The 72,089-nt window shown below is 36.7% G+C and overlaps 7 protein-coding genes and 1 non-coding gene across 9 annotated transcripts in view; 5 read left to right on the top strand and 3 right to left on the bottom strand.

The window, feature by feature from the left end:
* Positions 1–9,339: 9,339 nt before the first annotated feature.
* On the bottom strand, positions 9,340–11,587 carry LOC117618822 (pentatricopeptide repeat-containing protein At1g05600-like). Of its 2 annotated transcripts, none has more exons than XM_034348558.1 (2): positions 11,493–11,587; positions 9,340–11,258 (listed from the first exon to the last, which is right to left on the bottom strand). In XM_034348558.1, the coding sequence occupies exon 2, from the start codon at positions 10,932–10,934 to the stop codon at positions 9,423–9,425; it is 1,512 nt and encodes a 503-aa protein (XP_034204449.1). In that variant the 5' UTR covers positions 10,935–11,258; positions 11,493–11,587; the 3' UTR covers positions 9,340–9,422. The 2 variants fall into 2 exon arrangements, with proteins under 2 accessions (XP_034204449.1, XP_034204447.1); XM_034348556.1 differs by having other exon boundaries at positions 11,392–11,580.
* Positions 11,588–21,783: 10,196 nt separating this feature from the next.
* On the top strand, positions 21,784–25,921 carry LOC117620099 (pentatricopeptide repeat-containing protein At3g61360). The gene is made up of 3 exons (XM_034350204.1): positions 21,784–21,880; positions 22,390–24,468; positions 25,747–25,921. The coding sequence occupies exon 2, from the start codon at positions 22,477–22,479 to the stop codon at positions 24,058–24,060; it is 1,584 nt and encodes a 527-aa protein (XP_034206095.1). The 5' UTR covers positions 21,784–21,880; positions 22,390–22,476; the 3' UTR covers positions 24,061–24,468; positions 25,747–25,921.
* A 1,477-nt stretch (positions 25,922–27,398) lies between these two features.
* On the top strand, positions 27,399–27,746 carry LOC117617413. Its single transcript, XM_034346770.1, has one exon. The coding sequence runs from the start codon at positions 27,399–27,401 to the stop codon at positions 27,744–27,746; it is 348 nt and encodes a 115-aa protein (XP_034202661.1).
* Positions 27,747–34,644: 6,898 nt separating this feature from the next.
* LOC117617411 (putative disease resistance protein At3g14460) lies at positions 34,645–39,935 on the top strand. Its single transcript, XM_034346769.1, has 3 exons — positions 34,645–38,771; positions 38,869–38,946; positions 39,710–39,935. The coding sequence occupies exon 1, from the start codon at positions 34,645–34,647 to the stop codon at positions 38,701–38,703; it is 4,059 nt and encodes a 1,352-aa protein (XP_034202660.1). The 3' UTR covers positions 38,704–38,771; positions 38,869–38,946; positions 39,710–39,935.
* Positions 39,936–47,797: 7,862 nt separating this feature from the next.
* On the top strand, positions 47,798–49,477 carry LOC117619360 (protein JINGUBANG). Its single transcript, XM_034349289.1, has one exon. The coding sequence runs from the start codon at positions 47,876–47,878 to the stop codon at positions 49,154–49,156; it is 1,281 nt and encodes a 426-aa protein (XP_034205180.1). The 5' UTR covers positions 47,798–47,875; the 3' UTR covers positions 49,157–49,477.
* A 6,525-nt stretch (positions 49,478–56,002) lies between these two features.
* Positions 56,003–62,007, bottom strand: LOC117618550 (ubiquitin carboxyl-terminal hydrolase 24-like). Its single transcript, XM_034348162.1, is given in 8 exon segments — positions 56,003–56,542; positions 57,575–57,751; positions 58,112–58,257; positions 58,964–59,211; positions 60,069–60,256; positions 60,440–61,052; positions 61,054–61,094; positions 61,646–62,007. Coding segments are annotated over 8 exon segments (1,617 nt in total). The 5' UTR covers positions 61,661–62,007; the 3' UTR covers positions 56,003–56,353.
* A 9,398-nt stretch (positions 62,008–71,405) lies between these two features.
* Positions 71,406–72,089, top strand: part of LOC117617410 — a 5,475-nt gene continuing 4,791 nt past the window's right edge. Inside the window, exon 1 of the mRNA XM_034346768.1 lies at positions 71,406–72,089. This exon is cut by the window's right edge and continues 1,005 nt beyond it. Coding sequence (XP_034202659.1) covers positions 71,406–72,089 — 684 coding nt within the window.
* LOC117620427 lies at positions 71,967–72,073 on the bottom strand. The gene has a single exon (XR_004584764.1). It is a non-coding gene; the product is annotated as a small nucleolar RNA R71 (small nucleolar RNA).

The following is a 72,089-nucleotide window of genomic DNA, read 5'->3' as shown; positions in this document are numbered from 1 at the left end:
GGGTTAGCATGAGAGAAGAGAGAGCATGACCCAATACCTTAGAAAAAAGCGTAGAGCCTGTTAGGAAAGGCTGGGACAATTAGAAGAACTAAACGTGCTGTTAAGGCACAATTGGCAGGCTGCTTCCGGCAGCTTGACGAAAAGCCCAGTAGATTGACCAGAACGACATATCATCAATTCAAAGCCTAGGACAGAAAAGCCCAGCCCAAACTCCCTGTAAAATATCTGTCCAAGCACGTCTTGTCCCTATCCAAGAGTCAACAGCAACCATCTTAAAAACCAGAGGAAATCCACATGAGTAAGGGGTTTACCCGTCGAGTAAAGCACAGCTCCTTTCCCTTCCATTGTCCTGGCAGCTTGCATAAGAAAGATCGAGAGAAAAGCAGGCGGCTCTTCACCTCTTTGAGAGGAGGCCAGCAAGACCGAAACCTTGGAACCACAAATGGGTTCCTTACCCATATGTCTTGGGCGGACGGAATTCATAAAAGAGGACGAAGTGGGGGAAAACAATGGAAAGAGGGAGGGAAGTATGACGGAATTAGAACCCTTAGTGGCTATAAAAGGAGGACTTCTGCTACCCAGAAGAACCAACCCATTTTTTCCAGAGCTCGACCAAGCATTGTCAAGCAGCTGGAAAATCTACTCAAGCCACCCCATCTCCTCCTCCATTCGTTTTTTCTTCCTCCATTAGGAAGGAAACCAGCCAAATCTTCCTTTGCCTGCTCTAAACCTCCCTCCTCCATAGGAAAACTCATCTCTCTCTCTCAAAATTGCTAAACCTGTGAAAGCCTAGCTCCCATGCCACATGCTCTCCAAGCCAAGCTCTTCTGTAAAATTGGTTAAGTTTGTTTGGGCTATTAGTGAAGGAAGCCTGAGAGTGTTTGCGTAACAGTTTCATCAGATTCTGTGAAAAACACTCTTCCAGGCGCTTGGTATCGAACCCAGGCACTTGGGGAATTTTGCTCACTTCTCTTCTTACGGCAGCCCAAGCCCATTCGTCAGGCTGCTGGAACAAAAAGGCCCCAACACATACTTTATTTGAACTTGACTTGTTTCTCGTTTCATCTTTTGTAGGTTATGTGGTTCCGTAAAGTTGGCTCGAGTCAATAGAAAGGGACTATATATATCAGTCCAAAAAATAAAACTCATTTCATAAAATAATGCTTTAAGGGAGGAGGCTGGTGGTGGGTCCAACTTGGATCCGCATCTTGAAGGTCGAAATTGCCCTATACTTTAGTTCCACGTACGCCTTACGTGACATGCAGAACTGTGGATGCAATGTGAAAAAATCTAACGGTATGGATGAAATTGGCTATATTTTTTTTTGTTTAGAGACTAAATTGGTTGATTTTTTAGTTTAGAGGGTTAATTTCTACAAGGGCCATAATTCAAGGGGTAAAACGGCTAAAATCCAAAAAATAAAAAATAAAAAAAATGTTTTCCCTGATTTTTGTTTCTCGATAAGAGTAGTTTAGAATATTACCCATTACTATTAGGCCATTACCCGAGTCTCTATTGTCCCTCTTTGATCTTTTTCCTTTTCCAGAGTTATTACCCGTATAAAGAATTTTGCGTTTTCCCTTTTAATACTCGTATTATACACGTACGTACGTATTTTTTCATAATACTTCCGTTTTTCGTACACGCCTTAAAGACTGTAAAATACACATTTTTTAAAAAGCAAACGTACAATACACGTGCGTTTGTGTTTTTCATGTTTGATACACGTGTTTTATTACAAAATTTTCATAAATACAAACAAAATTAACGTATTATACACATAATTTTCACATATTATTAAATAAAAATAATATATATTTCAATATTATATAATGACCAAACTTTTCATTTGTAACTTGCCAAAATTTTGACAAATAAAACACATCTGTATTTTATTTCATATTTTTACCGTTCCATATTTTACTAACTATAAAAGAATATGAGAGGTTAAGATCATTTCTTACTTGAGGGGGACCAGAAAATAGTGGGTTTGATGTTCTAGGCCAATGCCATGGAAGAAGAAAGATGCAATCTATACTGTGAGGTTTTGTTATTTTATATAAAATAATATAGCCGCGCGGCTATACTTGGGGTTTTTTTTACATAAATAGTTTCTGTAGGCTATACTTGTCAAATATAATATATTTAACGAAAATAGTATAGCCGAGCGGCTATACTTGGTCCTTTTTCTAATTTTTGTAAATAAATAGTATAGCGGCTATACTTTTGCCCTTTTGAATTTTTAAATAAATAATATAACCGAGCGGCTATATGTTTTTCAAATAATTTAAAGATTAAGCCGCGCGGCTATACTTGGGCCTTTTTTAATTTTTTTGAAAATAAATATTATAGCCTCGTGGCTATAGTTTTTAAATATAATATATTTAAAGAGTATATATATCGAAACTAGCAAATAGAAGGGTTCTTTTTTAAAAAAATAATTAATATCTATAAAATATAAACTAATGCAAATAGACAGGTATTTTTTTTAAACAAATAGTATAGCCAGGCGGCTATATGCCTTTTAAATATAATATGCTTAGAGCGTATAGCCGTGCGGCTGTACTGCTGTTTTTTAAATAAATCGTATAGCCGCACAGCTATACGGTTGACACGTGACTCCCACATGTTAGTTGGCTGCTGGCCCCTAGGCTGGTTTTTTTTAAATAAAACAAATGGTATAGCCGAGTGGCTTTACTAGGTCTTTTTTTAAAAAAAAAAAATTATCAATTTTTTTAATAAATAGTATAGTTGTTGGGCGATACTCTTTACATAGATAATGTGATCTTTTTTTAAAATTGTTTTTCCCGAATTTTGTTTATCGATAGTTTAGAGCATTATCTATTACTGCTAGGCCAATACCCGAGTTTCTATTGTCCCCTTTTGAGTTTTCACTTTTTCAAATTTATTACCCATATAAAGAATTTAGCATTTTCACGTTTAATACTCGTATTGTACATGTACGTACGTATTTTTCATGCTTAATACACTTGGTTTTTTTACACTTAAATAGTATTGAATAAAATTAATATATAGTAAAACTGTAATAACCCAAACCAAAATATCTAGAAATTAGGATTTCTTTATTCTACTCAAAAGACGATCTTGCCTCGCATATTTTAATGGGGGAAAATTTGACTTTTTCATCGAGAAAGAATTTGGCAATTCCGCTTGCGCCGTTGCGTAGAGCACGGCGAAACGAGTCCGTAGACACGGAGTAGACTTGAATCGGATTTGTAACGAAGAAAATACGATCAAAATACCGCGATGGGCAACATGGTAATTTGGTCAAAAAGTCAGAATTTTATCCCTCTCCTCTCTCTCTCTCCTCCCGATTCCAGCGAGCAGCACGACCTCCGCTCGCTTCCGACGTCACCACGGCAGCCACACTTGGAGCCGATCTCCGCCGTTGGTACCAAATGAACCACCACTCGACCGCCGTCATTTCCTGACCCGTCGCCGCCCTTGCCGTGGCCGGAGCTCGCCGGAAAACGACATTGTTGCCGGTTTTCCAGTTTGAACTTTGAGCTCTTCGTTCTCCCTCAGTTCTCCACCAAATCGATCGAGTAAGGTATGGTTTCTCAGCTATTTTTCGTGTTCTAGCTGATGGATGTATGGTTTTCGATCGATTTTAGCTCTAACACGTTCGATTTTCGACTTGAAATTTGGCTGAAACTTCGGCTGCCGTGATCTACTGTTTCCGGTCACTTTTTGGGGTATGTCCAAGAACAAAAGTGACTCCAAATGGGGTGTTTTACCTAGGATAGGAGTTTGGAGTCTTGATTCCGAGATTTTCCGGCAACCAAAAATCTCTTTGGACAACCGAATCTGCCCGCGCATGAGGCGGCACGTGGGCGAGGCTGTTGGAGTGACTCTAGGCAGTTTTGTGATCCTCGTGTCGTCACGAGCGCGTAGGATTTCGCGGATCTCGATTCGGAGTCCGTTTGAGCCCCGAACGGATTTTCCATATCGGGCGATCCTTGGGTGCAATGTCGTCAAATCTTTGGATCGCACTCAATTTTGGATATGTCGTACTACATGATTCCAGGATCGTGTACGATTCAACGGATTGCGAATCGGAGTCCCGGATACTCCGAAATCGCGAACCCTAGGGCTAGGGTTTGGATTTTAAGCGATAACGCGATTTTGGCCAATCCGACCGTCCGTTTCTGACCAAACTCGTGGAACATGGTTCTTCTCTATTAGGAACCTTCAGAGAAGCCCAGATTGACCATCGGAGATCGTGGACCCCACGAGTCCCGGATCGGCCGATCTGGCAGCTTATCGCTTAGTGAGTCTTCGGGTCTCTTAAGACCGTTCTAAGTGTCTGAAAGGCTAATGTGGGCATAGGAGTAACTTGAAATGAGTACACGCACTTCTAGGAGCAGAGGGCAGGGTGTTTAATTTAAATTCTTTTTATTCAAAAGTTTCTTAATTTATTATTCATGATAATCAGGCACCAGAGGTCCAGTCGATCCGCAGGAGGGACCTTCGAAGGGTCCAGCTAGCTCGAACCAACAGTGAGTGGACTTTTCTTTTTTAAAAGATTTTATAATTATATTTTATATTTGATCTTGAATAAGTGTTATTATATATTGTCGAAGCATGATTTTTATTATGAAACATCTTTATGTTTATAATATTGGTTGAGCAACAGACTTGAGTTTTTGATACACAGATAGTAATTTAGTCAGACTTATCAGATTTCAGAGAGCTATCAGATTTTTTAATTAGACCACCATGTACCCACCCTTTGTTTGGTGATTACCCACAGTCGGACCGATGTCTACGGACATCCAGTCTGATTTCAGCTACGTCAGTTCACTTGACTTTGCCTCACGAGTTTCGGAGACGCTCGGACCGTGAGTGCCAGGATTTGCGGCTCGGCAGACTTGGTGTCCCGAGACCTGCCAGGATTGCGGCTCGGCTGATTCTGTGTCCCCAAGACCTGCCAGGATTGCGGATCAGGCTGACTGCGGTCCCCTGCATCCTGCCAGAGTGACTCGAGTCGACTTGGTGTCATCGAGACCTGCCGGCAGATCAGGCTGATCATAGTCCCCTGATTTCGCCAGTTTACGGCTCGGGTTGACTGCGTGACGCCCGAGACCTGCCAGGGGAATTGACGGATATTACAGAGGTACAATTAGGTGGTAGTTTCAAAAGATTTTGAGCCCTTTTATGCAGTTATGACTTTCAGTTATTTTATACCAGCTTCTCGGATTTTTTATGCATTGATATCTTTATATTTGATCAGTTTTGCAAGTATATTCATCAGCATATTTATTCATGTTTATTGAATTCCTTATATTGAAATATAGCTAAATTATCGATTTATATCCCTAGTTATTTCAAAACGGGGGTTATTATGTTCTAACTTGTTTTTAAGAACCTTAATTTTTGTCCACTCACAACTTTAAACTTGTTTTTCGCCCCTAGGCCGTAGAAGTATGAAGGAAACCACTCGGGCCATCTTCCCAGCTCCCGCCCCACCACCAAAGTGCAGGATTTCATTGTAAATTTTCTTAAAGTTCTGTAAATGTGTAGAAATGCTCTGATATCTAGTTGAAACTGATAAACTGGAGTTGAGACCTGTTATCTGAGATATTCTGGCAGTTGGTATGGTTTTTGAGCTTGAGCTTGTTTGACAGGTGGAAGACTTTGGGTTTGGTCAAAATACAGGGTAGACTCTGCCGAATTTTCGGCAGAAGTCTAAGGGACATTTTAAAAGAATTTAAAACGAGAAGGGTAAAAAAGGTCTTTTGTGCTCGACATTTGCCAGGTGTCGGACACGCACAGGACTTGGCTTGAATTCCAAAGTGGAAATGGGGTCGGGTCCTGTCAAAAAAAATTTAAATATGTAAAGTATATATACTGAAACTAGCAATTAATATCTACAAAAAGTATAAACTAATGTAAATAGAAGGATCCTTTATTTATAATTTTTTTAAATAAATAGTATAGTTGCAAGGCGATACTCCTTTTAAATATAATATGCTTAAAGAGCACAACTACTCAGCTATACTGTGATTTTTTAGTAAAAAATAATATAGCCACTCGGCTATGTGTGTTTGACACGTGGCTCCAAATCACTAGTTGGTTCGTTTAGTATAGCCTAGCGGCTATACATGGAATTTAAAAATTAAAAAAAGTATAGCCGACCGGCTTTACTGTTGTTTTTTTAAAATAAATTTTTATAAATAGTATGGCTGAGTGACTATACGCCTTTTAAATATCATATGCTTAAAAAGTATAGTTGCCCAACTATACTTGTTTGACATTTGGTGCCGAATAGCTAGTTGGGCGCCAAGCGCTAGGTGGGTCCTCTTTTTATTATTTTTATTTTTTTACAAATAGTATAGTCGCCAAGCTATATGCAGGATTTTTACTAAATAAAAAAGTATAGCTGAGCGGCTTTACTAGGGTAGGTTTTTTTTAATTTTTTTAACAAATAAAATAGCCGTGCGGCTATAGATATTGTGATCTTTTTTTTAAAAAATTGTTTTTTCCAGATTTTTGTTTATAGATAGTTTAGAGCATTATTCATTACTATTAAGCCATTTTTCGAGTCTCTATTGTCCCCTTTTAAGTTTTTACTTTTCTAAAGTTATTACCTGTATCAAGAATTTAGAATTTTCACGTTTAATACTCGTATTGTACATGTACATATGTATTTTTCATATTTAATACACTTGATTTTTTACAAAATTTTCAATAATACACACAAAATTCATGTATTATACACATAATTTTTGCATAGTATTGAATAAAAATAATATATATTAAAAAATTTAAATCTATAAAGTATATATATATATATATATATATAAACTAGCAAATTAATATCTATAAAGTATAAACTAATGCAAATAGAAGGGTCCTTTTTTATTTCTATAAATTTTTTAAATAAATAGTATATTCGCGCAACTATACGCCTTTTAAATATAATATGCTTAACGAGTATAGCCGCGCAGCTATACTATATTTTTTTTATTATAAAAAAGTATAGCCCCTTGGCTATACGTTTATGAAACGTGGCTCCAAATCGCTAGTTGTGCGCTAGGCGCTAAGGGGGTCCCTTTTTTTTTTTTTTTAAAATACAAATATTATAGACTCGCGGCTATATTTAGGATTTTTTATTATTAAAAAAAAAAAAAAAAAAAAAAAAGAGTATAGCCGCTCTGCTGTACTGGGGTCATTTTAAAATTTTGTTTTTTTACTAGTATAGCCGCGTGGCTATACTCTTTACATTACATATTGTGATCTTTTAAAAAAAAATTGTTTTTTCTCAATTTTTGTTTATCGATAGTTTTAGAGAATTATCCATTACTTTTGAGTTTTTACTTTTCCAGAATTATTACCCGTATAAAGAATTTAGCATTTCACATTTAATACTTGTATTGTAGATGTACATATGTATTTTTCATATTTAATACACTTGGTTTTAAAAAAAATTTAAATCTATAAAGTATAAATATCGAAACTAGCAAATTAATATCTATAAAGTATAAACTAATGCAAATAAAAGGGTCGTTTTTTTTTTAATAATTTTTTTAATAAATAGTATAGCTACACAACTATACTCTTTGAGTATATATATATATATATAGTTATTCTCTCATTCAGATGTTCGTTCGTTATTATCGTGCACGTCATTTTAAATAGGGAGGAAAGCAAGGTGGGTAGTAGAAAATACATGTCCTTCGCATGATAATAATGTCCGAACGTCCGCATAGAAGAATTTATATATATAAATTCTATATATACAGAGAGCTTCAGTTAAGGGATCCCTCAAATAAGTTATTTGAGGGACACCCTTATTGGGCCCACTATGTATTGTATTTCACTAATCCAAATCTTCTATTTTATAGATATTCATTCAAAGATCATCTGTACAAAAATTCATTTGAATCCGATATCATTTGACTATTCAATTGAATTATTGAAATTTTAGTACTTTATTGAAGTACCGTAATTATTGATTTTGTAGGACACAAATAGATGTCGAAACGGTTTCCGATTCATCTATTTTTTTTGTCCTTGAAGTAACTGACTTGATCTAGGACAACTTAGATGGTACATATGAGTTTTTAGATAAGTTCTTTGCGATTTATTCTCTCAAGATTGTTTCAGCTCTAGAGTTGACTCTAGTCACTAGGAAGCTATGGCTCTCTATGTACTTTTTCAATTGATCTAATAAAATACCATCGTTTGTTTGGTAGAAGAAAAATAATGATTACAATTTTATCTTTTTTGTAAAGTTACTAAAATGGAAAGGCTTATTTATGTACATGTCCTTTGTGCTTTCAAAGTTGTCTCAAATTACCACATGTTCTTTGAAATGTCTCAAAATACCACCTATACTTTTAATAACTGTCTCGCGTTACCTATTCCGTCAGTATTAAGAGACGTTCCGTTACATGATGGGTTTAGTGAGTAATTTGGGGCCTATGTTGGTGGTGGGTGGAGATTTTTGAGAGACAAATCTTTTGGAGGCTGTTGTGATGAGTGGGTGAGGCTTGGTTGTGGGTTCAAAGGTTGAGAGGGTGAAGAGGAGGAGGGTGATGAAGACCAAAAGGGCACAGATGGAAATTGTGGATTGGGCTTTGGATAGAAGGAGATTATTAGAATTGGTTCGTCTAAAAATTGTGCATGTTTTTGATGAAGAAGAAGAAGAAGAAGAAGAGGAGATGGGGAAGAGGAGGATGAAGAAGAGAAAAGCTTGTTACTTTTGTCAACAATGGCTGTGCCGTTGTCTTTTGGAAAGAAGACTAGAAGCAAACCCATGCCCCAAGAAGTGGGGGCCACATCACGTAACGGAATGTCTCTTAATACAGATGGAATAAGTAACATGAGACAATTATTAAGTGTATGTGGTATTTTGAGACGTTTCAAAAAGCATGTAGTAATCTGAGACAACTTTGAAAGCACAGAGGGCATGTACATAAATAAGCCAAATGGAAAAAAGAAAGGCAACAGTATAACCTCATCCGAAAAGAAAAAAAAACAACAGTATACTGTGTTCTGATCTCATTTGGTTTTCTTTAGAAAGGCTCAAGTGTGAACAAACCTGATATTCTGCTTTATTTACTTTTGGGCTTTTGCTTGTACGTTTGGCTTCCATGAAATGGAGGGATAAATTTACATTAAAAAAAGAAGAAAAAGGTAGAAAGACACCTAACAAATTTGGGGAGGATAGTAGGAAAGCTAATTGAATGAAATGAAATGAACCCTTACAATGCTACCCAAAAATATGGACACTTCAATTGAAAAAGTGACATGGTTTTCGTTATAAATTTTGGTGTACTCAACTATTTAAATATGAAATTTTTTATACCCAAATGATGAAAAATGCATAAATAAGAGGGGGCAAAAAAGTGTACAAAGCATGTTAACCATTTTCAACTGGTCTAACTACACAGAAATCAAGAACTCTTTAGCCTCTTATAGGCGTCGGAGCAAACCTCAATGTTGGCCATGTTACAACACACAGATGCCACCAATGAGCTCCATACAGAATATTCCGGTAGCATAGCCCGACTTGTCATCTCCTCCAACCACATAACAGCTTCATATTGCTTGCCCACTGAGCAAAGGCCAGTAATAACTCTATTGTAAGTCTCAGCACAAGGCCAATGTGACTTGATCAACATATCCTGCAATACTCTGCTTGCTTCAAGAAATCTACTCTCCCCACAAAGCCCATCGACCAAAATGCCATACGTTTTCTTGTCTGCAACACAACCCACCTGCTTTTCCATCTTCTTCAGATACAAAATGGCCAAAACAGACTGCCCTTCGCTACAAAGGCCTCTTACCACAACACTATACACTCTTACAGTTGGAACACAGTTTGCCTCCACCATCTCCTTTTCAATCACCTCCACTGCTTCAACAACTTTCCTTTCCCTACACAATGCGGCTGCCTTTGCTTCAAAGACCAAAGCTGTTGGCCTAAAGCCTCTGTCTTGCATTTCTTTCAGTACTTTGTCAGCCTCACCAATCTTATTTTCATTGTAGAGATCGATTGCCATAGCACTGTAACTAGCCAAACTGGGTATCCCACCTCCGACCAGAGCTTCATTGATCAAACGCTTAATGCCTTCCGTGTCTTCGCCATTACCATAATGGCTGAGATCAAGATTGTGGCGAAACCGCTTAGGGGCCTTGAGCCCCTTCCTTAATATCTTACCAAGAATCTCCACAGCATCTTCAACCTGCCCATTATCACACATGGCATCTAACAAGGTTCTGTAAATCACAACATCTTCACCACAACCCTTCTGAGAAATCCTCCAAAACATTGAATACAACAAATGGGTTGCCTCGTTCAGCCTCTTATCTTTGCACAACCCTCTCATTAGTATCCGGTAACTTTCCCTATCCGGATTGCAACTTTGATAATCCATCTCTTGGAAAACTTGCAGTGCAATATCTGAACGACCCTTTTGGCACAAAGCAAGCATAAGCAAATTCAAGGACCGAACCCGAGAGCTCACTTCCCATCCACAACAATGCTCCATGAAAATACGATGAGCTGCTTCAAGCTTGGACTCTTTCACCATAATCTCCAACAGGGTATTGAAAGACTGCGTCCAATTCACACAGTTGAACTGTGAAATGTTCTTGAAAAGAGACACTGCCTCGTCCAGCAACCCAGCTCTTGCATAGGTCTTAATTACAGAAACAAAAACTGAATCTTTGCATTCACAGGAGTCGTTTTTCATCTCATTAATTACTTCCTTCATCTCATTGATTCGGCCTGAGTTTCCCAGTATGCTGATCATGTTGGCATAAACTGGACCGTTGTGACGGTAATTGGGGTATTTGCATTTAGCTTCACTGAAAATTTGGAGAGCTGTTAATGGGTTTTTCTGCTTTCGTATAATCTGAGAGAGGTGCGTGGGTGTTAGAAGCCTCGGCCATCTTATACTCATGGTGATCCAATATTGACCACTGTCACTCTGTGATCTTGCACTACGCCAGAAGCCTGCATTCTCTGAGCGTCAAAGAGATGAAGCGCAACAATGAAGGATTCCTATTAAGAGGCATGAAGCCAGCAGCAGGATGATCTGGCCCTTTTGCTACAGTTGCAGGCCCTGCATCAACCCGCTTAGTTGTTGAAGATGAGGATTGGCAGCAAGCTAATTTGGGAGCTCTTTTGGCATCTTATTGAACAAAACAGCGATTAGCTGTTCTCTGCCACACAGCCCTTGCTTCTGCTGCTGCCATCAACTTCCTATTCGTTTGCACATTTTACTCTGCAAAAGGAGAATATGCTACTCTTTTAACACCCAAAACCCATTAGAGAAGGAAACATGAGAAAATGCAAAACAATTATTCTGCAGAAGAATCCAAGATAGATTTCAAATCATAGTTGCCTAATTCGCTCACCCCCTACGAATTTCGATCAGGATTGAGCGTACCCAATCGCGGTACGGTATCGATCTGGAACGAAAGATTTAACGACTCAGTTCCAGAGGCGAGAACAGTACCTGATAGACGACGTCGCTGCTACAGAACAGTAACTGACCGCCGACAGCAGACGAGCAATCGAGGGCACATGAGGGACTAGGAAGAGTGCTATAGCCGATGAGCCCACGTTTGATTCTTGGTCTCTTGGCATAAGGGGAAGGAAGATTTTGGGTTCGGAGAGGATATTTTTAGACGAATGGATTCCAAAAGCGTCTTTTGGTTGGATTGATTTTTTCTTTTTTAAAGTTTTTGTTTTTGTAATTAATATTTTTTACAGTAAAAATAATAAAACAATGACATACTTGTTATAAATCTGGAGAATTGAAGGGAGAGAATTGAGATGGAGAGAAAATGTAGAAACTGATTTTCTTCATGCTTTGATCTGCATATTACAAAGGGGGGGTGTGTTCTATTTGTAGGCAAAGCCTTCCAACATGTGGGCTCCACCTTCTATAATTTACAATTTGCAGGTTGCCTATTTATAAGCAGATTGGTGCAACTCTCGTGAGTGTGCAGTAAGAAACAGCTGTCGACAAACTCTACCTAAAGTCTCCAAATGAATAGTTAGTGGGCTCCACATAAAGACTTTTACAACACTCCCCCTTGGAGACCACAAATGGTATGGAATATGTCTCGTTAAAAACCTTGCCAGTAAAAAACCCAGTGGGACAAAAACTGGTCGAAGGAAAAAAGAGTACATAACCATGTGAAACATAAAATTCTGTGTATATTAACATGCGTGCGACACTGCCTCATTAAAACCTTGCCAGGAAAAACCCAGTGGGATAAAAACCTGGACGAAGGAAAAAGAGTACAGTGTGGAAATGTCTGTATTGATGGCACGCTCCCCCTGATGCTTGGCAGAATATCTTGAAGCCATACTGTTGATCATCTGTCTGAATATCATAGTTGACACTGCTTCTGTGAGTCAATCTTGAGCGACACTGCCTCGTTAAAACCTTATCAGGAAAAACCCAGTGGGATAAAAACCTGATGAAGGAAAAAGAGTACAGTGTATGAAGGTCTTTATTAATACCATGCTCCCCCTGATGAATATCTCCCCCTGAAAACTTCATGACTAACTTTGTTCCAGTAAACGACCATATAGATTTCCAGAGTCCGCATATCTCACATCATCCCAAAATGATGGTGATGGAGTTGAGCTCAAATACGATGTCTGGTCCAATATACTTCCGGAAAATCCTTAAAGTGCCCAACGGATAATCCTCATAAAAATGCTTCAATACTTTCTTAGTATAAGCAATAATCTCGTTGGCATAATGCTCGATCTTTAAGTCGAGGCAAATATTTCTGGAACTCTTGAGAAACTTTAATGTGTTTGCAAACATATTAATGTACTCACTGAGGCAATTTATGTACATTAACATTGAGTACAGAGGGGCACATGTCATTCAGGGACTTGCATCATGCAATTTCAATCCTTTCAAAGATTTTGTTTAAAGGGATTAAACTTTATGACACATTATATAGCTTTAACCCAGCTATTCATACATCTTTAGGGAATCACTTCAGGTGATATGCTCTGTGTATTTAATAACCTTTAAAGATAACATGTTGGTCTCCATGTGCAATAAGGGGGGGCACAATTGAATCTGTAGATATGGAGTAAACCCAACATTCCTTGTTTCTGCCAGAAACATTGTGTCATACAAAGTAGGCATATTCCCTTTGATTCCGAACACCCAAGTATAACTTTCAGTAATAACAAATTTTGGGGTTCGTACTGTGGGTTTGCTCTTTCACGTTCATTCTCATCTTATAATGGAATTGCCTCAGTCCATTTTGGCCAATGATATTGTCGACATTTTAATAATTGAACGTGGTTCCAATCAACACAGCCCATTGATGATTTGAGTAGCTACTTCAAAATCAAAATTTGTCATTCATCAATTCATGATCCCACCATTCTCATGTGCATGCGCATGCATCAATTATAAGCATTTCTTTGCTTTTGGGTACCCAAGCCACTACATGGGGCTTTTATTATGTGAGAATGTGGATTATAACCTCCAATGGAGCGTTATGTTATAGTAGGGCGTGGATAATCTCCATTTAGGGAGTTGGAACATTTAGAACCCATATATCTGTCATGCTGCAGGCATGCCACAGATTAATACATACATGTCAATGAATTTCTGGGACTTTAACCCGTATTATGGGACTTTAACCCATATAATTTGCTACGCATTAGGCGTGCACAATATCAATATTGACATGTTAAAGGATTGTCCTTTCGGGACTTCAATCCACATTATTTGCTACGCAACAGGCGTGCATCATATTGATCACTGCTATACCCATATTTTGTTCTTATGGGACTTGAATCTGTGCAGTGTATTATCAATGTATCCAACTTGCAATTTGTAAAATTTGCATTAATAATTCATGGATACATACAAGCCATTCTTTTGGAACGGACTTATCTCCCCATTTGGATACCTTTCAAGATAAAATATCAAATAAGTATATAAGCGTAAAATAACACAAGTATTGCTTACATCCTTAGGTGGAAGAAACTTTTCTCAAGTATCATTCATGCTTGTATCGGCCCAGTAAATATAATGTAGCGCCTGATGATCTAGTTATATCCTGCAAGAGCAAAATCACAATTCTTTTCTCTGTCAAAACAAATAACTCTAAGAGTTAGGATCACTTCATGGATTCTTTCTTCAGATGTTCATTCTAAAGAAATAAAATCTCTTATGAACAGAGAGCTGCAAAAGAGAAAAAATGCAAAAAAATTGTGATATTGAGTGCAAGATAAGATAAGCAATCAGGGAAGGAAGCTGGTGGGAGCAGAAAAACAAGCTCTCAATTCTCCTAGTCTAGAAGGACCTCAGGAGATTAGAGCATAAGGCCGCCTTCACAGTTCCCTGATCTTGCAGAAACATGATCAGGGATAGTCTTGCTTCTTGAATGGATGATCAGAGATAGTCTTGCTTCTCAGGCATATTAAGTGCTTAATGATAAGAAAAACAAGTAGATATAACATCATTTTGTATGGGAAAACTGGATGTCTTCTGCAAAGAAAATTTCGTTAGTAACACATTTATACACAAATACAATGAATAGATAGAACCGGTGAATTTCAAATTAACCATGGGAAAATTGCGAGATTCTCGGGATATTTTTGAAAAAGTAGGTCCGTGAAATCCGTAAAGCAAGATCGGCTTTGACGAGAATAATACTTGAAAACGCCGGAAGTGCCGACAGACATTATCAGAGGCCACGTCTAGTTTTGGCCTGGGACTTTTGGCCTGGGCTAAACACAAACTCAGAATTTATTTGTCCTTTTCAAATGGACATGAAATAAGAATTGAGTAAAGACCACGATAATATCGCAATATAGTAGTGAAGAACATTAACTACTAGATACCCACAACTTCAAGTTTAGGATCTCTCATATATTTGGATCCATGGGCTTCCGGCCAAAATATGTGGGGAGCCTTAATTCATCATCTGAAGTTTATACTGATATTATCCATTTCACGGTGTATTCTTAACAACCGGGATTCACCAAATATATTTCTTCCTTGAGGTGTCGATTATAACAAAATCGAACTTTATTAAATTCATCATATTCTTATGCCAAAGAAATATGTGGCATACCACAATTTGCAATAATACCTCAAGGGTTGTCCATTTAATTGTTGGAACTTCAGGTTCTCAACACTATTAGATTTTGAATTTCGGGTCAAAATCACATATTCTCATGGTATGGACATTTTTACAATTTTCTGTACATATTTCGGGACCTCAAGTCCTTACGTAATTGTCCATATTTTGAGGAACTTCTAGCATCTCATTTACTTTGCTCATGCATGAGTTTAAGGAACTACAGGTTCCCTTTTTGTATATAGTGACGGTTTACCCAAAATGGTTAATATTTATGCATACATCACTATTCATGTGAATAGTACTATTCATATATCCGGTACTATTCATGTGTACAGTACATCTGCCAGTACAGTTATCATCCATGTGTACGGCACTATAAACCAATACGGTACTGTTACATTATTAAGGAACCCCAGGTCCTTATTCACATGTCAGGGATCAAGGACTCTTAAGTCCGATCACATGTTTACAAATATAGTACCGGAGAGACTGCCAGTTCTCATATTAATATCATCATACAGCATAATTAATTCATAAAATAAATTGCTGATAAATGAATTACTGGTATGGACGATAAACCCGCACCATACATTTAAATAAAAGCAAAGGCATGGACGATAAACCCGCACCACCCTTTAAAATAAATATTGCCTTACATACACTTACAGCATCAATAATTGATATCCATCCATGATCCACCTATATAAATGTATATATATATGTATATATATATATTATTTTTATTTGGACTCAAGCAGAAAACAGGCATATTCTATAGCTGTAAGTATAATTGTACCTGCCTACGCTGAAGATTCCTTTCATTGTTGCAGGATGGTGGGCATTCTGTTTAAATAAAGCTAACACACACATTTTAAATTTTAATTGAATTTCAAATTAGCAATTTACTTACATGCCCATCCATGACATAAAAAAAACAGGGACAAGTGATTGTCTTTCGACAACGACATGATATCACAGTAGTGGGGATAACGCTATGATATTGGCCGATCGACTTTGCTGTATCCCTGCACACCTTTAATAATTATATAATATTAAAATAATATAATTATATACCTGCACTATAGACCTGCATGGGGTCTGCCGTTTTGCCTTTCACCACCACTTTGCTTGCCTTACTGTCCTGCACTATACCTTTATGGGGTCTGCCGCTTTGCCTTTTAATAATCCTTTTAGTGGCTTTTCTTCTTTCAACAATCATGTTGTATCCCACTATCTCCAATTTGGTTCCTAACAGAACCGTTCCGAGAAACAAAAGGTGGCATCTTTGAGAAACCCCACCGGCTTGACCGGTCTCTAAAAAAAAAAACTTCTGCCTTTGTAACACAAGCTTGTAACCCGAGTGGGGGCTTTGAGGTGCTTGAACATTGGCCAAGAATTAGCGAGCTGGCTATCTACTGGCCTGCCCATTCCAAGCAAGGAGTCGGGTCATGTGTCTTGGGCGAAGGCTCTGGTCACATGGTCCTTAGACAGGAGCTGGTTTCCGTCTCCGTCAAACAGGCTTATAGCAAAACAGGGGGGCTGCCTTCCTCCTCCATCTAACCCTCACAACAGAGGCTGCTCTAAGTACTATCGTTGTCGGCTAATCCATGAGGCAGCTGTGCTGAAATAAGGAAGGCCAAGGACTAGGAGAAGGAAGCAAAGTTTCATCCATGAGGCAACAGGTGATGCCTTGCTCCAAGAACAAACTCTCAGTCCTCTCAATTCAGCCTCCTCTCTGAACTTATAAATGAGAACAGATCCACAAACACCACACCTTCGACCTCGACAACCATGTGCACATACAAATACATGGGAGCCGATCATCGCCTCATGCACTCCAGATGCCCATGATTTATTATTCACGGGACCATATTACAGAACCTGGTTGAGCTTCTATCCTGAGCCTGGTTCTTTTTACAGAACCGTGGCTTGCTCCAGTAGAAGGTCATGTGCATCATCTTCACTTCGATTTTGGGGACGATGGAGCTTGGAGAAGAAGACTTGCGAAGACGGGAGAATATCAATCTTGATCTTCTCCAGCCGTGGTGGATCTCTACATCTACAGCCTTCTTCCTTCTGGTCATGTTCTTTCAGCATCTCCCATGCCAGTTCTGAGCTAGACACGATGACGTTTAGCGCCGATCCCGTCTACACCGATATGATGGGCCCGTAGGCCTCAGCCCACTCTGCGTAGCAGCGGAACCTCACTGGCTTTATGTCGTAGATGTTTCCGACGATCGGCCATGGACGTGGACCGGGTGGGAGCTTGAATCTCAGCCCGAGAAAAAAGCTCATGATCCAGGAAGAGCTTATGAAACTGATCACAAGCTTCTAGTTTATACAAAATTTTTAACAATAAACATTTCTTTTCTTCTTGGATTGATGTGTGTGTGGTTTGTTGCATTTTATAGGCAGAACAGCAACATGAGGGACAAGAGTTTGGAGGATGGAAGCACAGTGATGCATATCCATAGGGAAACAAATTCTACTGCCGCAGATGAGCTTGCAAATGAAACCGAGTCTGCCAGTCAAGAGGTGGAAGCCTGACCACTAAGAAGGGTTATGATTGCATGAACATAGTATAGCCCCTTTGTCTATGGATATAGAGGTGGACTGCAGGAGCACATATAATCACAGAGTGTGAAAGGTGAAGCACAGGGCCTTTTGTTATTGTTTCTGCTTGTGTGTGTTTGAGAGAGAGAGAGAGAGAGAGAAGTTGAGGAAGGTAAAACAGAGAGGAAGACAGAGGCTTGAGGAAATGGGTGTTTGCAGAGTTTCATCATCACGAAATTCAGCCGATATATTCAAAAGCGAATTCGTGCTGATAACGTGTTATAAATCTGGAGAATTGAAGGGAGAGAATTGAGATGGAGAGAAAATGTAGAAACTGATTTTCTTCATGCTTTGATCTGCATATTACAAAGGGGGGGTGTGTTCTATTTGTAGGCAAAGCCTTCCAACATGTGGGCTCCACCTTCTATAATTTACAATTTGCAGGTTGCCTATTTATAAGCAGATTGGTGCAACTCTCGTGAGTGTGCAGTAAGAAACAGTTGTCGACAAACTCTACCTAAAGTCTCCAAATGAATAGTTAATGGGCTCCATATAAAGACTTTTACAACAATACTGATATTTAAATCAGTTTTTTTCTCAATCCACAGGGCCACAACATTATCACACATATCCAGCCAAACAATTCTAAATAGCCAAATTATGCACATAAATTAAGCAAACGTGATGCGAAAGGTTACCCGCCCAGCCAATAGTAGATCAAAGGCAATAGGCAATATGGATGGTCATTTGTTTTATATGGATCACAATCCACTTAAGTAGCTAAAGTTTACAATGACAACTAATTGTTGAAATTAAACTGTTGATGCAAAAAAATGGTTCGGTACTTTTTGGGCTCAACTTAGTGATGTCTGGGCCTTCGGGATGTCCTGGGCCTCGGCCGAGTGTGAATTTGCAAAACAAGGGTCCGCTTGGTAAGTCCTAGGGCACCAATGTGGTACCAGCCGAAGACTCTCCGATGCTTAAGTAAGTACGGATTTAGTAAGAGAATTGAACAGATCTAGAGGTTGTATGTCGAAAGTTCATATTACCTATATTTTGGGACTTGTGCCCCTTTTTGTAAACCTGGGAAGATGTACAAGTTGTGTAGAATTTTGATGTGGGACTGTTGACAATCACTGTGGATACTCCACATATTAGTAGGTGATTTGCGTTTCAAGAACGTGGTCGGCAGGTCTGGGTGCCGAGGGCTTCCCGCCAAAGCCATGTTTTGTCCACGTGTCTGGCTATTATTGGTCGCTGATTCTTGTACAAACAGGAGTTCACCAAGTCTCTAAGTGAGAGAGCTTCTCAGTTAGGACTTGCTTAATCCCTCGATGATAGTGGGCTGCCGCTGGGGGAATGTTACTGTTCTGTATGTTTTGTGGAGTAGTGGAGCTAAGTTCGTTTTTTGGAGAGACACAATCCTTGGATTCGGTGAGATGTGGGTAACCCAAAGGTCACCTGGTCTCACCAAGCCTTTCGACACCAGCTCTATTCTTTCGGCAATGCTTCATGGGGAAGCGAGATCGTCTGGCGCAGGCAGTGCCTAGTTTTCTGTGCCTTGCATGCAAGAGGTCGTCCTCCTGGTTGATGCCACGTGTCGAAACGTGCACGCAGAACAGGGTATTAATGGCGCCGTTTGGTTTTTCGAGGTGTACCATTGGGTTCCTTCACCTATAAATAGAGGTGACTCCGAAGAAAAGAGTCACTTGTGTTGTGAAAGAGATTTTGAGAGCTTTATGATAGGCGATTTTCAGCGATCACATTCGACAATTTATGCAATTTCCGGTGATCACGTTCGGTATAGAAAACAAGGTACTTCAGTCTTTCTATCTCCCTTTCCGATTTATCGTACTCCTTTGGCAAGCACTAGACTGTTTGCATGTCATGAATTGCGTTCGGTAGTCTAGTTGCCGTAGGTAGTGTCGACTGTAGGCATCAATAGTTTAATTTCACGCATGACATTTAGTTTCTTTTCCTTTTGCTTGTAGATGTTCGATAACGAGTCCAGATACCGTAGTGAACCCAACGCGTTCAATGGAGAGTCATCGGACGATTAGCAGCGTACCAATAGTGAGGCATTGAGTTTTGATAGTGCCGATAGTGAAGATACCGAAATCGAGGTTATCGCTGAGAGAGTGGGCCCCGTTCCCACCCATGCCAGAGGGAAAAGGCTTATAACAGGGCAACCAGTGTCGTTGGCCATGGTGTCGTACGACGCCTAAAGTGCCAGTGTCAGCCAGTACTGCGAGTTCCTAATAAGGGATACTCGGGCACCGGAACACCATGCTAGTTATCAATCGGAGACGTCCACGTCTGACCGTGGGTATGCTGCTGCCGAATCCTCAGCTCAGCCGGCTATCACCATAGTCCACCGGGGTAACCCTCGGATTCCTTTAGGGCAGCCGAAGGAGCATTTGTTTGGTGTTGACTACATTGAGCCAAACAAAGTAACCGAACAGGAGCTGGCTAAGTACCGTGCCGAATATCTGATACCAGATTTGGTGAAATGGAGAATTCCTAGGCCTACCGAATCGCTGAGCAATCCCGAAGACGGGGAAGTCGTCTTTTTTACCGACATGCTTCAGCACGGGGTTCGGTTGCTGCTACATCCTCCTGTTCAGAGGATTCTAGCCTAGTTGGGCTATGCCCCAGACCAGTACAACCCCAACTTTTAGGTGGCCTTGATAGGGGTAGTTATTATATTTAGCCTCGCCGAGGAGGGGGAGCCAACCTACGAGCAGTTCTCGTATCTATACAGCGTCACCAAGTCTAAGTGCACTGGGCACTGCGGTTGGGTTCAGGCTAATTGCCTGCGGGCTTCCAAGCCTGGTCACTTCATCAGGGGCGTGTTGACCTCCAAAAACTGATTTAAATATTAATATGTCATTATTTTATTACTTTTATTGTACAAAATATTAATTTAACTTAAACAAAAACAAAAACTTTTAAAAAGAAAAAAATCATTGCAACTTAAAAACGCTCTCTCTCAGAAAACCAAGAGCATGTTCTTCATCCATTGTCGTTCACAACTACCTTCAACTTCGACGTTGCATACGAAAATCAAGAACATGTGTCGTTTAAGATTCACTCTAATTCTTATTGGTTATCTATTTCATCTCTTGATTTAGATTCAAATTTCAATTTTTTCATAAACAAAAGGAAATTTATTGATCCAAATTCGGAGCCATTAAGCAATCCCTTTATACTTTACGTGATTGAATTTAAAGGACCCACAACCAAGTCATTTTCCTATTGTTCTCTACCTCTGTGATCAATTTTAAGTTTATAAAATTTAGATTTGAATGATTCATTACCAAGTTTGGGAAAACTACAATTTTTTATAAACAAATTTTGGGCTCTTTTTTTTTTCCTTCCAGTTCATGAACATAGACTTGTGTTTCTGCAACTATATTGTATTTTCATCTTTGATATTAAACTTATTTTTAAAAAAATATTAGTTTTTAATAACCAAAATAGTATTTCAGTGCAGTAAAAGTAAAATAAAAAATGACATATTGATATTTAAACCAGTTTTTTCTCAACCCTTAGATTTGATCAAAGAGTAAGTAACCACAGCTTTCTTGGATCATAGGGTCCAGGAGAACATGATTGAATTCTTGAAACCAGAAACAGTACTTTTATTATATTGACACACCCACCCACCCCAACCTTTAGTACGTTCCCTCTTTAGAGCACTTCCACCTATTTATCATGGCAAATGATAAGGGAAAGTGAGGGCAGTTATTGTTCACATAAATAATATATGCTCTAGCAATTGTTTTTGTACTTTTCCATCAATTATCATGGCAACTCAAGAGCAATTTGCTAGGTATGTATTTTTTTAAAAATATGAACTTTTTGGTAATTTTTAAGAATTTTTAAGAATTTTTTTCTTTGTTGACATCAGCGCTTTCAGACAACAGCTGAGGCTATCTTGCCTTGGGCCTTGCCAGCTCTTGCCCGTGCTGGATGTCACTGCTGCAGCTGATTTTGGGAGACCAAGGGGGCTTTTACCTGGGCTGGGCTCTTGGAATCCATTCTTCTAAAAAAATCCTCTCCAAACCCAAATCTTCCTTCCCCTTATGTATAGAGACCAAGAGTCAAACGTGAGCTCATCAGCTATAGCACTCTCCCTAGTCCCTCATGTGTCCTCGATTGCTCTTCTGCCGTCGGCGGTCAGTTACTGTTCTGTAGCAGCGACGTCGTCTATCAGGTACTGTTCTCGCCTCTGGAACTGAGTCGTTAAATCTTTCGTTCCAGATCGATACCGTAGCGCGATTGGGTACGCTCAATCCAGATTGAAATTCGTAGGGGGTGAGCGAATTAGGCAACTATGTTCAAGAACCAACACTTTTGCATAAAATATTTGCTGTGCCTGCATATGCATGATGTATTGTGACCGTGGTGATTATTTACATTTGTCCTAAAGAGAACAGTCGATATGTATTTTAGGAAAGAAGTAGAAATGTTTATAACTTTTCTGAGCCTGGGTTCAGTCTGAGTTGCTTTCTTTGTTTTCTTTTGACAATATGTGAAGTATGATAGCAGCTTGCCAGTGATTGAGGTGGGTGCTTAGGTGGGTTTGGTCTGTCTGGTTTTTCTCACAATGTGTTACATGTACATTAATGTGGACTGGGTTTATTTGTGACGAATCATGAATCTAATTACTATTTTGTTTTTTGAATTAATGGACTTTTAACTTTTGTTTGCTTGGATATCCAGGGTGTTGACATCAGTTAGGCATTGCAAAATGGAAATTCCAAATTGTGTACAGAGTTTCACTTATTACTAAGTGCAACCAAGGAGAGAATGCTCCTTTTGACAAGATTAAAGAGATCCAATCAACTTACTCAAATTCCACCGAAGCTAAATTTTTCTGTCATTCACGCTCTTAAAATATCCAGCCAATTTCTACCGTCTTCAGAGACTAATATTGAAGTGGACAGGATCACCAGAATAATTAATAACCATCCGTATCCTGATCAACCACTTCTACCAACTCTTCTCCAGCACATCCCACCCCATGCTCTTTCCACCAGCTTTGTGGAGAATGTTTTGGGTTACCTTTTTTCAGCCCATTCCAATGGTCTTAAAGCCCTTGAATTCTTCAATTATTCTCTCCATCATTCCCAGTTATGTCCAAGCTCAGATGCTTTTGAAAAGACACTGCACATCCTTGCCAGGATGCGGTATTTTGATAAAGCTTGGGACTTGATGGAAAAAATAAGCAGCATGCACCCTTCCTTGCTGACCCTTAAGTCAATGAGCATCATGCTGTCAAAAATTGCAAAATTTCAGTCATATGAAGATGTCCTTGAAGCATTTGGCAAGATGGAGAATGATATTTTTGTTGGGAGGAAGTTTGGTACTGAAGAGTTTAATGTACTCCTTAGAGCATTTTGCACAGAGAGGCAGATGAAGGAGGCACGGTCGGTGTTCCTAAAGATGCATTTTCGGTTTTCACCCAACACCAAGACCATGAATATCTTGCTCTTGGGATTCAAGGAATCTGGAGATATTACTGCAGTAGAACTCTTTTACCATGAACTGGTTAAAAGAGGCTTTGAGCCAAATATTATAACTTACAATATTAGAATCGATGCTTACTGTAAGAAAGGTTGCTTTGCTGATGGTTTGAGACTTTTTGAAGGAATGGAACGGGAAAATTTGTCGCCCACTTTGGAAACAATCACTACATTGATCCACGGAGCAGGGGTTGCTCGAAATCCAATTAAGGCACAACAATTATTTGATGAGATTCGTTTGAGAAATTTGCTTCCTGATACTGGGGTGTATAATGCTTTGATGAGCTCACTTATTAGATCAAGGGATGTGAAGTCGGCAGTCGCATTGATGGATGAGATGGAAGTGAAGCATATTGAACATGATAATATGACTTATCACACAATGTTCTCTTGCTTGATGAGGACATCTGATATTGACGGTGTTTCTAGACTATATCACAAAATGGTTGACAGAAGTTTTGTGCCCAAAACACGAACAGTGGTGATGTTAATGAAATATTTCTGTGTAAACCAGCAGCTTGATTTGGGATTGCATTTATGGCGATACCTGGTGGAGAAAGGATGTTGTCCTCATGGTCATGCTTTGGACCTTCTGTTAACGGGATTGTGCTCCCGCAGTAGGGTAATAGAAGCTTTTGAGTGCTCCAAACAAATGTTGGAGAGAGGGAGAGATATGAGTGAACCTGCATTGCGGATATTAGAGAGCTTTCTGGTTCGGGCAGGTGAGATGGACAAGCTGAGGAAGCTCAAGCAGATGATACAGAGATTGCATACTCTGTTGCCCCCATTAAGAGGGCACACTTTTGCTGATCCTGCATCCAAAAATACAGAGGTACACAAACCAGGTCCACAAGGCAAAGTGTCATGAAATGCCTTACTCAAACTACATAAACCATGCAACTCACCCCCCACAACATTCATATCCAAAAGAGATCAATAGAATTGAAAAGAGAGATGGAAATGCTTAATCTTAGTTTTATGGTTTTGGCCATCTTTGCCGTCATAGAAGTTTTGTTCTCTGGTGAAATCAATGTGGTTGTTGGGCATGGTTGCCAATTAGGTGACCTCTAGGGTCTTATAACATAATGTTCAGTTATGTGCAAAGTGGTTTCTCCATGACATCCATCTCAAGAATGCTTTGATGTGATGATTAAGAAGGTGGGCATTCCATGTACGTGCAAGCACAAGGAGGTGCAGCAGCCGATTGACATGAGAAAGGTGGTTCATGTTGTTTCCTACTGCAGTAGACCTCTTCCTCATGGAACGAAATGTGGAAGTAAGATCCCCAACTGAACTCTCTCTGAGAATATGTTTACTCAATTTGAGAATATGTTTGATTTTGCTATACGAGAGTTTGATTACCTAATTCTTTGCCAAAAAATATATATATTTTTTATTCCTAACACTTTTTTCTTTGTGAGAAGTATAATCCTCTGTGTATATTTTGCATGCATATCCAGAGGGGTTCTTTTTTCATGATTGGAACTTATAACTCATACCATTTGGGCTTAATTTTATCCTAGTTCTGTCTAGGGAGAAAATATAAAGTTCTGTATGTCTTATATCCAAAAAGGTTATTTTCTTTTCATGATTAGAACTCGTAAGTCATATGTCAATCAAGCTTACGTTCATGCTAATTTTATTAATTCTGAAGGAACTTGAACTTTGTGCTGGGTTCTTATCACCAAAAAAAAAACAAAGGGTTTGTACTTCTTTCTACAAACAATAGTGTTTTACACATCCACTGTAGCTTAATCTAGAACATGCACAAGTAACATATGGTGGAGGGAGCTAAGGCCCAGCGTGGGCATGTGCCCCCTCTCAAATTTTCTTTGAGGCAATGGTCTTATTAATACAATCATATTTTTTAAATTAAATTTTAAAGTGCCCATTCCTTTCCTTATGTTTTTCTTCTTTTCCTTTCTCACTATCATTGCTTGCCCTTTCAAAATTCTCATTGTCGTACTTTGACTCTAGATTTTATAGTGATAAATTATTGTCCCAATTTTATTGGTGTCTATCTTTAGTAAAGAACATTTCAATTGATTTTTTGTTAATATTGATGATGAGTAGATAGTTAATGTAACATATAAGATAATAAAGTATAGAAATTAAAATTAGGGATTTTGTATAAAGTAAAAAATTATTCGGTTGTCACCCTAAATGAAAATATATTTCAATACATGCAGTGCCTCCTCTGTGAAAAGTTTTCTGGCTCCGTCCTTATTGTGCTTTATTATTTTTAGCTTAAAGATGGTTTTTTTCTTTCTTTTGCCTTTCAACTCTTTTGACTCACCTTCATGGTGTTCGCATCTTTCATATTCAGCGTAGAACTAATGGGGCTGCCCATTGTCTAGCTCAGTTTGCTTTGTATTGATAGGTTCTTGTCTTGGAATGAGGTTCCTCCAGATTTTATTCTGGATGTCGTCTTTGAAGATTGTAATTCTCCTTGCTCATTGTGTTATAGATGGTATCACTGATGATAAATATGTTTTTCTGCCGAGTTTGGTCTATTTTAGATAATTGTTATAATAAGTTTAACCATCTACTGCAGAATTTACAGTTCCAGGAAGTGGTTAAGGCAATCTTGCTTTTAGTTGTAAACAAACCAGTAGCATTCGGATGGACGAATTACACTTCCAGTATCGTGTAAGTTTAGAAATATGACTTCAAACAATTAATATGTATTTGATCTTTGGTATAATGAACTCATTTGCATATTGATCAAACCTATGTTATTTACTGCTTACACCAAAAAAGTATTCCAATTTATGTAGCGGAGCAAATGTCGTTCAATATTGGTATGCAGAATATTTTACAAATAGTAGCCTGAACCCAAGTCTTCTTATTCCTCCTCCACAATGAATATCCTTGTTTCAACACCATTAAAATGATATATAACTGCATTTTGTGGCTGATTCATTCTGTACACAATTCTAGAATATCACAGAAGAAAGTTTGATACAGTATATTCATGGTAAATGGTTGGTGGATCAACCATTTACAGATATATAAAGAAACTACATGGAGGACAAAGAGCAATGAAAAGGGTGGATGTAAGGTGGTTGGAGGGATGGGGGAGAAATAAAGGAGAATAAACGAAATAAAAACTTGAAAATGAAAATGACATAAAATTGTTTGTAGTTTTTTATTTTTCATTTCATGTTGCATTCTATGCGCATTTTTCCATCACCCTTCTTTATGCTTCCGTTTCTCCCATATATTTTCTCTATATCTCTACCGAAAAATGAAAACTGAAAACTCCACATGAAAATTTATTTATCACTTTTATTTTATAGTTACATGTGTGGACTGACGGGCCTACATGGTGCCCAGTGTAGGCATATGCACCCACTTGAAAATATAACTTCAAGTGTAACCACATAAGTTGTTCAACTAATATGGCCAATTATAATGTTTGCTAATGGTTCTAGGCCCCACGCAATCCAACTTATCCCACTAAATGACCTAAAAAGGCATTCACCAATTTGTTCAAACGAGGGACGTATGTATATACATATTCGAAGTCCTAGGATCGATTTTCCATTCTCCCAATATCGTTCGTTTGTATTAAAACAAAAAGGGTCATATACATATAGGCATGGTACACAATTTGGTTGAACAGGGAAGAAGGAAAAATTGTTGGCTTGGAATCTAAGATGGCATGTGTCATTTTCTTCATATATTTGTCTTCTCTTGCCGGATGAACAAACATACGTCCAATAAATTTACATTCCCATAAAAGTATTGCAATCAATTAAACCAATCCCATTTCCACAAAATTTCAGACGAGTAGAAATTGTGGCTGTTTGGGAACCAGTTTCATTTATTGAGTTCATCTATTGACTTTCAAGACTGCATGACTTGCATCAGTGAACAATTTTATTTGTTGGCCAAAAGAGAAACGAATTGTGTTGCTCATAGACTTGCTGCCACGGGCATGGAGATTGGCTTTTGGCTGTCAAGCTTTTGAGATCCCTCTTGTTTAATTTTTGTGTGTATTCCAAGGAAAACACACTGCCTTGGCGAACTTATCTAACCCGCATCTTCAAAACTCTATAAATTCAACCCATACCACTCACAACCCGCATCTTCAAAACTCTATAAATTCAACCCATACCACTCACATCATCTCCCGACACATTGTAAAGAGAGAGAGATGCAGGCAATTAAATGAACAATATGACAACATACAACATAACCGCCATGGTTTCAACTATCTTTGCAGTCACTGGACTTCTGAGTTCCATGAGCAATAAGTTGATGGAGCTGCAGGCCTGCCATGGAGACATGATGGGTTTGGTCACAAACTGCATGATGTATGTCCAGAAGGTCTTGCCATTGCCAAACATGGATGCATCCGAGGCATGTTGCAATGCTTTGAACACAGCTGACATTCCATGTCTGTGCCATGGCATTTCTGGTCAGCTTGAGCAGACGATCATCGACACGGCCAAGATTGTTTCTTTTGCAGAGTCCTGCGGCAAGCCTCTTGCACATGGGACACAATGTGGGAGTAAGAAAACCCTACTAAAACCTCTGCACAATATATGATACTCTCTCTCATTTCTGTCTCTTCTGAGACCTTACATTAACAATTTGAATTTCTTACTGAAATATGCAATTTATAGAAAACAAACTTAAGCTCATATATCTGGCAAATACATATGTATCATATAATTAGATTTGTTGAGGCTAAAACTTTGTAGTTACGAGGTGTCAAATTGCGCTAGGCCATATGGATTAGTTCATTTATAAAAATCATCAAGTCCAGCCCGAATCCATATAGAATTGGGCTGGGTCATTAAACGGGCCAATATGGGCCCACGCCAAGTTTGTTTTATGTATTACATTTTTTCACAACTTCATTTCAGTAGTTTTTTTTTACAATTACTTATAAAGTGGCCAACAACTTTATTTGAAGTACATTAAAAATGAAAATTGCTAGATTATTGGTCATGTTTTAAAAATTGAAATTTTAAAAATAAAATCATTATTTTATCTATAAAGAAAACATTAAATTTTAGTATATATTATTAGAGAAAAGACATAAGACTTTTATTTAAGATATAAGTATAATAATATTATATATTACTTTTCTTTAAAACAAATATAATTTATTAAATGGGCTTTAAATGTTCCGGCCCATTGGGATTCAGGCCAGCATGGTCTATGACTAGCCTCGAGTCGGCCCGATCATTGGACTGAATTACCTTGTTCCGGCCCGCCTAAAGATACAGATCTTGCCATGTCAGGCCTTACGTAATCGAACCTTTTAACACCTACTTGTAATGAAAATGGTTAATAAAACAACAATAATAAGGGTATTTTAAATTATTTATTTACTAGCCTTTTGGCACATGTGCCTTTAACACCTACATGTAATGACAAGGGTATAGGTAAAGGGTGCTTTGACTCTAGATTTTGTAGTGATAACTAAGAGCATATGCAGAGGGTACAGGCAAAAGGGTAGACAAATCATGTTGATGTGCCACATAAGGCAAGGAATATCTACTTTCCCCGAGCACTGTTGCTTACTTAAAAAAAGAGTGGTGATTTTTCCACTCCAATTTTATCCACTTACACTCCATTTTATAACTAAAAAAGGAGTGTAACTGGATAAAATTGAAGTGGGGAAATCATTACCCTTAAAAAAAAAAAAAAAAAAGAAGGAGAATTTATCAAAAATAGCCAAAACTTGAGCCCTAATTTAAAAAATGTCAGTTTTTGAAAAATATTTCAAATATAGCAAAAAAAACTCACCTAAATAGACACAAATGCCCTCAAATTTAAAACCCTCATAAACCTAAGAAAGAAAACCTTATTAGATTGGGAATCTTTGTACATACGTTTGCAGACGTATTGCTGCCCTAGTCAAACAATGAGTGTAGTTCTTCCTTGATTCTTCACTCAGTTTCTTCTTCGTCTATTCTTTATCTATATATATAAAGTAAAAGGCAGAGAATGGTGAAACATTCAAAATATCAGAAAATACCCTTTGTTAATCCAAACATTAAGAATTAAAATTATTAATTAAATGAGGATAATATGGTAAATTCACACATTTTCATATTTAAAAAAATTAAAATTGAAAGAAAAATCAGATAATGAATCCTATTTTTATGGAACACAACTACCCATTATCTTTTGACCCAAAAAAAAAAAAAAATTACCCATTATCTTTTTTAATTCTAAAATAATTTTATTTTATTTTATTTTTAAAAAGCCTCTCACAGGCACGGAAGCACGTGCGGAGAGGCTAGTACTATATTACATATAGGGTAGACATCCAACAATAATTTTTTTTTTTTGGGTGAATTAAACAGAAAATTGTATACAGTGAATCTGAATTGTGAAGCATAAGAAACATAAGCCAGACTTTTTCCATTCACATCAAGATAAAAGTTTTTTCTGTCTGCAGATTACTGCACTTTAAACTTCCTTGCCTAACTTCTATGGTTTTTACTTCCCTTTATATTTAACTTGCATTTTAGGTATTAATATGGAGTTTTAATTACAATTATGGCAGTTAATGAAATGCTTGGAATACATTATAAATAAAATATGAAGTTTGATGGCAACGATGTCAAAACATAGGAATATTATGACATCTTATATCTTACTGGTGGGTTTTACACATAGATTCATAGAATGATGGGTGTACGTCTAGGAAATAAAAATTGTAGGGACCTATATTGGACAAACCCTAAATTTTATTAAGAAAACACAAAAAGGCACAACAATACAACAAAAAGTAAAATCCAACCAAACTCAACAACAAGGATATAATTTTTTAGTGAAAAATGTTGGGAACACTGACTTATATCATGATTTGATTTTTCTTTGGCCTACAAATCAATTATTTTCTGTGGAAAATTCTTTTGACTTTGGCACTCATATTGTACAAATATGGTTGTGTGGCTTTTAAAAGGCAATGTGAAGTGTGGGATGGGCTGCCAATTTTGAAACATATTAGCTTCTTTGAGAAGCTAGTGCAGCATTTATGCGTGTGGGGAACACTCGGCGGATTGATCCATCAAAGAAGACAAAATAATGGTGTCATTCGGACAGACTTGGGCAATTGATTCGGAAACAAGTCTTTCAGTCATTTGCCAAGTTGGTCCCTTTAGCCCTGTTTGTTACGGAAGATTGTCTTGGCATGAACTATTCTCAGAAATTGTCTTGACTTGAATTGGCTTAAGTTGAATAACACTTAACCGATGTTTGGTGATGCTTGAATTGGGACTAAATTTAGATTGATTAAAATATCAATAAATAGGATGATATATTTCAACTTCTGTTCTTCTGTACAAACGTGGGTTAAAAATATTCCAAAGTTTTATTTAATAAGGTTTATTTTTTAGGCTTATAAGGGTTTTAAATTTGAGGGCATTTGTGTCTATTTAAGTGAGTTTTTTGCTATATTTGAAATATTTTACAAAAACTGATATTTTTTAAATTAAGGATCAAATTTTGGTTATTTTGGATAAATTCTCAAAAAATAGAGGTATATTGGCTTCCACATATTTTTATTATTAAAAAAAATAATACAATTTCCCTTTGTTTTTATTTTTATTTTTTTTATAGCTACCAACTTTACTAGCCCAGCTGGTATACTAGACAACTACTTCACAGAAATAGTTGAAAATTTTACATAGAATAAATATCATTCGGAAAAGCAAGCACATGTAATTGCATTTAAGGTTAGTAGTTGGGTTGGGATGACAGTCTTAAGAGATTAGCCTCCTTGTCTTTGTATTCTTTGAGTTGTGTTTTGGTATGTGTGGTACTCTTTTTCACTCCAAAATTTTATCCTATTGGGTTTTCTTCGGAAGGTTTTAACGAGCCACTCAAAATATACTGTGCTTGATGTAACTGTTTGTTGGGTGGAAATGATATTTTGATCCTCCTCTTAAAAAAAAAAAAAGGGGGTTTGTACTATATAGTACACTTTTACCTGTGCTTGATGTAACTGTTTCATATGAAACATCAGTCTGTACCATATAGTACAATTTTACCTACTTCATTTGTCTATACCCTTGGATATGGACTTTTTGGTATTGTGAAAGATTCACAGTGCCTTTATCTCACTTTACCGTTTATAGATCTATTGCAGATTTCATAGTGCCATGTAGTTGTTGGGGTGGCCAATGTATCAAAGCAAGAGTTCAATTCTCGGGTTCACCAAATGGAGCGGAGTATTCATATCTGGGGAATCACTGTCACATGCTATGAAGGGTCGCCCTCAAGTTCATCAAAATAATTATACTTTACTAGCATACGTTATCATGTGAATTTGATTCCAAATCTTCAATTTATTACGCAAGAAGAACATGACTATTTATAATGTATTGTGGTTATAGTTGTTAATTTGTTATGTTTTAATTGATTCTATTAAAAAACTTGGGCTAACGCGGATGTAGGTTTGGCTAGTTGACTAGGGTAGTGCTAGTAAGTCTCTTGGTTGGACTGCTCAACCATAGTCACAGGGTAATGTGTCCTGTGGTCTAGTCAAACAATCGTCCGGTTGGATTGTTTCCCAATACTTAATGATGGTGTGGTGAATGTGTGTGTGTGTGTGTGTGTGTACGGGTATATATGTGGATTTATTTCCAGGTTGATGTCTCTTGAGCATGTGCATTGAGAGCACTCTGCATATGTATGAACATTTGAAATGAAGTTCGGGATTGAGATTGGATATTTGAAAATTACTGGGCATGTTATATTTTTGCAAGGGTATAGTTATGGGGAAAAGGATTTTGGGTTTTGATGATTAAATTTTATATTAACGGGTTTACTTTGGTGTTTGAGTATACGGTTTTACAATAAGGATTACATAAACAAATTTATATTGTTTTCCAAGAATTTGAGAAGTATTAATTACATAGTTTTCCTTATCGTATGTTATGATATGAATTTTACTGAATTGAAATGTTTAGGAGTATCGGTTGGTATATATGTACGCAAACAAAGGATTTTATTGCATGACATTATTTTCTAAAACAGAGGGGGTTATTTATGTTGAATATAAATTATGTTTAATGCTTTATTTTCGTTCACTCACATTTTCTATTTTACGGCCCCCATGGTTCTAGATATCCAAGGTCAAGACCATCACGTCAATGCATTATCGTTGTCCGCTTCGTAATAATGTTCACTCTTCACCTTTATTTTTTTTTCTTGGGTTGCAAACTTAATCTTTAGTTGCTCTTTAGTTGCTCGTTTTAAAGTTCGGGTAGAGGGCCTAAGGCCCATTTCAATAGTCTTAATTGTTGTGTGCGCCTTTACCGCATGCTGAAAGTTGGGATTATATTTGCGCTCGTTGCAGGTACTATAGATTGGAAATTATTCAATTTACAAGAGAGATTCTGCCGAAATTTTCGACAAAAGTCAAAGTCTTTGTTAGTTTAAAGTAGGGCTAAAGAACATTTTAGGAAAGTGGGTCTGGCATCGGTTAGATGCTGGACGGGAAGCAGGGTCTGTCATAGATTTCAAGGAGGAATCTGGGGCGACTCCTATCACTCTTCTTCACTGGTTTCCTCTTCATTTCCCTCTTCATTGATGACATTCCTAGTCAGCTCTACAGAAACTTCTATAGTTCCTGTATTAGGCACTTATTCTACATATTCTTGGTTCAATTGTGACTGATAATTAAAAACCTCATTAAAAAAGGCATCTAAAACGTCATCCAATGCTACATTATAAAGCAATTGGGGTGGCCCAACATTTGAAATTTTTTGGCATAACCAAATGAGAACAAAAATGGAAAACATGCATATTGAATACTTTATGCAAATAAATAGGAGCACTATGCTTTAGCCTTTAGTAGTGAAAACATGCACGGGACCACTGCCTTTACTTCATATTCCAAAAAGAAAAAAGCCTTTAATTTCCCACCAACTATCCCACTAAGCTAAGAGACAAACTCAATCCAATATAAAAGGCTACAAATCATGTAATTCTCCAGAAATAACACATGCAGACAATCGAAAAAAAAAAAAAAGAAGCATTGAAAGCAACAAACACTTTAACCATTGAAAGCCCCTATATCAAATCGAAACTAAGTTAAATAATCAAGCTCTTTCAAACCTGGTTTGTTCAAGCTTCCATTGCCTTTTCCTGTGCTCTTCATCATTTTGGTTAACTAGCTCCTTCAATCGATTAACTTTTATGCACATATGAGAATTTTTCAATTAAACCCTAAAAGACCAAAAGAAATCCTTAATTTGTGTTTGAGGATTTGAGCCTTTGTGTTCTCTTTCTCTGGAGTAAGAACAATGAATATGCTGGGTTATTTTAGGGGCACGCGTGCTATGAATTGCGAGAGATTTTACCTTCATGCCCCTCAACTTATTCAATAATTGACAGGAGCTGATGCCTTAACGAAACTAAAAGGAATCTGACGAAAATTGAGAAGTGTCCTCAAATTGCTTGGAATCCTAAAACACTGTGGCAAAAGTGACGAAATTGAAACCATAGGAACTTTAGTGGTAAAAATTGGAAACCATTGGGACTACAAGTGTGGTTTTGCCATAAATAAATAAATAATGGTCTAATTAAATTAGCATAAATTCGATCAGCTAATCAATCACAAAATGAAAAAAAAAAAAAAAAAAAAAAAAGTTGCAAAATTGTCAGACTAAGAATATGGAAGAATTTTCTTTTCTATATAGGTTCATTGGTATCTGTGAACATGAAGAAAGTGGAAGAAGAGAAGAGGAAAAGCTCGGAAATTAAAATTGCAAAAGGTGACTGCAAAGCAAATGGTATAAAAAGCCAGGAAAGCACACAAGACCAGGTAGTTTCTTCTTGATTTTTAACTTTTTGTTCAGAGCATCGTGAATAAGTGATGAAAATTATAGAGCAATGCATAGGCCCTTTTTTTCTTACAAGAAACTGTAGAGAAATAGGATGAAAAGTATTTGCTGGTGATTGCCGTGGCTTGTGGGGAATGTCTTGCACATCGATTGGTTGATTGGTAGGATGTTCTTCTTCAGAAACGACAAAGCATTCAGTAAACCTTTTTTTTGTTTTTTTTGTTTTTTTACACATTTAAAGAAAAAAAACCCAGTTCCTCAACTTTAAAGACATTAGATTAATTGGGTGGTCATGATTTTGTTAAATGCAGAAAACTAACAAGTTTGGATGACATACAGAAAAGGAATGCTTGAGCAATTGTAGATAATGACCAAATTAGTTTGACATTCCTGGAAATGATTGATTTAGATTTTACACTTCTATTCAATTTCCTAGCATTTTCTTGTGTGCCAGCTGTTGGACATATCGACCCCGCCAAACTAAGGATAATTTGCAAATGGCCAGATGGACCTCTTCCTAGTTTGACTTTCTGCATCACAAAGTCTTGAATCTTATATATTGTTGTTACTTATTTGATTGCTTAGTTCTATTCATTTTCACTGTGACAGTGCTTCTCTTATGCAAAAAAGAAACTATGGCACTTGGAGAGATCTTTCTTGCTGCATTCCTTCAACTGCTGCTCGACCGGTTGACTCCTCGCAACTTTCTCAACTTTGCACAGAAAGAGGGTGTTGGCAAGGAGATGAAGAAATGGACTACAATGTTATCTGCAATTGGAGCGGTGCTGCATGATGCGGAGGAAAAGCAACTAAGGAGCGAGGCTGTGAAACTGTGGCTGGATGATCTCAAAGATTTGGCATATGATGTGGAAGACATGTTGGACAAGTTTTCCACCGAGATGTTTCGGCGCAGGGCAAATAAGCTACATGGGGCTATCGCAAGTAAGGTACGAAGCCTAATTCCAAGAGTTAAATTCAACAGTAGTATGAACTCAGAAATAAAGGTGATTACTGATCGATTACATGAGATATCTGAACAAAAAGACAAGCTGGGTTTAAATTATATTGGCACAAGTTCTAGTAAGGCACGCCAGAGGTCACCAAGTTCAAGTTTGTTAGATGGACCGGTTGTTGGAAGAGATGGTGATAAAGCAAAGATTCTGGAATTGCTGTCAAGAGATGAGCCTAGTTCTGCCAATTTTCATGTAGTTTCTATTGTTGGCATGGCTGGAGTGGGGAAGACAACGCTTGCTCAGCTTGTATTCAACGACAATGATGTTTCCATGAAATTCAGCCCTAAGGCATGGGTGTCCGTGTCTGATGATTTCAACATTGTTAGAGTAACAAGGGCAATTCTTGAATCAATCACTTCCCGGCACTGTGATTTGGAGGAATTCAGCAACATTCAGGATAATCTGAGCAAGGAATTAGCAGGTAAAAAGTTTTTAATTGTTTTAGATGATGTTTGGAATACATGTGACTATGATCTATGGATCAAACTTCAGTCGCCTTTTCGTGTTGGGGCACTAGGGAGTAAGGTAATTGTGACAACACGTGATGGAGAAGTTGCAAAAATGATGAGAGCCATTGAAGTTCATAATTTGGAGTGCATATCAAATGACGATTGTTGGAGAGTGTTTGAGCAGCATGCATTCTTGAATGTTAACAACGGAAAGCCACCAAATATTGAGTTATATAGGGAGAAAATTGCTATAAAATGTGGTGGATTGCCTTTGGCCGCAAGGGCTCTTGGTGGCCTTTTGGGTTGTAAAGAAATAGATGAATGGGAAGAAATACTGAATAGCAATTTGTGGAAGCTATCAGATAAAATAAACATTCTGCCAGTATTAAACGTGAGCTACCATTATCTCGCATCAAGTTTGAAAAGGTGTTTTGCCTATTGCTCAATACTTCCCAATGACTATGAGTTTGGAGAGAAGCAGTTGATTCTTCTCTGGATGGCAGAGGGTTTGATTCAGCAATCTGAAGAAAGTAAACAAATGGAAGATATAGGCGGAGAGTATTTTCGTGAGCTGATATCTAGGTCATTATTTCAAAAGTCAAGTAAAAACAATTCACAATATGTAATGCATGACCTTGTTAGTGAATTGGCACGGTGGGCTGCAGGAGACACATGTTTTAGATTGGATGATAGCATGCAACGCAGATGTTCTCCAAAGGTTCGTCATATGTCATACATCTCTGGTGAGTTTGATGGAGTTAAAAAATTTAAGGCCTTTTTTGAGGTCACTCATCTGCGAACTTTCTTACCACTTCAACTTTCAGATGCTCGGAGGAATAGCCTGACTAGCAAGGTTAATCATGATTTATTGCCAAAATTGCAATACTTGAGAGTGCTCTCTTTGAATGGCTATACAATAACTGAGCTCCTAAATTCAATTGGTGATTTGAAGTTTCTTCGATACCTTGATCTTTCTTACACACTAATAGTGAGTTTGCCTGAATCAGTAAGCACTCTTTACAACCTACAGACGTTGATACTAGAAAATTGTTCTCTTTTGAAGGTGCTACCTACAAACATGAGTAATCTAATTAATCTGCGGCATCTCAACATTTCTGATGTACCCTTGTTAGAAGGAATGCCACCGCAATTTGGTCAATTGGCTAACCTGCAAACCATTACTAATTTTGTTGTGGGAAAAGGTCATGAGTCAAAAATCAGAGAGATAGGGCCACTTCGGCATCTCAAATCGACGTTGCACCTCTCAGGATTGGAGAATGTGATTGATGCTGAGGATGCAAGAAGGGCTGACTTAATTAGCAAGGAGGGGCTTGATGTTTTGGTACTTAAATGGAAAGACATGCGAGAACCGAAATCAGATGTGCTTGACATGTTACAACCTTCTAGAAAGCTGAAACAACTTACGATCACAGGTTATGGCGGTTTAGAATTTGCAACATGGCTGGGAGATCCTTTATTCTCTAATATGGTGCTCATTCGGTTATACAATTGTAATAATTGTTCGTTCTTGCCACCACTGGGGAAATTGCCTTGTCTCAAAGAACTTCATATAATAGGAATGCCCCGAGTGGAAAGCGTGGGTCTTGAGTTTTATGGAGAGGGATGCTTGCCTTTTCCACTGTTACAAACCCTTTTGTTTCAAGACATGCAACATTGGAAGGAGTGGTCTCCTTGCGAATCATATCAAGGAATTGGAGTTTTCCCTTGCATGACAAAGCTGACTATTAAACGATGCCCAGTTTTGGAGGGTAGGCTACCAGAGGACCTTGATTCATTAGAAAAGCTTGAAATTGATGAGTGTGAAAATTTGATGGTTTCAATTGCCAACTACAAACAACTTCGTAATATAGACATCCACGGTTGCAAAGGGATGGTGCATGCAAGTGCAGTTGAATTTCGGTTACTGGAGTCCATGCATCTTTCAGATATTTTGAAGTTGACATTCCGACCAGAGAGATTCATGAGAGGATTATCAATGGTTAAAGATTTAAATATAACCGGTTGTGAGGAGCTGACGTCTTCATGGAAGAATGAGGATAGATTACTGCAACACCTAGTTTCTCTTCGTCGTTTGGTCATTAAAGGCAACTCCAAGCTTGTTCAATTGCATCACTTGACATCACTTCAAGAACTTCAGATAGATGAATGCTCAAATCTGGTTTCTTTTACAGAGGCTAGTTTGCCACATTCTCTTAAAGTTCTAACAATTGAGTCGTGCCCTTCTTTGATGTATCTTGCCAGAGACCAGATACCCCCAAGTATAAGAAGAATAATAATACGAAGATGCCAAAATTTGAAATCTTTAGTGGATGTTGGGATAGAGGGTTCTTTGTCTTCTTTTCCTTCTCTGATGCAAGAGGAGACATCTTGTCTTGAGTACTTGAGCATTGATATCTGTCCATCTCTGACGTCCTTATCATCCAGAGGTCATCTACCCAAGACGCTTAAACACCTTCTCATAGATACTTGTAAACGGCTGGAGTCAATAACAGAGAGGTTCGAGGAAAACACATGTCTTGAATATCTTTGCATCTATTTGTGTCAAAATCTTAAATTCTTACCAGAAGGCCTATGTAACCTCTCCAAAATTCAGTCGTTATTGATTTATGGCTGTGGAAATCTCGTTTCCTTCCCGATCGGAGGGTTGCCAAGAAGCGCCTCCAACCTGACAGAGATCAGCATTATCAATTGTGATAAACTGGAGGCTTTACCTGAAGGCATTAACTTCCTCAACTCTCTTCAGATATTGAGGATTCCTCACTTTCCAGAAGGGGGATTCCCTCCCTATCTAGCATCACTTAGCATAATGAATCTCAAGATCTGTAGGCCACTGTTAGAGTGGGGTTTGCACAGACTCACATCTCTTAGAGTGTTATGTATCAGTGGAGAAGATCCAGATTTGGTGTCCTTTCCACCGGAGAAGGAGATGCTGCTCCCTGAATCTCTTGTTCAACTTGACATTATAGGCTTCCCCAATCTCAAGTACCTAGGCTTTCAGTTCCTCACCTCTCTTGAATCTCTTAAAATCTGGAGCTGTCCAAAGCTAACATCCATTCCAGGGGAGGGTCTGTCTCTTTCGCTTACACAGCTTAGTATCCGTGAATGTCCCATTCTAGAAGAGAAATGCAAACCAGGTAAAGGGCAGTACTGGCCCTCCATAAGTCACATCCCTTACATATGGATTGGAGGCCGGAAGATAACAACACCCTGATTAAGTAATACAAGACTGCAGTTGGAAGCTGAGAACACATGCCTCTCATTCTCATGCCCCCTCTCAAGGTACTTCCATTTTGAGACAACATAAATAATGTCATTTGCTTTAACTGCATATCTATTTAATACCGTTGTGTGAACTAATTGTGTCTTATGCTCTTAGTTTATGGAAGATGAAGAAAGCCAAGGGACAATATGATGCAGCACCTTGTCAACCGTGAACTTAAGCCTGACACTAATAGTAAGCTTCCTCAATTATCTATGAGATGCTTTGCTACTTGTTTTTTGTTTTGTTCTGCGGTGTATTATTCAACATCTTATTGAATGATAAATTTAACTTCAGTTGATTCTGTTTTGATTTACATCTCTATGCAATTTTGATGCTGTCAAAGTTCCTACTCTACAATTTTTTGGGTTTGTACTCTGTGACTCTATTTGTTTCGCATCTCCTTTATGTGCATTTCTACTTTATAATTTTTGGTTGTGTACTCTAAATTCTTTATGTTTTCTTAGTTAATTTGTTTGAGGTTATGTCTGCAAAATTGAATCTCAATTATTTTTTTAAAATCCTTTACTTTGTATTTTGGTTTGAAGTTGTTTTTATTATTATTATTATTATTTTGGTATCTGGTTATATAATCGATCATATTTTGTTTGGTTTTGTTTCTTTTCCTTTTAGCTTTGGTTAATTTTGGTTTGTATATTGTCCTTTTTTTTTATAAAAAAAAAAAATAATACAAGAAATAGTCTAAACTACTCTAAAGGTGGTCTAGTTTATGGGGGAGGGAGATCAAACTCGGGTGCAAGGGGCGTGCACGCTGCCTTGGTCAATTGGCCTAACCCATGCATGATTTTTTTCTTTTCTTTTTATTTTCTTAAGTGATAAAGTAAAGAGTATATGGTTAATTGTGGTTTATGTTTGTAAGTGTTTTCTTCTTAATTTGATTTATCTAGTGATCAGTCTGCGATCCAGATGCTTATGAGGGGACTCTTTGTGGTTGCAGGACTAGGAAAACAGTGAGGGAGCTTCAGATGATTATATATGCAGGCACTTCCAGTAAGATTGGTATGGAGGTCGATTAGCTTCATCCTTCATCAGCTAAGTCTTGTTGATGAAGTCCATGCTACCCTGTTCGATCGACATGCCAGATTGAGAGTGACCTCCCATCATTGGGGACTTTGGTTATTCTGAAGCATTTTGCGTTGCATTAGGTTCGTTTATGTTTCACTACTTTTCGGTAGTTTGTTTGTATAATAAAGAACCATGAACCAATTTTTATTGCCTCTAGCATCCAAGCTAGGGTTTGGTTTTTATGTGGAGATATGTTGAAAGAGCTTTGATGATGGCAACTAGAAAAAGGGGCTTGGAGTGTCCTTTATGCGCCCAAATTGTAGTGGGTGGTTTCTTGATTTAGGCCTTCAACCCTCTCCTCAGTCCGCCAAATTTTTTTAATTTTTTTTAGAGTCAAAAGAAATTACGACGACAATCATCGTCGAATTCTTAAACTCCAAAAATTAGAGAACCAAATGAAAGGTTAGGTCTGATCATCGCCTAGCGTCGCCAAAGCATCTGCCATAAAGTTTGCTTCCCGATACACATACTGAAAATAAAAAACTTCATATCACAACTTCTTTTAAGTTTCTTTTCTGTCACAACTTTTCAGGCTTTTCAAATTTACACAAACTATTGGTTGGTTGTGAGGGTAGCCCAAGCAAGTGGAGCTCGCTTCAAGACACAATACCTGAAAATGGTAGGTTTCTCAGTTACACGTTACTTTAGTTATGCATGTTTGACCTTAGCATAAGCTAGGACTTCAGTTAAACTTAAAACCTAAGTTTTAATTTGCATGCCTTGTTCTTGTTGGATGCTGGTAAATCAGCATGTACCAAACCCAACAACCATATATTATATATGCTTGGTAATTTAATTCACCCCAATAAAGTATTGCCCTCAAACACTTCCTTTTCAACATGTTTATTTTGGTATTCAATTTAGAAGGACAAAGCCAGCAATCTGTTTGTGACTTTACATTGCTTGTAAGGAAAATCTTTGTTTTAAGGAAAGTCTTGTCTTGAGTTTTTGGAGATGCTTATTAAGGATAAAGAGTGTTAAAACTAATATCGTAGAAGAAAATTTTATATTATTTTCCGGTTCCCTTTAGACATAATGGGTGTACTTGCAATCTAATATTTAAAGTTAACGTTGTCATTTGGAGAAATTCTTTTATGGCATCAACAATTGAAGACAGAAAATTAATAGGAGGGGTTTTGTAAAAACAATTTGAAACCTCAAGGGTGTAATCTCGAGTTTTACGAAAGCACAAAAATCCTCATAGTGTCAATGTAAATAATTCTTTCTTTATATATGGTCTCATTTTAAACATAATTTATTTTTAACAACTAACATATTGTCATGTCAAGTCATTTATGAAGCTATCATCTTTCACATTACTAATTATTTGGTAAAAACTAAAATTTGAAAAACTTTTCATTCTTTGTGATTATCATATGACAGTGTATAATTTCTTTGTAATTATCACTTAATGCAAAGACTAACATGCCACCATTTCATCCCCTCTCAAATTTCGGAAAACATTTTAGCATAATAGCGTCTCAGGTATTATAAATAATCGATGATATATTATTTGGCGATTAATAATAATGTTTGAATATTGCATTTTAAAAAAAATTAATAAATATTTAGTCTTACTTTGAACATCATTTATTTATAACAGCATACCCTCTGCCTGTTTTATATAGCATTTGTAAATATTTAATATTAGGCATTATATTTTGTTCATATGACCCGGAGAGAAACAAATAAATAAGGGAAACGTGGGCTGCAATTCGTGGGCTGCAATGCAAAGGCTTTAAACATGATTGTATTATAAACAGATTAAAAAGGGTTGCAATTGGTGGCTTGATAAGGCTTTTTTTCTTCTTCTTTTTAAAATTAAAACACCCAAACGAAAATGAGTAATTTATTTTTTCATTTTTGCACAATAGAATTAAATCAGTAACATATTTAAATATTCACTAAAGAAATAATAATTAATATATAATTACTAATTAAAATAATTTAAAAAGGCTAAAAATATTACTTAATCACATATATTAAATTAAAGAAGTTGGCCAAAAAACAAAAGTAAAGAAACTAATTTTATATTTTTAAAATTCAAAAAAAAAAAAAAAAAAACCTCTCTCGGTGAAATTTCACCGGTAGAGGTGTCGAGAGAAGTCTAATCCGACAAACATTTGTCGGCATAGACCTATGCCAACGGAAATTCATTGGGAGAGGTGTTTTCGTAGTTTGCTATTTACAAGGTATAGCCAGGCGGCTATACTTTAAAATATTCTTTTTTTGGTATATAGCTGGGAGGCTATACTTTAAAATATTGGTATATAGCTGACCGGCTAGACTTATATTTTTAGAGTATAGCCGATCGGCTGCGCTTAAAAATATTCTAAATATAATATTTTGGAGTATAGTTGGGCGGCTATACTATTAAAATATTATATTTAAGGTGTATAGCTGCGCAGCTATACTATTTAAAGGTATAGAATAGTAAATAGAATATTTTAAAGGTATATCCGTTGAATATATTATGGTTTAATTACTTTTATTTATTTAGTGAAGAATTAGTATTTAAATATTTGAAGTAATTTCATAAAAATTACTTAATAAAAATTATTAAATTATATTTAATGATCTTAAAGAATTTTGTGGAATGTAAAATTATTTTTAAAATAGTTTCAATTATTTAAAAATTCTAGAAATTTATTTTCGTCTCCAAACCAAAAATCCAAGTCTCGAAACAAAAACCATAACTTTCGAACTTATCCAAACTTGGTCCAAAACCGTTCGCAAGCTTGGAACCCTAACTGTAAACCTATTGTAGGGTACTTCGGACTCGATTAGGGTTGGATAATCACGTAACTCAACCTAGGGTTTTACGATTTAGGTTTCACTCTCAATCTTGGGCTCTGGGGAGATTTTTTAAAACATATTAAAAAAAGAAAATTGTAATGCTTTTTTTTTTCTATGACTTATGAATGACATTGATATGATTTAAATTATAAGGATATTTGGTCGTCATTTTTATTTAAAAAAAAATTTAGCCTTTCAAAATTGTACATCTGTTAAAAAATTCTTGGATCTGCTGGTGAACGTATTAGTTAAATCAATTAAAATGGTTTATACAAAATTAAAATGAATGATGTGGCACATGACATGGATTGCAATGGATTTCTTTATCTCTTCTCTCTATGTTTCTCTTTGTTTTCTCGTGTTTCCCTCTTCTCTTTCTCCAATTGTTTTCTTCTACCCCTGACTTGGTGTGGTTTCTCCATCCATTTTTGGCAATAATCGCACTACATGATTTAAACCATATATGGCCCTCACTATTGAACTTTTATGGGTCCATGGGTCCCACAACCTTCGATTCTGATTCGAAAGTTCCTATAAGTCCAACAAAGTCTGCTAAACAAGTCCTGAAGATTTGGTCTTTATTGAGCAATCGGATCTAAGTCAATCACACGATCGGACGGCGATCGATTCGCCTAACCCTAGAATCATTGACTCGGAGTATCCAGTACTCCGATTTTCAATCCGCAAGTTCCTACATGATTCTATAGGTACAGGGAACAAAATCATTGAAATGGGAACCAATTGGACGGTTCAAACCTATTGAAAATGGATATCGCATAATAGATGCAATATCCGTTCTATAGTCAAACGATAACCAACTTCAAATCCGAGCATACTGTCATGCTCGGGACGACATGGGGAACATTTTAGAACACAATAGGCTACCACAGATGGCCCACACTCTGTTGGCAGGGATGGGTGGCTTGAGAGACTTTCTGGTGAGCGGCCAATACCTATACGGACAACTCAACCACAACTAGGGGAGCCTTTTTGGTACTTGGGCCCGACCAAAAAAAAGCCTGAGGTGTCTGAAACACGGCTAAAATCACCGACCTCTAAAGTTGTGTAAGTCAAACTCTCAAACCTCAAAATCAACCAAAACCATGTACACAATCAGCAAGAGCACGAGGAGAGGATCGAAATCCATACATGGATTGACATCAATAGTCGAAATCGGCGTCGGAAAGTGAAACCCTTATTCTCCATTTTCGAGCTCGCGCCGGCATTGTGAGGAGCTAGGGAGATCAGGCTTTGGCCCATACATGGTCTCCGGTTAGTGGTTGTCATTTTCCGACCAGTCTCGTCGGAGGAGGTGACCAAACGACGGCGTTGTGTCTTCTGGACGACGAATAGTCACTGCTTGCTCAGTAACTGTGTCAAAGGGGAAAGAGAGATACGTGGGGAAGGAGAGAGAACCGAGGGGGTTTCATGCATGCACGAGGAGAGAGAGCTAGGTATTTAAGGTTTTCGAACAATCTAAGTAATTCCTAATACGTCCTTTCCCTTTTCATACCTTTTCTCCTTTGTTACAATTCGGAATTTAGTGTGCCGCCTGTCCATGGAATCATATTGGCGAGCTCTACATAATAGTGCAGCCCAATTCTCCAAAAAAAATAAAAATAAAAATTCGAACAAAAAGTGACTAAAGTGCCCCTATCCCCAAGGGAAAAAGTGTAATTGCATAATTTAATAATTAAATAAACTGCTTAATTGGGTCGGGGTATTACAACAATTGTCATCTCACCTAGTAAGACACTTTTTGTGCAAAATAACTAGGGCTTGTCTTGAGTTTTCAAAGGCCTGCCCTACACACATTAATCACTAATACTAGTATATTTCTTGTTTTATCAACTAAGCATTGAGTTTTTTGAGAAAGTATTTATTCGAAAATATTTTTAGACTTTGAGCAATGTCTTTCATATTCCTAAATAATGAAAACAAATGTCCAACTATAGATACCATACCAATGAGTCGAAGAATTTCAAGAATGTAAGTCAAGCCAATATCAAAGAATTTTTTTCAAAACTCTCGTTATGGATCCTTTGTTCTAAAATTTCAGATTCATCTCAATATCCTATTCCTAAAAATCATGAAAAATATATTAATTAACACTTATTATAATAATAAAAATTGAGGCACCTTTGAATAATGGGCCCAGGGCAGTCGCACTGACTGCCTCTGGGCAAGGCCGGGACTGAAAATAACATAAGCTTGATCCAAAAAATAAATTTGTGCTTGTGGAGTCCAAAATAGACAATATCTTGTTGAGAGAGTGGGCTATGACAATTGTCAAGGGCGAAGAACATTGATGAGGCAACTATTACTACAGCTGACTGCTTTGCACTTCGAGATGTCCTAGCTCATGCTATTCATCATGTTGGCGTAGAGTTCCGATTGAGGTAGACTCCAGGCTCATTATTGATTGTATTAAGAGATATTTAGTAAAATACCCATTCTTAGGACTAAAACTATAAATAAACCCTACACTATTTAATTTCTATAAACATACCCAAAAAAAATCCAAAATATAATAGTTGGCCCTATTGAATTTAATTTTAATTATTAAATTACTTTGATACCCCATTGAGTGTTTTGGGCTTTTTTATGAGGTTTTTGGGTTTTTTTTTTTTTTTTTTATAATTTAGGTTCCAATATTGGATATTATAGTGAATCTCCCTTGTATTAATAAGCAGTCTATGTTCCTTGGAGTATCAAGCTGCTGGTTGAAGATATTAGGTTGTTACCTACCATGTATTGAGGTGCAATACAAAGCAAAGAATAATAGAAACATTGGGGCATAGAGTTTGTGAGGGCATTATTTACGGCCCTTAGATGATGTCCTATCTCTTAATCGTTAAATCAGACTAAACAATTTCATCCAACGACTAACCAATTTTATTCAACGGTTAAAAGATAAAATCTTATCTAAAGGCCTTAGATAAAGCCCTCAATATAAAACTCTATGCCCCAATGTTTCTATTATTCTTTGCTTTGTATTGCACCTCAATACATGGTAGGTTCGCTGACCCTTCTTTATCTTTACTAAAATGATTTAAGAGCACGTAACTTTTGAATAGTTTATGAGTACGGGTTTAACTTTAAACAAAACAACCTGCCCAACATAATTAATCGATTATTTTTATTTGTTTATATTGAATGCACTTTTTTCCTTTTATCTTTTTTTATTTTGTTTTTAATGTATGTTTTCCTGGTGGCTTTGCCCCCAGTTTCTTGGGAAACACATTGTTCCACACGTGAAAAAGTTTTGGAATGAATTAAAATGAAAGCTAAAAGAGAAGGAGCTTACATATGTCAATTTTCATGTTATTATAACTCAAAAGTTAAGAGCTTGAACCGACCATTTCGCCTGCAATGCGTTTAATATTTGGCCTATGAAAAAGTAGTAATATTCTGGCTATTATTATTAGAGCTGGTAGACCATATGATATACTTAGACCTTAAGGTTTAGGTTGAAATGCATGCTTCTAATCTTTCTCTCTCTCTCTCTTCCTCTTTTGTGTAATTTCCACTTAGTCGGAGAATAATACAATTAAGTAATTGAATTAATTAAGTTGTTAATTGGCGTGTGATAGTGATTCATGTGAATTAATAATGATAATCAGTGTTTATTTAGAGCTTAACCAAATCACTTTCAACTATGATGCACCGCACGCCTTGTGTTTTTCTTCTTTTTGTCACATTGTCAAAGCTTGCCAAGCAGGATCAATTTAATTTTCTAGCAAATTAAACTAATAAAATAGTGGCTTATGGTAAAGCAAAGATATTAAACCAATTTTAAGGGGAAACGTGTCAAATATCAAATATATTTGTTGTTGGTGGTAAAGCTACCACAAAAATCAGAGGATATTGGTCCAATTCCAACGTTGTATTTTTTAAACACTAAATTCATCAAAACTATATAAACACTAAATTCAACAACAGATAACGTCTTTTAGTTAACAAGGTCATTTGCCTTCCGTGATGGAACTCCAGTGAAATCGTAAATAGAGAGTAGATGGCCTTGTTGAGCAAAGGATGTGAGTTATATTTTGTCACTTGGGCTCCTGAGCTATATTTTGTTGAAAATACTTCTTTAAAGCTTGTTACATGATGAACGCAACCAATATATGGTATGGTTTGTTTAAGCCAATTTGTGCAATTGAACCAAACCATTACAGTCTACTGAAATTTTAAATCATTTGACTTTTTTCTTTGTCAACTGACCATTACGGTTTGGATCCTCCAATTTAGGTAGTTTGGCTGGGTTGATGTCCACCCTAGTTTTAATTAAAGTTTTAAGGACTAAAATGAGTTGAAAAAGTTAAGGGACCATTTGTGATAAAATTTCAATAAATAAAAAAATTCATTAAGCCTTCAACTCAAGAAAATGCCACCTTTACTCAATGGATAAAATTATTACATATAGGTGATTATCTTCTCCGGAGTGGAGTTTTTTCAATAGAAGAAGATTCATCTATTAGGCCTTCCTCTATAGGTTTATTGACATCAAATTTGCCTTTAATTAAATATTAATCATACAATATGGTGGAAAAGATATCCCAAAAACATTATATCACAACAAAGAATTGAAAAGTAATTTCCTGAGTTTCAAAAGAAAAATCTGAGAACTTGTGGCGATTACTGTCCGTTTAAAGCATGTATAAACTATAAGGAGGAACATTTTTGAAAGAAAAAAAAAAAGCAACTATGAGGAACATATTCCAGTTCGTTCCTTTCTTAAAACATAATGGATTTTGGGAATGTTATTTCACAATAGCTTTCATGACAAATCTCCCCCTTCGTCTCTTTCTTTTTTCTTTTTTTTTTTTTTGGAATGCTATGATTGTTCAACGGACAACCCTCTAAACAGAATAAAATATATAAATAAAACAGAATAAATTGTATAAATAAAACAGAAATAAAAGCTCTACAGCTCAATCCCCATTAACAAATAAAAGGGAAGGGGCTGGCTAGTATGCGTTTTAAGTGGTCCCCTTAATGGCACGACTAATTCTTCCCTTTGTGTCAAAGTAGCCGTTGCACCTCTCCCTGTCTTCCCATTTAAATATGTCCCTAATTACCAATTCTCTTTTCAACCAAGAAATCCGTGTCTCCATTTCCGCTCCTCTCTCTCTCTCTCTCTCTCTCTCTCTCTCTCTCTCTATTTCTGATCATCGTCCCTCTCTCCTCGTTCACTCACTCTGACCCTTTTCTCATCAAATCAAGGGTCAGACAATAAAACATGTTTCATCAAATCAGCTCCTCTCTATTGGAAAACAAACGCCTCTCAATTCCCTTGCTCTCTGCCTCAGCAACAAGCCCTACTAGCAGCATTAGCAGCAACAGCAGAAGCACAAGCAGCGAGGTAGATGAAAGCCCGCGGGATTCAGGCCATTTCGAGCTCCAAGATCATGTCAAGTGTCAATCTCCATGTGTACCCTTTTCGGGGTCTTTCTCGTATCGATCATTGGCGGTGCTCTCTGGCCATGTAGGCTCAGTTTCATGCTTGGCCTTATGTGGGGAATTCATTCTCAGTGCTTCACAAGGCAAAGACATCATAGTGTGGCAACAGCCTGATTTGAGGCCTTTCACCAAGTTTGGACAAGGTGATGGCTCTGTCAAGGCACTTGTCACCGTTGGGAACAAGGTCTTTACAGCTCACCAGGATAGCAGGATTAGAGTTTGGAAGGTTTCACGGCGATCGGAGAATGTGTTTAGGCTTGTTGATACACTTCCCACAACTAAAGATTATTTGGGGAAGTTCATGAAGCAGAGCAATTATGTCCAAATTCGGAGACATCACAAGCGATTGTGGATCGAACACGCCGATAGTATATCTTGTTTGGCCTTCTATAACGGCTTGATTTACTCTGGATCATGGGATAAGACTCTTAAGGTGTGGAGGATCTCGGATTTGAAGTGCATAGAATCCATCAAGGCTCATGATGATGCTATTAATGGGCTTGTGGCATGTAATGGGATTGTGTATTCTGCTTCTGCAGACGGAAAAATTAAAGCTTGGGGAAAAGAGGGGAAGAGCTCACATTGTTTGAAGGGTATTTTGGAGGGTCATAAGGATGTTTCACTTAATTCTGTGATCGTTTCTGAGGATGGTAGATGGGTTTATGGAGGCTGTTCGGATGGGTTTGTGATGGGATGGCAAGGGAGTTGTGGTGATGTTCAAAATCAAATTGAGAGCTGGAAGTTGGTTTGTGAAACAAAAGCACATCAAATGGCTGTTTTGTCTATGTGTTTGATGGGGGAGATGTTGTGCAGTGGCTCAGCTGATAAGAGCATTGGCATATGGAAGAGAGAGGCTTTTGGCAAGCTTTGTAAAGTTGGGATCATTAGTGGCCATGAGGGGCCAGTTAAGTGCTTGCAGGCATCACCAAATAATGTTGGTGGAGGTTTCATGTTGTACAGTGGAGGCCTTGACAAGAGCTTAAGGGTTTGGTGGGTTCCCAAGCCCTCTAATAATAGAGCAGAGGAAACCACAGAGGAAAAGTCCATCATCTTATGCTAGGAAATGTTTCAAGTTGATGAGTATTGATCCATTGAAGCACCCTTCTTTTTTCAAATGGTGTTTGCAGTGCCTTACAATACAGGGTCTTGTTTGTAGCTGTTGCAGAAAGATTGAAGAGTTCACTGAGGTTCAAGGGCAGAGAAAGGGGCAATTTTGAAGCCTCAAATTTGGTTTTTCTTGTAACTTGTAACATATATCTTTCTTTCTTAACTTCATTTCAAAGAATTGGGTGTAAATTTCTAGGAATACTAAGGGAAAGTGGTGTGGTTTTTTGTTTCAGTATAGTCATTACATTTGCTATCAAATTGTCAATTGTATTTAGGGTTTTGATGGATTCAACAAATTAAAGAGTCAATAATATTTTCTTGTAGTTGCATGATTGTGTTTCTGAATAAAAAGTCATTTCTCATCATAATCTTGTCTTTGCTAAAGACAGACTTAAAGCTAATCAGATGAATCTGGAGACATGGACAGTCTGAATATGGCAGGCAGAAGTGGCTCACCAGCATTTTAAGACAGAAAATTAAAGATGTTCCTTAATTCCCAAACCCCACCAAATAAACAGAATAAGAACAGGAACAAACAGTTTGCTTAGTATAAGAGCTAAAGAATCTTTTCTTTAGTTAAATTTCCCTTTTTGGGTGTTTTCCAACCTTACACATATTCTTCTCTTAATTAGTGGAGAAAAGCACATGCCTTGTCTACAGGACAATAGTTTAAGTCAAAGTTCTCCAGCTATTTGTCTCTCATTTACAAGAAAAAAAAAAAAAAGTCACTTGAAGGAACGGATAGAATGTGCTGAGAACATAACGTGCATTTCAAAAAATAAGTGGCAACAGTTACCATATTTGGTGACTAATGCATGGGTGACTAAACGCTGAGAACATAAAGCCTTTAATCACCCCCGCCTTAGTCACCAAATGTCACCAAATAATAGTAATTATTGCCACTTTTTTATTTTTTATTTTATTTTTATAGTGGTGTTAGATTATATGGCGAGAGAAAATATGTATTTAAGCATTTCTCAAGCTCGTGTTTTCTAGATTTGCATTATATAGATTCTTTTTGTCTTCCACTTGATTATTATTTCTTTGTTAATCACATCTGCTAGTCTTAATCTAATCAGTTATTCTAAAACTAGCATGAATGTATAGCAATTATTGTCACGATCAAGGGTTGAGAATGATCAAAATGGGAGGGTGAAGGGTGGAGGAAATTTTTTTATTTTTTCATTTCACGTTTTCATACTTTAAAAATAAAATGGGAATTATAAAAAAAAAAATTTGTCAGAAATTTTGTTTTAAATTATTGGTTTACAAGTTCAACCCTACAAATAAAATAAATAAACGAATTATTTTGGCTCATCTAATAGCAGCTACTCCACTTGTTGAAGCCGCAAGCACGAACCACCAAATTTAGTGGTTCAACCACCGCCAGTCGGGGCTTCGTAACGCCGCTCCATAATTTTATATTCTGCCTCCGTTGCTACAGTACCAAGAGCACAATGGACAACTTTATAAATAAATAATTAATTAATTAAAATTACATATTGAAATATATAAATTAGTTGTTTAATTTATTCAGGTGAAAGGAAGGTACCCGCTAAAGCTACAAACATAAAATAACAAAAATAAAAAAATAAAAAAATTAGAGCTTTGATTATGTTCCCCCAAACACTATGATTATGTGGTGGGATCAAGTACTAGTATAGCTCGATTTTGTATTAACTATTTATTAATCAAGGTGTTGTTTTCGTCACTTTTGATTTTGTCCTTTTAATTTGGACCATCTTAGAATGGAGTTTGTTCGTCATTTTAACCCAACGTGTATTTTTATCATATTTCTCAATATTTGACACGTGTTTATTAACATAATCATAGTTCTATAAATATAAAATAAAGAGTTAATTATATTTATATCAATGAACACGTGTTAAGTATTAAGAAAATGATAAAAATATACTTTGAGTTCAAGTTGCGAGCAAAAATATTTCCAACTTAGAAAGCATAGTGTGAATCAGGAAGACAACAAAAGTTGAAAGCAAATGTAGACTATTTATTTCCTTTCAGCCAACCTATATTTCATAGCAGAAGCACCTTTTTTAGCAAACCAAAGCAACTAGCTAGGTTGAGCACTTTTGGGAAAGAATTATTAGAAAACTTTCAGAAATTATTACTGCTTTTGGAATTGCTATTGGCTGATGGCTAGTGCTATATTTTTATTTTATTTGGCATGATAAATAAGGGAGAAAGTGAGATTACAAAGCAAACAGCAGCATGCACAAACACTTTGACTGCTTTTTTCTAACAATAAATATTATTCCAAGTACCAACCAACCAACCAAATGCCCTATTGCTTCCCTTCAAGTTTAACCTAGAAAGTGTATATAGTTTTTGTAGTCCCGATTTTTTGGACCATAGGAATTCAAGAGATTTGTGGTCACTCACCGTTGAACGTAAATTCAATGGTTCAAAAAAGTTTTTTAAAAGGAGTGCAAGAGTGAGTGAACCGTTGAATTTACATCCAAAGGTGAGTGACCACAAATCTTTTAGACTCCTGTAGTCCAAGAGATCATGACTGATAGTTTTTGTTCAAAATTAAAAATTAAAAAGAAAAGAAAATGTATAAAGTATAGTTACTGAGGATACTGTAGGCGTTTCTAGGGCCATGGGGGCGTTTTTCCCCACCATTGTACGGTACCAAATTTTAAAAGGAAAAAGAAAGAATTTTTTTCGGGGCATGAATTTGTTTTCACTGTTCGATCTGAAAAAGAAAAGAAATTGGGAGAATATAAGGTTGAATTGGATTTTTAGTCCCTATAATTTGACCTAGTTTGTTCTCTTTCCTTTTAATTTTGACAATTTTAGTCTAGTACTTTAGTTTCGTTTGAAATCAAATCTAAATCATGAAATCTAGCATCAAATTAATAAATGAATTTCAATGTGGCAACTTCTCGCATACCAGTTATATATAATTGATTGAGTGATTGCCATCCCTAAGAGAGAGAGAGAGAGAGAGAGAGAGAGTGGTTGTATGTGGATTTGGATTGTCATATGGACGGTTTAACCCTTCAATTTAATCGTAAAATTGATTAACTTTGACGATGGGACCAATTTGACACTAAATGGAAAGTTTGAAGACCATGAAAATGAAAAAAATTAGTTGAAGAACTAAAATAAAACTCGAGCATAACTTCAAGGATTATTTTGATTTTTTTTAAAAAAATTATAAATAAATAAAAATAAAAATAAAAATAAATAAAACCTCAGCTAATACCAATAATCACTAAAAAAAAATGTGATAGGAATAACATTGATATTTTTTTGAATATCATATATTGGCTAAAATTATAAATTTTCAGTAAACTTAACTTCTTCTGACAAATTCTTTATATAAGAATGTAGGGTTTTTAACTCAAATGGTCCCCAAATTTATACACAATTTGTATTTTGGTCCCTCAACTAAATTATTCGTTCAAATGGTCCACATACTCTTTATTATTAGTCCCACAGTTACATTCTGACAATGTTGTCGTAAAAGGTAGGGTTATCCATTCTCATCAACGCCCATCCTCATCGTCGACCAACCACCATCTTCCATAGCTAACAAGGTCATCATCTTCCCAAACCTCAAAAATCAATCAAACCCAACCAATAATCTAGAGGATCAGAGAGATGGATGGGCGGGAAGAGATGGTCATCCTTCCACATCAAGCTAAACCACCCATTCCTCTCTATGTTTAAACCCCTTAACCTCATTCCAATCTCCCTCAAACCCAACCAAAGAAACAATCTTTAAGTCGTTTAGCAATAGCATTATATTCAAAATCAAAAGCCATAATATCTCAAATTCCCAATACTCAAGCCAATGCTAAACTTGGTCTGATTTGCTTAGTTTTAGTTGGGTTCATGGTGCTTCAAGCTATGGCCGATAAATTTTAGGGTTTGTAGCTAAACGCATTTTGCATGTGCTAAGGGATGAGGGTTGTGTTATCGAAATTATAGTTTTTCTTTTTCCGTATAAGTCAAAAGCAAAACTTTTTATAATATAAATAATATATAAACAAACTGGAAAGCTTATAAGGTACAATGAAACAAAAGAAAAACAAATTGATACGTAAGTAAAAGCAAAATAAATTATAAATAAGAAGGCGAGCTTGGTATGGTGAAACACGTCAAAGACGCTGTCTTGAAGCCTTTATAGCCTACCTACGTGCAGGTACTAACAGTCTACAAAACACTAATATACAAGATAAAGATCCACTATAAGCAACATTCACAGACGGATATATACACAGTTCCCTTCTATTGAGGGATCCCCCAAATAATTTTATTTGAGGGATACCCTTTAGGGTGCCTACGAATTTTTTTTCAACGATTCAAACCATCTATTTTTTCAGTCTACGTTCATAGATCATCCTTACAAAAAATTAGATAAATCGAAAACCATTTCGACATCTAATTGTGTCTTACAAAATCAATGAACACAGTGCTTCAAGAAAGCACTAAAATTTCAATAATTCAATTGAGTGGTCAAATGATATCGGATTCAAGTGATTTTTTTAGAAAGATGATCTTTGAATGAATTTCTACAAAATAGATGGTTTGGATTAGTAAAAAACAATACGGATTGGGCCCTCCAAGTGTAAGATCCCACATAAACCAACAGAGAGGAGGTGATGTGCCTTATATGTGCACATCCGCATCCATCTAGTACGAGGCCTTTTGAGAGCTCACTGGCTTCGGAGTCGTAGGAACTCCGAAGTTAAGCGAGTTAGGGGCTAGAGCAATCCCAGGATGGGTGATCCACTGGGAAGTTGCTCGTGAGTTTTCAGAAACAAAACTGTGAGAGCAGAGAGGGGGGCCCAAAGCGGACAATATCGTGCTACGGCGGAGTTGATTCCGGGATGTGACAACAAGGGTGTCTCTCAAATAAGCTTATTTGAGGGATCCCTCAACTGAAGTTCTCTGTATATATATATATATATATATATATATATATATATATATATATATATATATATATATATATCACTTAATGATGATAGTCTCCATTTAAGGAACCTTAGTGTATAAAGTATTGAACTCAGCACATTTGACCAAACTTCAACATATCCCATGCATAATTTTGTTTGATACTTGGATGCGAGGTAATGTTAATTATGGTCATGCACTACTCTTGATTCTCATGAGAGTTACTAGAGAATAGACCAATTCTCATAGTCGTGACCTCACGACGTCTCTCACTTAGGTGAGTTCTCCAAGGGTACATGTAAACCTTGTATGTAGAGAATATATATATAAAGGTAGGAGAAAAGATAATTAGATTTTGTTGTGTTGTCTTCTCTTCATATATGAAGGATGAGTGACATTTCATGAAATTCTATAACTAATCAACTTTACCATAATCAGACCCAAGAAAAAAAAAAATTTCAGCTTTACCATAAAATCTCCGTCTAACCATCTTAGCATCAAAATACAGGGGGGGAAAAAAAGGGAAAAAAAAAAAAAAAAAAAAGAAATATTGCAAACCAAAAAAATACCTTAGGGGCGTGCTTGGTTGAAAATGCGAACGGAGTTTACCTATCCTCAGTATGGAAGGGAAATAGGTATGCTTAGGGGTTAAAATATTTTAGTGTAGTTTGCAAGAGTGCAATAATAATATATCGGATCCAAAACAAAAACCAAAGCTGATTAAAGATGAATTTACATAAGTCAAGCTACAAAAATAAAGGAAAGATCTTGCCATTATATTTCACAATAATTATTCCTCAAATTACACGATCAAATCCAAATACTACGATTGGAAAAGTTTAACCTTGGGATTCAGATTCCTCAAACAATCCATTCTCAACAAAACAAGAATGATTGCCTAAAAATATCTGTAGAGTTTGAGTCTAATGTAACAATTTCCAAAAATAGCACGTCCACCTCTTATTTCATAAACACGACTTAGTGCTTGTTTGGCATTGCTTATTTGGGGTGATAAGTGATTTTTTAAAAATTTTGAGAAGCCCAACCTGTTTGGTAAACTATGAGAAAATCACTTATTGTTAAAAATTGTTGTGAGAGAAAGCTATAAGGGAAAACAGCTAATAAAGTGCTTTCATTTTCTGATGATGCAGGAATCAGTTTCGAAGAGGGGCTGGGTTTAATGATTATGCAGCAATCATTTTCTGATTATGCGTAAAATCAATACCAACAACACTTTTAACAAAAATTTTACCAAACGCCAAACTGCTTTATCTCACAGCTAATTTCTCTCACAGCAAATCTGACAACGATTATTTTTACAATACAGTAATGCCAAACTGGCACTTAGAAATTCATTTGTTGCAACACCAAGACAACTCTTACAATGTGTGCCAGAAAGGTCATTGGTGCATTCAACAGAACCAAAAAAATGTCTGCCCGTTCAAAATTTTATGCTCAAGGTTAAACATAATTGGGTGAACAAGTTACGAGCATAAGAAAGAAACAGGGTATTTTCATAGATATCAGGATTTATCAAATGAACTCTGTTATCCATGTCTATTTTACCAAAGAAATTTTCATTTGGGTATTTTAAGAGGAAATCTGTCGTCCAAATTTTAGCTTCTTGATTGAGAGGGCAACGCTTACGAAGCTGCACACCTGCTTTACTCAGACATTTTTGCATGATTCATGGCGCCTGTCCTCCCAGAGCATTTTGTTTTGTTATAAACTCAAATGTGCCACTGAAGACTGCAATTTGTGATTTTGAATTGGAAATTTCTTCAGATATTACTTGTGGCAGAAAAGTATCCAAACAAAACTTGTAAAACTCATTTGTGCGATATTACTTGTTGCAGCATAGGATGTTACTGGATAATATGAACGCGACCCAAATAAGTATAATATGAAAGCATTCACTAAATATAACATATCAGCATCTTCCATATATATTACATCATAAAACAACTGAAAACCGCTGCACTAGGCATAACTTAAAAAGAATTGTTACAGCCATTTTCTCTAGCCACCACCCTCGTATGGGAACCGTAGGCAAGTTTATAGCATCGACACACGGAACGAGATACAATTCCACGTGAGGGCAACACATTACATGAACGGAATAGGTCTCTCTCAATGGGAAGTCAGCACTGCTCGGTTATATTCCACAATTGCTTGTAGACAAAAGCCTGGTAATGCAACGCATTACTTGTCCCAAACTGCCCTTTTACAATTGTTTGTAGATGAGGACATATGCCTGGTCATGCAATACTTTGCCGGTTCCGATTGCAGTGACAGATGCATCATCAAAGCGTAGCCACTGACCATTGGTATAAAGAGCATCAGTTGTATAATGCCCCTTTGAGGGCTCTCTCCCGTGATGAGTTATTGTAGCAACAAGTTTGTATTTTCGACCCTGCAGAGGCAAAGTGAAGAAAATAAACAAGAAAAAGAGAAATTATATAAAAGGCAAAAGTAATCTTGAAAATCTGGCTCTGACTACCACAACGTAGTCAAACCATAATTGTTAACTTCAAGACTTATGAGTTACACGAAGACAATAAAGAATATCTTTATTTTCTTCTTTTTTGGTAAAGAATTGAGTATTTCTGGGTCTGCACAATCACTAATGTTTATAGGTCCATACCAGTTTTAACAAAATGGCCAAGTTCCACAGTGATACTACATAGAGATGTAACACAGATTTTTTGTACCAACTCCGATCACAAGATGTCAAGAGGTGAAATAATGTATAAACACACTATGACAACAGACAAATCCAAGAAATTATCAATCAAAACCCACAGTACAAGGTTATACTACTATATAATATGAACTTATGATTTCAAATATAATTAAAGATCCATCTAGATAAAAGATTTCAAATCTAGGAACTTTCAGCTCATATCATACAGTTTCAAACTATTCATTAGAATGCACTTAATTTCAAATGACTCACTGAACCTAGTCATTTCAAAAATATTATAGTTTGTACTTGTAGTTTTAAATTATATCTAGAGTTTTTATACTTTCATAATAATCTAGTTTTTTTTTTTAAAAAAAATGGAAAGTGTTTCATTTTGAGAGTAGTTACGTGCCATTCTCAGTTCCTTATATCCTTCACTCATTAAAGCCTTTGGTGCACTCACATATAAATCTTATATAACTTGATTTATACATTAGAATTTTTTTTTTCCCAGTAAAGCAACTGATTGATAACACACCTGCAATTTCTGAAAACAAAAATTATAAGTTGTCTGACAGCCAAATACAGCTCAAGAACAATCGTGTAACCGGAAAGAAAAAAATAATAAAGAACAAACACATAAACATGGAATTGGTAACAGAAAGGAGTAGGAAAGGCGTGTCATTATTTCCACATAATGGAAGAAATATGGGTCACTAGATAAAAGTTTAAAATAATAAATTAGATATAAAAGAGCATCACCTCAGTAGTTGGAGAAACAAGCAATTCACGACCCAACACCAACTCAAGTGGAAAATGCACGGGCTTATGCAACTTAGTGCTTCCTTGGCTTCCATAACCAAAACGCATCAAGTGCAAGATCATTATCTTTGAAAGTGTCTGTATCTTTATTGATTTACTAGCACTTACAACACCAGCCTGAAAAGCGATGATATACATAAGTCAAACAACAGTTAACATTATTTGTAAGAAAACAAACTATGCTTGAGGTTGATATTAATTTTATAAAAATAAAACTATTATGAAACCTAAGCTGTGGCACAAAAGTATTTCGGACGCACTACCTTCAAATTCAAACAATTTTATTCTGGGTAGAAGTATGCATCAAAAATTAAAAAATAACCATGACCAAGCAATCTGTTCAAATTTGATTAAACAGAATACAAGGACAGAAAGGGTGACACATTACAACTACACCCAAAACTAAGCGACAACAATAAGTCACCAAGAGAGAGAGAGAGAGAGAGAGAGAGAGAGAGAGAGAGAGAGAGAGAGTACCTTCCCAGCTGCTGATGTTCGATACCCCTCAAGAGTTTCTGGTGCAGAAAACAACTTGAGTGCATCCTCGATAGTACGAACAGCTTCAGGGTAAATATCAAGGTGGAGCAATAAAAATGGTTGAACAGTAGCAGAAGCTTTATTTCCTGCTTAACAAAAACCAAACTAACACATAAAACTCATGATAGAATCACCACTGAGGCCAAAAAAAAAAAAAAAAAAAAAAAGGCAGAGTGCACCAAAATAAAAGTAGCTCAACTATATTAGCAAACTAATCTGCAATTACTTATTTTTTAAATATCTTCTATAACCATATGCTGACAAATGATCCCAGCAGTTTCTTCGAATGCACTAGCAAACAGAAGTTCTGGTTATTCATCCAAATATATTTATTAACGAGCAAAGGTCAAGTCCCTCGAGTAGATTAAGATTATATTTGTCTACAAATATAATTAAAATTTTCTGATGTGGAATTCCTTTACGCTTAAGCACATCCTCTAGAATGCCAAATACTGCATCTAACTTACGACGACACAAGAACCATGAATTCTTGCTAAAACTCAAGAATCGTAGATAATTAAATCTTTTTATCAATTCACATGCACACAGGAAAAGGTGCTAAAAGTCCATATGACATTAAGAAGCTGACAATAAGGGAACATCATATGGTCAAACTGTATCTAAATTTCAAATTTTCAAAAAATAAAATGTGAATCAACTGTAAAATTGTCTACCTCTTTGAATTATGAAGAAAAAAATGAAGAACCTCACAGCCTCAAAATGCAAAACAGCAAGAATTTGGAAGTACAAAGATATATCTAAACAGCCATAAGAATAATGCAATCCCCACACCTCTTGCCTTCACCACACTTCTCAATTGTCCTCCAAAAATATCGCTTAATTCTGAAGGAACAAAACTCTGTGTCCTGGTTACTGCAGATGTATTCTTAGGGCCAACCGTCTCCCATTCATCTTCTTCTGCAGAAGATACTAGAGATGATTTGCGCCCATTAATACTCGAGGGCTGTCCTTCAAGCTTAAGTAATTCATCATGCATCTGATCCATAATGAAGCTAAGGAACTCCTGAGCATCTTCTTGTCTGAAAAACAAAAATAGTTTCACTAGACAAATTAAAATAGAAAGTAGAATATAGACACACTGACATAGATATTTACACTAGACAGAGAAGAAACTAAACAAGCTACTTATTTCTAATGCAAATTTAACCCTTTGGTAATTACTCTTGAGGTGTTCTAGGTTTCTTCTTTCCTTTGTCCATGAAAATATTGGCGAACTCAGAATAATACAGAAGATTGTTAACCTATTTGTTACAACATTTTATCAATCACTAGTTAACTTCTAAAATATCCCAGTCTAACCCATTATTTCACATTAAATGGGTTGCAACTGGTGTAATAAACCACAAACAGATAAATAAATTGGAAAAAAGTGTAACATGTTTTCAGAAACTAAACAATTTAAGTGGAGACACTGTAACTGCAGGGATTTTAGACATGAGCTATGTCAGGCAGTGGCACTTTTTCAAGCCATCAGACAAATTGTAAAGCATGAGAATTATCAATCAAGCCTAATAATACTGACGGAAAACCATTACCGATCAATACAAGATTTATGAGAATCACAAAGTAACAAAATTGCACTACATGTCTGACCTTTCTTGTTTATTTGGAAATAGTGAAAAGATATTAATATAAGGAAAGAAAGGAAACAGTGCAATAGGGATTTAAAAGAAAAAAAGTGGCAGAAAAGGACAACTTTTGTGACTACAAATAGATGCATGTGTCTAAATCTTTTTGCAATGATTGTGCCTTAAAATTTCAGCCAGCAATACCATCAAGGATTAAACTTGCAATAAGAAGGCTCAACATAGAAATAAAAAAATACAAAAAGACAAAAACTAGAACAGAAAATTATTGACCCAGATCAGATACAAACCTTGGCCTGCCCGAGATGCTAGTTGGTACATCTGGAGTAAAAATTTTAAGAACGCCTTCAAACATGGCAGGGCTAAAAGGCCTACCAGTCTCAAGAACACTTGCATCTTTGTTCTTTGAACTTGAACCACTAGGCATGTCAAATTCAGAGACGAACTCTGCAAATGCACCCAATGTTGGATAGCCAACCTAATAAATTCAAATTCAAATGGACAACATATTAGTTAAGTGATTAGCCAGAAAAAGAACAAGCATTAGGCAAGGTAGCTTCCCATTTTCTGAGATCAGCAGTCCATATAAATTTTGTTATTTGCAAATAGCAATTCTACTAAAACCACGTAAATGCAAAGTAATCGAACAAACAAAAGAAACCTTAGGCACTTTGCGAGTTCTCAATTCCTGCAGAAGCTGAACAAAAGGAGAACAGGATAGAAGAGCCTGTAGCGTTGCATTGAGAAAGCACAGATTCCCTGAATTAATTAAACCACGAGGCAACAAGACTGTAGAAACTGTAACAGGCCCATTCAAACACTTCTGTAGTTCCCCCTTTACCTTAGAAGCTGATAAATCATCAACCCAACCATTCTGCTCTCTGTTCTGCAATTCCAGACTTGAAAATTGATTGGAGAGACCACCTTCGTTATTGGATAAAGGTAATGAAGCTACATCAATATTATCCTTTGTCGCCTCTTTCACACCATTACTATGGGCAGAACCATTTTTATAATTATCAGTACATCCATTCTCTGTAGGAGTAGTTAAAGATGCTGGTAAACTATCATTTGCTGCTTTTACAGCCTCCACTTCATTCTGCTTATTAAGTGAACTTAAAGGCTGAACTTTGCTGAGCCCTTTCACAGAATTTTGTGGTCTGCTTGATTCATCATTACATTCACCCGAAGATATTTTAGTAACAAAATTTATAGACCCAAACTGCAATACATTCTTTTCCACAGGCTTTTCAGCCTTCCCAGGTGATTGCTTCTGACCTTGTCTCGTCTTCAGAGAATGACCCAAAAACGAATAGCTGCAAACAAGGAATAACAACAAAATTTAGCAGGTTTTATAGCACACGGAAGAGAAAAATCCCACGCCAATTTACATTAGTATTTCAAAATCACATAATTAACCATAAGACTAGAACGGTGCAAAATATCCTACTAGATGCTGAAACAGCAATGATAACAACAAATTTACTTCTGCATTATTACTCAACAGCTAATTTAATTTAGGGCCTAGTGAGGGTAAAGCTGTGTTATAATGGAATAGCCATTGCCACCACAATAAATTCCCACACTAAATATGCATCATAAAATGGAACTGAAAACACGCATCACAAACGAACCAATCCACGATGACAAATAGCAAATTGAGGCACTTCATCATCCATAGAGCAAAATCAATCAGACCAATAGAAGTTTCATCCAAGCATGAAGTAATTCACAGTTACAATACCGAAATTTCCAATCTCTTTAATTACTAAACTTCACAAAATCAGTCACAGGTTAGTGAAATTATCCTTCTCAAATGAAAACCATACAAAAAGACAAACTAGTCAATAACAAATACAAAACCCACCTTAGAATCACTCATTTTGCGCACAGAACAGAATTGGAAATCCCTGAAACACCTAACGAAAAGCACGAATTTTGCCTGTGAGTGGATTGAGAATGAGGAAGAAGTACGTGAAAAACGTCGGAACCGAAACCAAGAATTAGGGTTTTGTAAGGCCCTGACGGAGCAGAGGAGAAGAGAAAGACGTCGATTGAAGACATGAAAAGAGAGGAAACTGAGAGATTGTTGAAGGGAGAGAGCATTTAACGAAGAAACCCTCTCTTTCACCTTCAAGAACCCCCTCAACAAACCCTAACATCGACTGCAGAGAGAGAGAGAGAGAGAGAGAGAGAGAGAGAGAGAGAGAGTGCTGCTTAGGTTTATGGGTCGGTACAGGAATAGGTTTCTTTGTTATGGTTCTTTAGATTTAGGATGGATATTTTTAAGAGATCTTCACTAATATACCCAAAATAGGAGCTGAAATTATAAAAAAACCCCACATGAAAAACACTTCATAAACACACCCAAAATCCATTTATTAAATAACAAATTAGTGTGGAAGTTCCAATAAATTACAGCACTGCCACTATCAAGCCCAACAGAAAAAAACTCAAAAAACACCCAAAACAAACCCAGCCCAAATTTATAAACAAGCCCAAACATTGTACCATCTCGTATTCCATAACTTTCGGCCCAAAAAAAAAGTAAACCATGTCATTAAAGTACATTGTTAATACCACGTCATTAAAGTACATTGTTAATATCATGTCATAAAAGTGCATTGTTAATACCATGCTATATTGTTAATACAATTTCATAGAAAAACATTCTTAATACAATTTCATAGAAAAACATTGTAAATACTATTTCATACAAAAAATCCAAAAAACCCTAACAAGAGATTCGATATCCTTTGCTGCCACCTCCAATTGTCCATAGTTTCACCAGATACAATTGCAAAGGCACAAGGAAATACCTTTATAAGAAGAAAAAAAAAAAGTACACTGTTAATACTATGTCACAGAAGTACATTGTTAATACTATGTCATAGAACTATTTTCCTTGGAAAAATCACATTTTGCATATCATAAACTTCAAGTGCACAGCCATATATAGAGCAAAATATAGAGCGTGCTTTGTTACTGAAAATCTGTTAATACTATGTCATAGAAGTACATTGTTAATACCATGTCATAGAAGTACATTGTTTATACTATTTCATACAAAAACATTGTTAATACCATTTCATACAAAAACATTGTTAATACCATTTCATACTCAAAAAAAAATATTTTAAATACCATTTCTTACAAAAAGATATTGTTAATACCATTTCATACAAATAGAACATTGTTAATACCATTTCATACAATAAACCATTGTTAATACCATTTCATATTAAAAAAACCCAGCAAGACATCCGATATCCTTTGCAGAAACCACCTCTAATTGTCTACAGTTTCACCAGATACAATCGCAATGGCAAAAGGAAATACCTCTACAAGAAAAAAAGAAGAAAAAAAGAACTGTTAATACCATGTCTTAGAACTATCTTCCTAGTAAAAATCATAGCATATCATAAACTTCATGTGCACAATTATATATAGAGCAAAATATAGAGCATGCTTTGTTACTGAAAATATGTTAATATTATGTCATAGAAGTACACTATTAATACTATGTCATAGAAATCAACTCAGTTGTAGGGTATGAACAGTTGTTATACCGTTCATACCACTTACTGGAAGTAAACAACTACATCATTTCATTTGTATAATCGGTACGATAAAAGTATACAACTCCATACCACTCAAAATCAATTACATCATTTCATTCGCATAATTAATTGATCTTTCATCACTCCACATACCATAAACATTGAATCGGAGCGACTCCAACACATACTGCTCATCATCATTGTGCTTGGTGGTAACAATGACCTTATCTACAACAAGATATGCACCAGCAGCCAAGGCTTCCATAAATTCCTTGGTGCCAGACCTTGCAATGGTAGCAAGGTTGTTCACCAAATCTGACAATACGAAATAACAACAAAATAATTCAGCATAATAGAATAATTAGAACAACACAGATAACAATCATAAGCCCAAAGAGCATAACTGATAAGGTGAAATATAGAGCATGGTTTATTACTGAAAATTTGTTAATACTATGTCATAGAAGTATACTGTTAATACTACGTCATAAAACTATCTTCCTAGTAAAAATCACATTATGCATATCATAAACTTCAAGTGCACAGCTATATATAGAGCAAAATATAGAGCATGGTTTGTTATTGAAAAATATGTTAATACTATATCATAGAAGTACACTGTTAATACTATGTCATAGAAATCCTCAATTGCAGGGTATGAATAGTATAACAACTATTCATACCACTAACTGGAAGTTAACAACTACATCATTTCATTTGCATAATAAGTACTATAAGGAATCCAAACAGTACCAAACATCAAAACCAAGTCAACACTAAACAGTGTTTTGTGCATTAAAATCACAAAGAACCTAGATCACCTAGAATCTAAATCCAAGAACAGTAATTATCAAATTCTTTTTTTTTTTTTTTGTTCAATTTATTTTAGAAAAGAAAATGAAGATGTAGTGGCAAGATGCCACACCAACAATACAGATATATAGTTTAAGTTCTTGTATGCAAAATCATTGTTAGCTAACTCATAGTGGAAAACTGGAAGGAAAAAAGCATACACTCTCTGCCTTTCTCCTTTATAATATTAAAAACTCATGAGGATCTTTTGGCCACTAACCTATTCACATCATCATCAATTTATCAATTTGGACAAATTTGACAGAAAAAGTAGTAATTCCTTTTGCTAATCCTTCAACTTTACAAGTAAATGTAAATCCATTTTATAATTCCAGTTTGATACAGCTATTTCCCAACTCTAATCCCACTTCTTCTAGTGGAAAGACAACATAATGAGAGTAAGTTTTTAATATTGTACTGCTATGTTCTATCCAGTTTGTTTCCTTTTCTATTGACACTGCAATTTCTTGTTTCTGTGCTAAAGGAAATATATATATGACAGAGAAGGGCTACAATGAGATGAAACAAATCCTATGGCCTATACAAACAAAGTGATGCTGCCAATAGATAGAGCATAATTAGAGAAGAAATTGCAATTGTTACCCAGCTCGGGTACGCCAATGCAACTGCCATCTGGTATTTTTGGCATTCATCTCCAAAATTGCAGTGGCTCAAGTCACTAAAGTACAACATAGTTATGCCAGCTGAGGCAAAAGCTACTGCAAGAGATAGTGTTGCTGTAACTTGTTGGAAAAGGAATCAGCTAGCTAATTGCTTCAATGACTTGCAGACCCATTGAAGCAGTCACGTATCTGCAAAATGAGCTTTGCCTTAAACAAATATTACAATTTTTTTTCAGGACAAGAAATGGCTTGTGATGCATCAAGAGATGCTGAAATCTGCCTCATAAGCCTACAGAATCAGGTTACACAAAACTGAACTTAGATGGCAATTTGCTCACAAACATTAGATAACATACACAGATAGAGCCAAACAAGTCAACAACAATGAGAAAAACAAGCATAATGAATTCTAAATCATTAATTCCAATTATTATATCATTCTAAAATAGAAAAAGCAATACATCGATGACTCATATTGACTAATTAAGTATTTTACGCCAAGAACTCATCCCAAAATTCTAACTACCACCAACTCTAGCACCGCTAGCACACCAAAGAATGAAGAATCAAATTGAATCACCATATCACCATCGCCAAAACCTCAATTCATTCTCACATTAAGAAAACAAATAAATTAACAACAACAAAAAATACGGGAAATAAAAAATTTCATAGTAACCTCTAAGAGTTTTTGCGTATCAGAGACTATGAGTAGCTCTTCAGAGAATCTCTCTCCTGGTGGCGTATCCATACTGAGATCGATGTATGTTATCCAACGATCATTCCAAGTACGATCTCTGCCTTCTTTGACAGGCTCTTTACTCCAAAGGAGTTCTTAGCTCCGTCTCCGCCTGAGGTTGCTGTGGTTGACGTAGCTTGGATTCGACGGCGCTGGAGAAGAAACTAGAGGCGTGTTGTCGACCGACAGAGATTGAATAAGGATAAGGTGCGTTAACTGGAGCACCCGACGGAGATGGAGGAAGGGGAATCGGTGATGGAGTTTTGGGCGAAGGTGAATCGGTGGCGGGTTGCGGCGATGGAGTCGGTGAGGATTGTGGTGGAGATGACGAAAATACAATGGAGAATTGGACTAGGAGAAAAGCCAGAAGCAGAGCTCGATGAACCTCGCCATTGTTGAAGAGAAAGTTCGAGATGCTAGTTGATGAAGATTGAGTTGATTAATAGACAAAGCAAAAGGACAAAACAGTAATCAAACATAGCTGTTGAATTTAAGAAATTGATAGCTGTCAATTTTTGGGTTTATTTTGGGTGTGTTTATATACATGGAATGGTATAGGGTTTCTTTATAGAATTATGTCTAGGAATGGGTATTTAACTAATTTAGGAAATTTTTTAGAGGCTTTTAATAAAAAGCTAAAAACAGAACTGTTTTGAGGAAAAAAAAAATACAAAAACATAAACAACTCTTCCATTTTTAAGTTCGAATCTCTCTTCATAGTTTAAATTAAAATAAAGTAGAATGTCGTTTGAATCAAAAAAAAATTGAGCATATTTAGACCAAAATTTTCTTTTTCTAAATACAATTATTCATGCCAACGAAGTTAGCCTAGTAAAAAAGGACCTTGACTTGTAGACTGATCTCTTTTCGAACTAAAGATGACAGAAATTTCGGTGGGAGCAAGTCCCCAACCCTAACGGGGGGAGATTTAGGGGAAATTTGGGGACGGATACGGGGATCCCCGAATTTTAAATTCTCGATCAAAGATGGGTCGGGGATGGTATTGTTATTCCCATCTCCGAATTCGGCCCGACAAGGGATATTTATTTTTTATTAATAAATATGTATTATAAAACAAGAGTGCTGCTAAATGAACCCTAAAATTAACTGAGTACACTCCTTGATCTAAGTACACCCTAATATTTTAATTCAAATGTAAAATTAACGAAGAACACCATATTTAACTACCAAAAATACGTCCGGTACACCCTAATATACTATCTCATACACCTTTTTAAACAAATACTAACCATTAAATCAATCTAATGAATTCTAATAAGTCCACGACACCATAATTGTATCAACCTAAAACTCACTCACCATTTGCACCTTCTTAGCCAATACTTATGAAATAATAAATAAATAAAATAAAATGTTCCAGCAATAGCTCCTTTCCAACCCAGCCTCCTGACTGCCAACTATGGCTCACTCTCTCCACTATCAACCATGGTCCCCACCCCTCACTCTTTTCTTCTCTCACACAGACCTTCCCCCTTATGTACCTACAGTTGATAACCAATTACAGTACTTGTGGCAAATTACTAGTGATTAGAATTTGATTAAATTATTTCCTATTGCAGAAATGATAAGCTTTATCCCATAGAAATCGAAATTGGATTACCACTAGAGGGTGGTTTTGGAGTTAGGAGAGATTCCTAACCATGGAGGACTTCAATTCGTAAGCCTTGTTGAGAGTCCATCATTCAAAATTCAAAGAGAGAGAAAGATAGAACCACATGGCTGGCTAGAAGTGGGGTAAGTGGGTTGGGTCGGGAAGGTGTTTATATTTGATGAGATATTATTTATTTATTTATTTATTTATATTTCAAAAGTATTGGATACAATGCAAATTTTGAGTTTTATGTTAGTATAATTTGCTATGTGGACTTATTAGAATTGATTAGATTAATCTAATGGTTAGTATTGGCTTAAATGCGTATAAATGCACTTATGCTAAATGCAGATGCTCGGAATCCTTAAATAGGGTGTACTTATTAAAATCATATTTGTTTCACAATTCAATATATCATTTTTGGTCATTTTATAATAGGATGAATTAGTAATTCAATAAATAGTTTGACAGTTGTTGAGGCCCAAAAAATCCAAGGCTAGGCCCAATACAACACCAAGCGGAAAATCTTTATTTAAATAACATGTCACGCTACAAGTTTAAGTGGGCCCAAGCCACGCGAATACCTGAGGCTTGTTGAGCGAGTTGTGGTATGGATGGTTACGAGCGTTCACGAGGCCCATTTATGGTCCAAGGAGTGGAAGTTTTGGGCTACTTGGGAGCACTAAAACTCAAATCCATTCCTTGAGTCCAAATATATGGGTAAGCATGAGAGAAAACCCAATAGCCTATCACCTTAGGAAAAGGCCCACATCAGCCAAAACCTCCAGCAGCTTGAAGTAAACTCACAAGTCGCTGAAAAAATAAAACAGCCCAGCCCAGCCCAGCACCTTATAAAATATCCAACGTCGTGCATCTCTGCTTAAACCAGATCATAACCAAACCACCAAAACCAAGCAAACCCATGTGCTGATCACCTTTTTGACTAAGCACCCTTACCCATTCTTTCATCTTCAAGTTTTGGTGAGAAAGAAACAAAAGTGGGTGGCTCCTCACCCACATGGAGAAGTCCAGCTGCCTGAGGACCTTGGAACCCCAAAAAGCTGCGTGCCTATGGGTTCAGGCTAGGGAAATTTCACTAAACAAGAGGAAATGGAAGAAAGTGAGGAAATTATGAGAGGGTGGCTTGACAAATTAAGGTTTTCAGAGCCTATAAAAGGAGGCACTTTCTACCCAGCAAAACAACACACAACAAACCGATCGAAGGCAAGCATCCCCTCTGGAATCCTTCAATTTCATGCTTTGTTCTTCCATCTTCTTCCTCTCTTTCTCTCAAAACCCACATCTAGAGAGAGCAAGCATCATCTCCCATCTTTGGAACCCTTCTATTTCAAGCCTTGTTCTTCCATATCTTCCCATGTTCTCTTCTGTTGAGCAACCCAGGAGCCTGGCGAAGCTTTTCCTCAAGCTACTGGAAATATGTTAAAGTCACCCATGGTTCTATCTTCTTCCTCTCTTTCCAATCGAAGGCAAGCAACCATATCCAGAGAGAGCAAGCATCACCTCTCATCTCTAGAACCCTTCAATTTCAAGCCTTGTTCTTCTATTACTTCCCATTTTCTCCTCTGGCACGCCATTCCAGAGTTTGACAAAGCCTTTGTCAAGCTACTGAAAAATTACCCAAAGCACCTGTTCATCTACCATAATCTATGTCTCTCTCTCTCTCTCTCTCTCTCTCTCTCTCTCTCTCTCTCTCCCCTTAGCAAATCCTCACGAAATCATTACTTCAAGCCTCTATTCCTCATAGGAAAGCCAAGCCTTCTATCTCTTATGCTAAACTCACGAATGCTCAGCTCCTATGCTACAAGCTTCTCATGTCAAGCCAAGAATTTATCTGTAAGCGATTGTTGGTTTCATTGGTGAAGAAGACCAATGTGTTTCTTAAGGCTCAACTACCTTTTTGAAATACTCTTGGGGTCTGATCCTTGAACTCAGACTCAATGGGCAATTTCATACATGTTTTTCTTTTCGGCAGCCCAAGCCCATTCGTCATGCTGCTGGAATAGAAAGACCCCTACAACAGTAGGGTGTACTCAATTAATTTTAAAACAATAATTAAAATTAATGCAGCACTCTAAAACAATAATTAACTTCTTTTCAAATAATTTTAGAAAATTAATGCATTCATTTCAATTAACTATTATGGAGTCGTTCTTGCATATGGCATTCATTTCAATTGCATGTCTATCTCTCGATTTTCCAAATAAAAATGTACAGGTTTGCAAGTTGTTGATAAGGTCATAATTTCACACATTTGCATGCCTTCTTTGCTTAGTAAGTTTGTTTAGCTTCTCTTTATTTTTGAGTCTCTTACCTATGTTTGTGTGTTTTGTAGGTTAAGACAGCAAGTTGATGACATTTGATACAATTGATGCATGTTAAGGACTGAGTGGCACAAGAGGAATATGAGCTTAAAGACAAAGCTCATTTAAGCCACACTCCTTGTCAGTCCAGTTTCGTAGGTCATCTTGCAGGCCTCATTTCAGCAACTTACACAGGTTGGATGAGGAGACATCCTTGATAGAAGTTGTTCCAATGGGTGTCTATTATAACATATCCAAATTTTAGCCCAATTGGATAAATCTGGAGCCCTCAACACGTCAAAGACTGAACCAAGTTCACAGAAAAGTCATAGTTGGCTGCCATCACATTTAATGTGGCTACAACCCTAGAGCCATGTGCTACACATAAAAGCAGCCACACATGGGAGACAAATCAGATTGGGAAGTCAGAAAGATGAACAAAAGTCAAGCTTTCCATAAAGAAACCATACCAAGGCACATGGGCAGCTGGAACAGCTGGAAAGTATGGCAGCTGGAAAAGCTGGCTAGTTGAGGGCAGCTAAGAAAGGTGGGCTTCAGCAGCCAAAGGGGAGGACGAAATTTCACTCTATAAAAGAGAAGGGTCAGACACACACATTCACATCATCAATTACTCTCATACACACATTCAGATTCACCACAAAGAGAGAAGAGAGCTTGGAGCTGTCAAGGGAGCTTGGAGTTGTCCTGGGAACTTCCTTGCTGCCATCATCTAGTTCTTCTCCTCTCTTTATCCTATCTATGTATTTCTTATTTTCTGTATTCATAGTTATGTCTAGCTAATCCATTTAGTTAGGGCTTAGGATGAAGCCCTAGTCATGAATATTCAATGTTATGGATGATTTTATAGTTAATTGATTTCCTTGCTTTTCTTATCAAGTTGTTAATCTCCAGTTTATTATGTGCTTGATGTATGTTTTCTTGGAGTAGCTAACTAGGATTTTATGCATCTAGCACAGGTTGGGAAGGGGTTTAGATTCACCAATTCTACTCTCCTTTCACAAGCAACATATGAATGGCCTAAGAATCATTCAAGGGGTTAATAACCATAGGTTGACTAGGACAGATACCATGTTCTAGGACTTGTGTGATTATCATATTCTCAAGGAGCTTAATGACTCTCATATGCTTTATTCTAAGTAGATACCATGCTTAGGTTGCATATTAGAGATCACGTGTTGTGTAGATACCATGCATAATCACATGCCTTCGGAGAATCATGCATCCTGCACCTAGATACCATAGGCTTGTATGCGATAATCTATTGTTGATGAAGCTTGAGTCAATTTCTATGCATTCATAACTTGGATAGGAAAACTAGTGGTGGATTCCAATGCTCTAACACCTCTCAATCATTGTTTCACAATTTGTTGATTGCTGCCCAGTGTTTAATTTCGAGCACTTTCAGTTCACTTCTTTTCATTTTAACAACAAAACCCCCCATTTCGAGTGCGTGTGTGGTGCTAGGATTCTGTCCTAGACCTTGAGTAATTAGCAAGAGGCATTGTTGAATTCGACCTTGCCTTTAGCTAGTTAGTCAGTTTCTTTGTTTTATGTTTTTTTTTTTAGCATTCTAAGTAATTTAACTTGGAACCAAGTTACCATTCTCCGTGGGATCGACCTCGTATTTACATAAGCTATACTATAAATGGTTCGTGCACTTGCGAGAATTAAAGTTGCTGTTTTTAATACCTCATTTTAGTTGTTAAGAATTGGCTCAACAAGTTTTTGGCGCCGTTGCCGGGGAGTCGGTAACGATGGTGCTGTAGTTAGATTACTTTGATTGTTTTGTTTTTGTTTGTTTCATTTGTTTCTTTTCGTTGGTTTTTCTTTTAGTATTCAGTTTTAGTATTTAGTTTTTATCTCCATTGAAAGCACTGAATTGACTTCCTTGGTGTGTGCATGTCCGAATCTGACCAGGAGCAAAGTTCTCCTGAGCCACTTTCACCAAGAACTGCTGCTGTACGTGCTGGTTTGAGGAGGAATTATAGTTCTTCAAGCGCTGAATCTAAAAGTTACGAATCTGAAGGTTCAAGCAACATGGCAGAGATTCCGAACAACAACAACAATGATGATGGAGGAGGTGCGCTTGTTGTCCAACCAAGAAAACCCCTGCGTGAGTTTTCCATTCCCAAAGTCACCGATCAACCTTCATGCATTGTCTATCCTCAACTCACAGTTGACAGGTTTGAGCTTAAAAGTGGTATGATTCATCTTCTTCCAACTTATTATGGTAATACCACTGAGGATCCTTATATGCATATTAAGCAATTCTTTGAAATATGTGCTACGATCAAAATTCAAAACCTTGATGATGAGCAAATTAAGATGAGGCTATTCCCATTCAGTTTAAAAGATAAAGCTAAGTCTTGGTTATACTCTTTGCCTAATGCTTCAATTCATACTTGGGAAGAGCTTTCTAATAAGTTTTTGAAGAAATTCTTTCCGGCTCAAAAGACTAACAAGATTAGAAAGGAAATTCTTGGTTTCACACAAAAGGAAGGAGAAGCTTTTCATGAATGTTGGGAGAGGTACAAGGAGATGATAAGTTCTTGCCCACACCACAACATAGAGAGTTGGATGCAA

The sequence above is a fragment of the Prunus dulcis genome, chromosome 2, assembly GCF_902201215.1.
Source record: "Prunus dulcis chromosome 2, ALMONDv2, whole genome shotgun sequence".
NCBI lineage: Eukaryota > Viridiplantae > Streptophyta > Magnoliopsida > Rosales > Rosaceae > Prunus > Prunus dulcis.
The sequence above is the reverse complement of the archived record's forward strand: the minus strand, read 5'-3'. Positions and strand labels throughout refer to the sequence as shown.

What these genes read in the sequence shown, in the direction of transcription:
- LOC117617413 (XM_034346770.1), top strand. Translation starts at nt 27,399, where the DNA reads ATGGTTTCAACTATCTTTGCAGTCACTGGACTTCTGAGTTCCATGAGC.
- LOC117620099 (XM_034350204.1), top strand. Translation starts at nt 22,477, where the DNA reads ATGCTCCTTTTGACAAGATTAAAGAGATCCAATCAACTTACTCAAATT.
- LOC117617411 (XM_034346769.1), top strand. Translation starts at nt 34,645, where the DNA reads ATGGCACTTGGAGAGATCTTTCTTGCTGCATTCCTTCAACTGCTGCTC.
- LOC117618822 (XM_034348558.1), bottom strand. Translation starts at nt 10,934, where the DNA reads ATGAGTATAAGATGGCCGAGGCTTCTAACACCCACGCACCTCTCTCAG.
- LOC117619360 (XM_034349289.1), top strand. Translation starts at nt 47,876, where the DNA reads ATGTTTCATCAAATCAGCTCCTCTCTATTGGAAAACAAACGCCTCTCA.